This window comes from Oreochromis niloticus, linkage group LG10, assembly GCF_001858045.2.
Source record: "Oreochromis niloticus isolate F11D_XX linkage group LG10, O_niloticus_UMD_NMBU, whole genome shotgun sequence".
Lineage (NCBI taxonomy): Eukaryota > Metazoa > Chordata > Actinopteri > Cichliformes > Cichlidae > Oreochromis > Oreochromis niloticus.
In genome coordinates, this window is record NC_031975.2 from 6,583,259 (window position 1) to 6,655,130 (window position 71,872).

At 42.1% G+C, this 71,872-nt stretch overlaps 3 protein-coding genes across 4 annotated transcripts; 1 reads left to right on the forward strand and 2 right to left on the reverse strand.

Moving 5' to 3' along the window:
- Positions 1–242: 242 nt before the first annotated feature.
- On the reverse strand, positions 243–7,579 carry ca4a (carbonic anhydrase IV a). The gene is made up of 8 exons (XM_005460849.4): positions 7,348–7,579; positions 3,927–3,971; positions 3,155–3,319; positions 2,921–3,066; positions 2,722–2,814; positions 2,559–2,625; positions 2,286–2,449; positions 243–1,946 (listed from the first exon to the last, which is right to left on the reverse strand). Exons 1-8 carry the CDS (start codon positions 7,409–7,411, stop codon positions 1,767–1,769), a joined length of 924 nt encoding a protein of 307 aa, XP_005460906.1. The 5' UTR covers positions 7,412–7,579; the 3' UTR covers positions 243–1,766.
- Positions 7,580–12,316: 4,737 nt separating this feature from the next.
- Positions 12,317–41,850, reverse strand: mtmr4 (myotubularin related protein 4). 2 transcript variants are annotated; one of them, XM_005460846.4, is made up of 19 exons: positions 41,657–41,850; positions 31,709–31,798; positions 27,726–27,842; positions 26,702–26,731; positions 26,065–26,147; positions 25,266–25,432; positions 25,073–25,169; positions 23,839–23,952; positions 23,557–23,747; positions 22,230–22,358; positions 21,739–21,850; positions 21,125–21,320; positions 20,798–20,983; positions 17,720–17,890; positions 17,217–17,371; positions 15,651–17,064; positions 15,401–15,511; positions 15,192–15,280; positions 12,317–14,005 (listed from the first exon to the last, which is right to left on the reverse strand). In XM_005460846.4, exons 1-19 carry the CDS (start codon positions 41,699–41,701, stop codon positions 13,828–13,830), a joined length of 3,675 nt encoding a protein of 1,224 aa, XP_005460903.1. In that variant the 5' UTR covers positions 41,702–41,850; the 3' UTR covers positions 12,317–13,827. The 2 variants fall into 2 exon arrangements, with proteins under 2 accessions (XP_005460903.1, XP_003456173.1); XM_003456125.5 differs by lacking the exon at positions 26,702–26,731.
- A 19,231-nt stretch (positions 41,851–61,081) lies between these two features.
- On the forward strand, positions 61,082–67,503 carry hpda (4-hydroxyphenylpyruvate dioxygenase a). The gene is made up of 14 exons (XM_005460845.3): positions 61,082–61,192; positions 61,416–61,442; positions 61,661–61,723; positions 62,036–62,140; positions 62,232–62,274; positions 62,378–62,460; positions 64,316–64,405; positions 64,501–64,607; positions 64,881–64,958; positions 65,230–65,392; positions 65,494–65,565; positions 65,675–65,797; positions 65,891–66,007; positions 67,174–67,503. The coding sequence occupies exons 1-14, from the start codon at positions 61,190–61,192 to the stop codon at positions 67,285–67,287; spliced, it is 1,188 nt and encodes a 395-aa protein (XP_005460902.1). The 5' UTR covers positions 61,082–61,189; the 3' UTR covers positions 67,288–67,503.
- The last annotated feature ends 4,369 nt before the right edge of the window (positions 67,504–71,872 follow it).

The window sequence follows — 71,872 nt, forward strand, 5'->3', positions numbered from 1 at the left end:
AGGGATGAGAATCTACAAGCATTCTCAGACTCTCTGGACAGACCGAAGGGTTATCAGTCAGCAAACTGAGAAGCTCGTCTGTGTGTCTGAGCCAGCAGACAAACAACAAAGCCAAAAAAGTGTATTCTCTTATCAGCTTTCACAGCACAGACAGACCTAGTGCAGTGCTGAGGTTAAACACTAATTTTGATCAGTGGGTCAAATAGCTTGAATTGTGCCCATGCAAGCAGAAGACACAGTCATTAAAAAGGCATTTAGGTATTTTATTGTTTAGCTGGAACACATTCTCCATATCATTTCAAGAACTACAACCTGACAGTCTCATACACTTGAACATCACAAGTAAACTCCATAAGTCATGAACAGGTTGATGCTTCGTATATGGATCTGCATTCAGCACTATTCTTGGAATACATAAATATCAACTGCAGTCTCATATCAATATACACATTCATTACATATATAAATACATCAGTGTACAGCATAGAAATATAACGTGAAGCCTTGTGAAACAATGGAAAATATATCGATTCCTTTTGCTAGGTCATCACAATAAATCTTCCTGGAAAATTGCACAGATCTCTCAATAGAATACATAATAAGCCCTCCCAAACAAATCAGTGGGGTGTAATTCACAGTCGATAACATTCAGTGCCTTCCAGAGCCCGTACTACAAGCCAGGAACACAGTTCTATGTTGTCATGATTAGCTTACTGAACTTTATGTGTCAAAAAACTGGAAAAAAAACAACAAACAAAAAACAAACAGACTGACTGAAGTGTTTGCATGCAACTTTGGCAAGCTCTGTTTTGTGCATGTATCTCGTAATAAACATGCAGATTCATGCTGATGTTTGAAATGCATTAAATTAATAATGCTGGTTTGACAAGATATGCTGGTCTAATCTCCAAAGTGCGACTGTGTCCTTGAGCTACAGACACATTTTGTGACCTGCAATTAGTATCACTACATCTTCATCTTTCCCTCTGGTGTAAGTTGCCATGGGGTGGGAGGAGAAGGTTTGCAGCTGCTCTTAGGTCAGGCTGTAGTTGTCCCTCGTAAATGTTTTCGACGCTGGATTCTGGCGGGAAAAAGGCTTGACCTAAAACCTTCCCACCCTTTACCATACCACCTGCTAGCTGAGTGGCTGCGAGGGGGTCACCTGACAGCCCTGCTGTGTGCTCCTGGACCATGAAAGAATGACCAAGCTGCTGACTCCTTTGACCGTTGCCTTTGAAATGGAGCTTGGTTTTATGACTCAGTTCTGCTATTTATAACTTTATGCTCCACTAAGAATAGCACACCACGTGCCAGTTCACAGGCTGACAATGGCACTCAGAGTGTAAACTTTCTGGGACTCACACTGACATTAGGAAAAACTAAATTTACCTGACACTTGACAAAGTGTACTAAGTTCTAAAGTGTATGTTTAGGAGGATGATTTCGAATCTTAGTGAATGCCTAAACGTGTGCTCTGAAAGCAGTTCTTATGACACATTCATAATGCTGAAATAACACCTACTGCTTCACTACACATGCATGAGTGCTTTAATAAACCCTTACAGCACCTTTCGTAAGGCATCACTAAAACGCCTTTGTCATTTGTGTCATAAGGGGGGAAACACCAGGTGAGTCATGCCTGCACTACGATATGATCCGTCATCTTTGCAAACATGCAATGAAAATGTTACGAATCCGGGTTTGACTGATTGATTGGTGCGGAACTTTTTGTGTTTATGGATGTCGCAGTGCAGCATGGGATACCTCTAATTGGGTTCAGACAGTCCCAAGGCTATGGCAATGGTGGCGAGGAGGATGGCAGAGTTGGCGAGAATCACTGCACTTCCTGAGCGGTACACCTTCCGGCCATTGAGGGGCTGAACAGGTCTGAAATTCCCAGTCATCTGCTTGCCATCGTTAAACTGGAGTTTAGAGAAAGCTTGGAGCTGGGGGAGCAGAATATTAACATGAGTGTTAGGCTCCAGGTTGTGGAAAGAGATCATAAAGGAGTGCAATTACAGTAATGTTTCTGAACATGCAGAAAAATGTTGGAAAGTATTTGCACTCTAGCAGAGCCTTTTTATGTTGCTTTATATGTTTACTCCTGCAGTTCTGAGAGATGTGTACCTGTGTAGCTCACACTTATCATTACCAGCAAGTTTGCAGATTCAGAAGTTATATTGAAAAATATATGATAGGCTTAAAACACTAAAGTTTAACCCTGTAACATTAAAAATTAAGGCTTAAGGCTGAAATATATATTTAAAATGAGGTGCATTCCTGACCTGTTCTATGCTCAAAGGAATGGGGTTCTCAAACAGAGTCCAAATCACAGACTCTGTACACCCCGGGGTGGTCAGAGAGCCTTTGTAACGGTAGTAAGCAGTTAGATTTTTCTCAGACGGGATCAGCTGTGCCAGGGAGATCGGAGACAGAGAAGTATTGCCATCTGAAAAAACCCCCAAAACAAAACCCCACAGTGGAAACAGAGAGCCATGATTGGCTGTGAAAGCTACACAGCCATGATTCTGGTTGTTTTAACATAAACTGGTACCTACTTGTTGCTTGGATGTTTTGCAGAGCACTGATGATGGGTTCATACTTCCGGTTACTGCTACTAGACACCTGAAAATTGAAATAGCCACATTTTAGTACATTTACTTTTCACACTTAGGTCTGGAATAGCTTTTGCATCTGAGGTGAAAAACTTAAAAAGGGGACCTCATAGAAAAATCCAAGAACTGCAACTCCCTCTGTATCTCTCAATGCTGTTGTCAAATCAGAGTAAGCTTTCTTCATGTGAACAATGTGCAGCTGTAGACAAAATATTTGTGTTGTTATTCAATAATGATAAGTCACCATGAGTACTTCTGTAGTTCAGAACAGTAATGGTTCAGGCTGTTTGACCAAGTTTAAGTACCTCCATGGGATACTGTTCCCCGTCAATAGTGTGTTCGGAGCCAGGCCCTCCATTGGCTCCCCAGTGCAGGTGGAACTGCACAGCCTTATACTCATCAGGCAGGTCTCCACGTGAAATAGTAGATACAGTAGGAATCTGGACCTGAGCTGGAACAGACAACACAACAAGCATGAAGAGCTTACACAACAGCTTCAAAACGTTGCCGAGTTAAATTTTAATGGAAAATAAGCTCACCGGAGTGGCCATTGTTTATGATCGTGCTTCTGAAGATCTCCTCATAGTTCTGAAACTTCAGAGGAGTCAGGCGATCATCTTTGAAAGTCTTTCTGGTGACAATGTTAATGGGCGACTGTTTTTGTCCTCCACATGCTGAGTTTACATGATTCCAGTTCTCTGGTACTAAATCACAAAAAACACCAAACAACCATTTTTGAATGATTATTTTCAGTCTGGAGGAGTTTGTAGCACTTGAAACTCCACTTTTTTCTAGTCACTAATATACTTAAGAATCTTCCTGTTCAACAAGAAAGTGGCCAAACATCTAGTTTACTAAAAGGAGTCGTTGGTTAAATTAACCACATGCATGGAGTACTACAAGGCTTAATGCTTGGTCCTTTAGAGTTTTCCATCTACATGCTGCCTTCAGACTAAATATTTCAGTAGCATGAAAATCAGGTTGTGTTTTGCTGTTTCTCTTTTAGTTTCAGCAGTGTGTTGTAACAGCATGTTTCCTCGTGCAGGTCTTAAAAACTGCTTTTCACTAATAGCAGCATTTCAATAGGTTATTAGAAAGCTAACTTGTCAATCTATCTGCACTATTCCACAAAACTGCAACAGCACTACATATAACAACAGCTGTAGCATTCTACAATGGCTTGTGTACATTTTAATATTTTAGTACGCCATATATAGCACTGCACTGCACTGCATTCCTCACTAGCTACCCCATCTAGGGATGACTGTGTCAATGATTCCATCAGAAATTCTTACCATCAGAAATGCTTACCATTGCACAGATGATCACAGGTAAACTGGGACTGATAGCACCAGTCTGAAAAAAAGAAAAAGCTTTACTGACAAACTCCATATGCATCCTAAAAGGCACAGGTTTGATGCTTGTGACAGTGTGACAGAAGCATTAACCCTAGTTGACACATTCTGTTGCGATAGCAGGCTGTATTGCCATGTATTCTAGAAAGCCTCATTGATTTACCAATAGTTAATTTTTCTCTAAAAGCAAATAGTGGATTGTTCTCCTATTGGATTAAGATAGCTTTTATTCATGGCCACACAAAGCCCCCTAATAGTCTGGAATTGTCTTCTTATTTACCAAAAGAAAAAAAACAAACAGTCAGTGTTCGTGCTTTATCTTTCTGTGCTATTGGAATAAACATGGAGCCAATTTCTCCTATCAACAAGCTCCCATTCTGACTTGTTTGTCTGAGCATTTATTAAAATTTCACAATTGGTTTGTATGTTTCCACTGCTTACTCTAAAACAAATATCTGCAGCTATCCAAAATATCAAACATTTATAAAAAATATAAAAGAAAAAATATGAAAAACACATATGCCATTGAAAATTATGGGAAGGGTCTCCTGATCTGTATTAGAACTTTATTGGTTCTTCTCAATGTGTGTGTGAAGGAAGTCAAAGCTTGGTAGCTTTGCTATGTTGGCAAGCCTTTTCCTTCTGCTCCATCGTGACAATGGCTACTGGAAATAGACAAGGCAGGGGGAAAGCATTTGAGGGGGTACAATCAATCACTACACTGGCTCCAGTACATACATACATGTCCAAGGCTACGTCCACACGTACACGGATATTTTTGAAAACGGAGATTTTCCGTTTTCGTTTAAAAAAATAATCCCGTCCACACGTAAACGCAGAAATGAAGGAAAACGCTGCTCGGAACATGCCAAAACAACAGGTGGCGATATATTCCTAACCGTGTAGAAATGTTGGCCAATCAGAAGTCTAGAAGCCTCGGCTGGAAATAGTAAACAAAGATGGGGCATAGAAGCAGAACCGAGTCGTATGTGTGGAGGGACAGTGACTGTGTGTGTATATGTAAGCATTTAAACACTGTAGAGAGTACAATTAACAGTAACAGTATTGTAGAAATTCATTTCACCGAAACAATAACGTGGCGCACAGTGTGACGTCAAAAAAGGCGCACACCTTTGACGCTGCGTTTTCTCCGTTTTTCTCGTCCACACGTAAATGCAAAAACGGAGTTTTCGAAAATATCCACCCTGGCAGGCGTTTTTAGAAATCTCCGTTTTCAGTGACTGAAAACGCCGTTTACGTGTGGACGAAAGGTGCAAACGCATAGAAAAATCTGCGTTTTCAAAAATACCCGGGTACGTGTGGACGTAGCCCAAGTCTTTTGTGTTTGATTTTTTGTAAAAATTGTAATTATTATATAATAGTGCAGAAATTTCTAATTAAGCTCAGTGTCTTTGATGCTGAACATAATAAAGGATTATGATTAATTGTAAGCCTTGACTGAGTGTTGCTGTCCTGAATGAAGAAAGTACTAGTTTCTTTTCACTGACTCCCTGTTAAATCCAGAATTGAATTTCAAATCCTCTCACAGAACATCCTGAATGATCAGATCATATTTTAAAGCACCATAGTATCCCTATAGTAATTCGCTCTCACAGCTCAGGCTTAATTGTGAGTCATAGATGTCCAAATGTGGCATCAGGAAGAGACCTCCCCATCACCATTATATATAGATTGAATGGAGTATTAAAGGGTAATGTTATTTAAACCACTCCAAGTACATTTGTCTTATTTTTTTAAATGTCACTTTTACGTAATGTTTTCAAGTTGTAATTTTACAGATCGCTATTGGTCGTTTTGCTTGACCAAATACTGGCGAAACCAAGTAACTTCCCCCATTAACGGAATATCTATTTTTATGGCCGGCTCTCGCTCCTTCATATTTTGGCCAATCAGATTTCGGTCCGCACAATTCTCCACCAATTGGTGTTCGGCTTTGATCTTCGTGTGACGCGGAGACAGAGAGAGAGTAAACAATATGATTTTCTAAAGACCCGAAAGCTGTGCCAAGAGGGCGAACTGAGGAAACCGTCAAATAGAAAACAAAAGGCAGTGAAATGATAAACTAATTAGTCGTCTGACAGTGACATGTGAACACAGGCAGACGGAGGCGAGCTTTTATGACACTGTACTATATGTAAGCGTGTCAGACAAATAGACAAATACACTTATAACGCATTTCAGATTCTACCCACTCTTGCCAAAACTTCTAAAGATTTAGAAGGGGTTTTTTTTTTAGTCTCTTATTATTGGATACAGTAAAGAAATGTGGTCCAGGCTTCCAGCGCGCACTGTATACTCCCGGGACGTGACCGATGTGATCCGTGCGCCGGTCTGTGGGACACTGACGTGGACAGCTATCACAAATAAGACCCTGCAGCTTTCAGAGCTGCTCCATGCAACATTGAATAAATGCACGGACACAAAGCGATTTCTCACTGACAGGTTCTGATTATGGAGGCGCATTTATAAGCGATCATTCATATCAGTTCACACGCGTCTGTCTGCTGCTTATTTTAAGAATCGCAGATGTCCCTTTAGTATCCAAACATGGCTCTGAAGACACATTTGATCCTTTTTATTTTTTTAAGATAAACATAAAAATGTTTGGGGTTTAAACACGTGTGAGCCGGCACTCAGCGGTAATCCGCGCGTTACCCACTGCTGTGAATTTGGAGACACTGGTGCTGCTCGTGGCGCGCTTCTCTGCGGCAACTGGGACTCAAACGTCTATCATTGGCTCGGCCTGGTTCCGAGCAGGTGCACGAGAGAGAGAGCAAGAGAGAGGTGTCCGAAACCCAGAGCCTCCGAGGGAATGTGGGCTCTGCCTGTTTTTGACTCAGACTCAGCTGATGCAGGATCTCTGTATCCTTCCCTGCCCTTCAACATTCAGTTCAGCGGTGTAAATATCAAGGTGCAGATTGGATGAGCCTGACACACACACACACTGCCGCTGCTACCGAGGGGTGATGGACAGGACAGATGGAGCGCTTCACGCAGAGGGGCATTTGGTACTGCGGAAATGTTCTCTTTTTATTTATTTTTTAATTTTTTCTTCTTCTTCTTTTTTCTTTTTTTTTTTTTACATTTTAAACCAATATGAACTTATTTAACTGAACATCGTGTCTGGCATGGCAAATTAAAAAGGAGAGTTCATTTGTAATTAGAACGACTGAAAGACAAAAACGGCCATACAATAACGGAAAAATAAAGAAATCTCCAATCTTTCTTTTTTATATATATATGTTAATTTTTTTAGGACTGGAAGAGTGGCAGGATTTTTTTTAAATGTAAGAACTAAAAATAAAGACAGGCAGTTTCTTCAAATGATCTCGAGCTGTGAATGAAAACAGACTTACCTCCTGATCCTGTGCAGACTGTCCAAAAGGATGCCAGGAGAACCGGCAGGACGAGCTGCTGCATTTTGGAGCGTCTCCGACTCGACACAGAAGGCAACACAACGACTTGGGTTTTTTTTTCCAATGTGATGGCATTCTTGAGGGGGTCTTGTACTTATCTATCACCAAACCCCGACAGGGAAGAAAGTGTGGCCCTTCCCCCTTCGGGCATCGCCTCTGATAAAGCACCGCACCGAAAGGAGGTATGATGAGAAAGGGCCTGTATCACTGCAACACATTGTTTTGTTTTTTCATTAATAACACGCTCCTGGACTGAGGTTTCTGTGGAAATTGGGGAAATCAGCTAGAGTTAATCAACATTGTTTTTTACTGACTGCTCCACAGGTAGCTCAAGGTGGCCTTCAGGTGATTAAATAATGGTGGGAGGTTCTTAAAAGTACACTGAACTCTCATTTCTCCTTGTCCCTTTTACATATAAGGTTAGACAAATCCCCATGCAGTTACACACATTGTGTATCAGGTTAATGCAGCTCCTGACAGAAGCTGTAGGACGCTTACACTCATAACAGTGCAGTATTTAAACCCTTTGCCTGAGTGAATGCATGTGGCAGAAAACTTACAAAGGGCTGTGTATTTTACACAGGTTGAAATTTCAACCTGAGCTATAATAAGTCTGTATTTATTATATTTATGTTCAACATATTGAGTGCATTAGGATGATCCCACTGAAACTTTTTGATCCCTCAGTAATTACAGCTTAAAATTATGTGTCCTGTTTGGGTTTCAGTATCGAAAAATCAGTTTTCAAAGCTATTTTTCTCACACATGCGGGCTGTTTTCTGCTCAGATCATTTTTTTGCTTTAATGAAGGACTGCACAACAATGTATGCAAGAAATATGATGTGCATGCACACCCATGCATGGGTTATAAAATATCATATCTCCCAGGCTAATTTACTTTGAAAATGTGTGTGAAGAATAATACAACAGGACACTTTATCCTACAGAATTAATCTCACCCCAGACCAAAGATTGCACGTGCCCCGTTCAACCTCTGCCTGACCTCCACTCATTGCCAATAAAAGGAGCTCCTATACACAGAGGCACAGCTGAGGTGTGAGCTCACTGCTGTCTCCAACAGTGGCCAGTCTGTGTAAACTCTATAAATAGTGTGGAGCCCTGATCTACTTTGTAGGAGCTGCTACCTGGTACATGGATGAAAGTTGGATCAACATAAAAACACACTGAACACACGAATCATGTGAAGAGCAACATTGGGGTCAGTCAGGAGGTCATGAGTGGAGAAGTGCGACCTTCTTGGACCATGCAGTGCACATGTAAGATGGTGGGAACCCAGCAAAACCACACACCAACAGAAAGCAGAAAAGAAGCAGAATGGAAACACATTTTAATCATTACACTGCAATAGTTGTTGAAAGCTTGGAAGGATCTTCAGTAAATACATTTCTCAGTGCACTGCTGGGGCAGAAGCTCATGGACCCTACCCAGGTTTAAAAGCAGAGCAATGTCTTGCATGCAGTTCAATGCACTGAGAAAACTAACAGCTGAAGGGACGCTCTTCTGAAGGAAACACAGGGCTGGAGAAGAGTAAATGTTTGAAAGAGGCGGAGGGAAAAAAGACATGGTTTATGAAACCACTATCAGCCCATTACACTGTAGCCCTGACACGTTTACCAGTACAGATTAGTATCTGCTCAACTTGGTGCATGTGACCCTAACCATTCACTTCATGGCCGGGAGGGTCAGTAACTCACTCGTAACTTTATAGACTGAGCAGTTAATGAGCTCACAAAAGCTTTGAAACTTGGGCGTGCCCAGCAGCCATCGAAACTCAACAGGTTTTTTGGATGAAAGGTGAAACGTCTCTGAGAAACCCAGCTGCTGTTGTTTCTACTCTCAGAGATACCAGGAATAAGTGCTTCATTCATGGGCGCTGTTCACTAAAATTGAAATGGATTCCTCTCAGAGTATTTCTAAACATATGAAATGAAAAATGTTTCACGAAAACTTGCAAAGATGTTAAACAGCAAACAGAAGAGAGGTATTGGAGAACATTCATCCTCTTAATATTTATTAACACAAACAAGGCAGCATGGATTTTTACAGGGGGAAGAAGAAACAACATCAGGCAGAACAAAGATAAAAAGTTGGGAACAAAATAACTGATGAGGGTTTAAAATGGATTTTCCATGAAATGTGTGACGCTTACTGGGTTCTTCCTTTGGAGGGATTTTGCTTGGAAAATAAATATAAACTAAAAACTATTTCTAATAATGGTAAGAGCTTAAATTCTCAATGACGGAGAAATTATAGGAAAAACAATCCAAAGTGCCTACATAAATTTTACAGAAGAGGTGTTTTAAAAGTCTGTATTTAAAGGAGGGACATACTGACATTTATTTATTTATTCAAGATTTCAAGAATAAGAGCTTTAAAGCAAATAACAAATGGATGGTAAAAACTAAACACCTAAAGGTAATGAAACTGAAAAATATGACACAACAAGTACAATGTATAGAAGGAAATTGCCCGCAAAATAAAAACTATGGAAGATCTACTTGAGAAAAATAGACAGTTAAAAATGACCTTTAATGTGCCTTTTCTGATTTATGTTTCTTTCTTCTCTAATAGCCTGTTGAATGCCAAAGCATCGAAATCTGAGTTAAGTCTGAAATTAAATCTGAGTTAAATTACAGCAGGCTATTGTACTTTCTACCACCACATTTTCTCTATACAGTAGGTTCAGCATGACATGTTTAACTATATTATTCAAAACTGTGTGATTACTGGTAGAAATAAAAGCTTGAACATGTTAAAGTGGAAACTTTAATACAAAATAAAGGTTTGTTATTGGCGCAGTTCATAACAGTCAGTGCAAAAAAAAAAAAAAAAAAAAAAGCCCAAATTTCTTTTCGGCTTTCTCACAGAATAGATTGAGCTGTCAACTTTATTTACATTCACTAAGTTGGAACCTAGAATAACCTGGGCCTGCATTATTCATCATGCTGAGCAGGTACACTGAAGGACATTACCAAGAGTCCCTGCTAAAAAGCGTCAGTGAACCTGAATTGATGTTTCTTAGAAACGTTGACACCAGCAGCTCATCTGAAAACAGTGATTTGGTATGGTGTATGAAGGACCTGCTCCATACACATCTTTGTGGTGTGAAGACACAAAACATAATAAGTAGCAAAACAATGAAGCTTCCTCTTCTGCCTCTTCCATTCAGTATCTGCTTCTACAAAGGAAATGACTGTTTCATGTCATAAAGATGAATTTTAGTAACTCTTCAAAGAAAGTGGGGAAGGTGAGTAAATTAATTGGGTCAAAGTTGCTGCTGAAAACAGACACACCTGTTTTTCACGGAGAAAAACCGCCATCTAGTGGACAAATGCAAAAAAGCGCTTTCAGCGCTGAAAGAAGATCCATTCAAATCCATTAATCTCCTTTACTTAAAAAGCTTTTGCTGAATGAGACCCTGCAAAGTGTGCACTATATTTCTTATTTTTATTATTATTATTAGTATACTTCTTTAGTTTTTTTAGGGCCACCACTTCTTTTATTCCCTCACTTATTCAGTTTTTCAAATAAAAAAATAAAATAAAAATGCATTGCAACCTGAAACTGGCTTTTTCCTGCAGATTCAGCTAAAGAAATGGGAACTAACAGGAATGTGTTTTTGCAACAGCCCGTCAGTATCAAAGTGCCCAACAGTGCTATATGAAATAAGTTTTTTGCCAAGTTGGGTATTTTGTGTTGACACAACACTGATTCATCCTTCAGGCCTTTTTAATGTGTGAAACAAACAAACATTTCTCTGGAAATGTTCAGGTACCGATGATCAGGACTGGACTAAAAATAAGTGACAAAACAGCCCATGTCCAGAGAAAACCTCTGGAAACCTTTCAGAAAGACTGAAGAACTATTCAACAACAGCAGTTTAAACATTATAAAAAAGTCTGGCTGCTAACATAAAGAAACAAAATATAAAGAAAAGAGTATTGGATCAAAACTTTGTGTGGTGTCCTTGTGGCAGCAGAGCTACATCAGTGATACATAACCATTGTTTGGTAACCTTTCCGCCACAGTTTCAAACGTGTCAATTTTTCAGCCAATCACAGAGCAAGCCTTCCTGATCAGTCTGATGTCACCAGCTCCAGTGACACTCCCCAAGCAGATCACAAAAAAGTAAACTCTGCTCACCACAACAGACACTCTGTGATAGGCCCTCCGGGAGCACATGTCTTTTTGACTGATCTGGATAGGACTCATTACATAGTGTAACTTGCAGCATAATTTGGAGCGAGCCCTACTACCATCTCAAATTCAAGGTCAAATTCCGTACAATGAGGACATCAGAGACAGGCCACGAAGTCCCCAGCCTCCTCCTTATTGTTAAATCATGACCTCTGAGCTTAACTGAGGAAAGTGAGGACTGCAGTATCTTTAGATGTTGCTTTGGGTTCTTTTGTGACGACCTGAATCAGTCGTTGATGCGTTCCTTGGAGTAATTTTGGTAGGCCACCTACTCCTTGGTAGGTTCACCACTGTTCCAAGTTTTCTCCACTTGTGAATAATGGCTCACTGGAGTCCCAAAGACTTAAAAAAAATATAACTCTTTCCAGAGCGACAGATGTCAGTGACTTTGTTTCTGAGCTGTAGTCTTTAGATCATACTATGACGTGCTGCTTTTTGAGCTCTTCACTTTGTCAGACAGGTTCCATTAAAAAAAAAAAAAAAAAAAAAGCAAACAAACTGCATTTTGTATTTACTCAGGTCATCTTTATTTAATATTAAAATTGCAAAAAACAAACAAACAAACAAAAAAAAGAAATCAAGAAGGGGGCAAATCATTTTTCACAACACTATGGAGGCGATTTAACTACGTATAGACAAAAGAAAATGAGATGCATAGTGTAAAAGAAAAAAAAAAATACAGGAAACCAGATCCATGATATAATCCTTTATTTTAACCCATGGGATTTCATTTTTACAGTGCATTTCTTTACAACAATAATTCATTAAGTGACAGGTTTTAGCCACCACTACGGATCAGATAACTATGTATGTTACATTTCTGAGCTCCTCAAAGATTTCAACTTCATAAACACCGTGCAAAAGATTCCAAATATTAGACGATAACTACAAAGGTAACGAATGCAGTGATATCTGATTATCCACTGACATTGTTAGCCTCTTGTTATCAAACTCTCAGTTAATCTTTAGTCGTCTCAGTGTTATTAAGCAGCTAGCTACCTGTACCATTAAACATACAGAGAGGTGGCCGATTAGAAACCTGCTGCCATCCGTAACAAAGAAATATCCTTTGAAAAAAGAGAGAGACAAAACAAAATATGGCACCATTGTCCCAACAACCAGTAGACAAACATTTTTAAGGGGACTGTTGCCAAACTACCCTTAAAAAACAAAAAACTAAGAGTTCTGTTCAGTCCTCAGCATGTGGAGGAGTCAGTCAGATGGACATAGAGCTTTATGTGGACACCAAGCCATTCGACTAGAGGAACATCAGCACGACCCTTCAGTCACATCTTCCAAGCACCTTCAAATGATTCATCTGAAGAAGACTTCACAGAAACCTGCTGACTCCCACCCTCATTCTGTCCCCGCAAAACCACATCAGTGTGCGCCACACATCCCTCAGAGCGTTGCACCGCGACTATACCAGAGAAAAGCATCGATAAAAGACACAACCACATCGACTGTCCACATACAGAACACACTGCAGCAATGAACATGTACACGACCTACCAAATGCACATTAACATAAACCCGGTCCAGTTATCCATCACATGTTACATTCAAGCTCCGAGAGGACAAAAAAACAACAACAACAAAAAAGATGCAATGGCAAAGTAAACAGCAGATTTCTCCCTTTTGCTCAAGTTTGGTCACAAGTGCCCTCCATTACATGACAGCTAGTAGTGCACAAAATAAGAATACAAAATTAGACTTTTAAATACTGTAGCAGCATTTCTTTTCTTTTAAAGTTGAAAGCCTCCAGTAGTACAGGTACAGGCTTTGGAGTCCCCCGACACGTGGAAGGGTGAGCGATTGTCCTCTGAACTGCGAGTCAGTGTCCGTCAGGAGGGTGCAGGTGTTTGGTACTAAAAGGTGTGTGGACAGGTTGGAGATGTGTCTCAGGCGGGGGCACCACTAGAGGACCAAGCCGTGTGAGGCAGCAGGACGCTGTGGCGCTCTGGCCTAAAAATGTCTTTGACCAACCCCCTCCTCCACCTGCTAGCATGCCTTAGCAATCCCTTCTATTACAGTCTATACGTGCATTTCCGTTTTTAAAGCCCAGCGTCCCAAAGAGTAACAACTGCTCCTCATTCCTGCCCCTGCAGCCAAACTACAGCTGATTGGCGGTTAAAACGGCGCACAGCTCATCAGTCCCATACGAGCAGGACAAAGCCGAGGCGACAATGCTTCAGGTTTCTCTCAGCTGGAGGCTGTAGCGATGGCCTTCTTAAGCTGCTGGCTACGGATCTCGCGGGTGCGGGACTCGAGGAGCAGGTCGTGGCAGGTGTTGCACACCAACACGGGGTCGTAAAGCTGCTGGTCCGGGATGGGAAGCTTCAGGTGACAACAGTCTTTACAGAACACATTACCACAGTTCCTGAAAATGGAGAACACATGTAATGTTATTAACAGAAAAAACTGTATTCAATGTGAAGGTTTCTGAGACACTTTAGATACCAAACGTATAAGATTTCAAAATAAAAGATCCTCAGGACCCAGAGAGGGCAAAAATGAAAAGGCTAAATGCAGATTATGGATTGATGAGCAGCACAAACAGCTTTACGCTTCTTCTTGAAGCACATTTAAAGGTCTTTTCACACATGGCAACTTTACTGCATTCCATCCGTCTCTATTGCATTTGGGAATGGAAACACAAGTCACTGTTTACATACATTATAAATCAGCTGATTCTATTTATTACATGTTGGAAAACTTGCTATGTTTAAGTTACATAAAAAATGGATCTAACAGTTGAACACATGCCCTGCTCAGAGTGCTGCTCTGCCTGTGAATATGAATTTTTTCCCCCCGCCTAAAATGTCTCACTGGAGCATATAATTAATTCCCCAGTGAGTCAAGAGCCTTTGATGCTGAAACCAAAGCTTGGAAAATGCACAGCAAACTGTCTTTTAAAGGCATGCTGCTGCTTTGGCAGAGTCACTGTGCAACTAAAGAGTGCAGAGAGAAACAGGCATACAAAATATACAAACACAGCCAGCTTTTAAAAGGAAACACTCAGATCTCTTAGACAAGTGCTAATCGTGAAGCAGCTTCACTTCAAATGCGAAAAAATATTAAGGCTTAAATGTTAAAAAGAATTTGCACAGCATTTGGAAAATGTACTTATTCTTTCTTGGTCAGAGTGAGACGATCAGACTAATCTTGTACTTGATGTTAACCAGCAGCTGGTCAGATTAGCTTAGCACAAAGACTGAAAACCGGCTGAACAGTTTGTCTGGTTTTATTTAAACAGCAACCAAATTTGCCTTCAAAACTGCGCCAGAATAAAAGGAACAGCTGAGCACATAATCGCCCAGTAACACAGCAACATGATGCTTTCACACTGCTGACAGCTAGCAAAGCTAGCATTAGTTAACCTGAGCTAACAGGCTTATGGCTGAAGCTTCACATTTACTTTCCTACTCTGAGTAAATAAGTAAATACAAATATTTCCACACTAATATTACTCTAGTCTAATCTTGGCATTTATCTATTTTTTCCTCCAAGTTTGAGCACATGTTGGAAAAATTAACAACAAAAAAGAAACACAATGAAGTCTCTACCTGCAGTGGTGACGTCTCTTGGCTATCCAGAACTCACAGTCACAGTTGAAACAATGGGAGGCCATGTGGTCGGGCACCCACCTCGTAACCTACACACAGAGATAGTTATCAGAAAAGTGTGAAACAGCTCTGCTCCTGAACATGCAAGTGAGAATGTGAGGGGGAACAAGGCAGGAAGAGTGAAGACAGAAGCTCTGTAGGACACTCACCTCAGTGTCCCTGGGCTCCACTCGATCCCAGCTGCCCTCGGACAGACGGTCCTCGCTGTGGGTAGACAGAGAATCTTCCTCGTTGCTGTTGTCTGACTCACGCAGACATGTCTAAGGAGAGAACAGAATGAGATCAGAGGATGGATACGAATAAGAACTCTTCTGAAAATAATTGAGAGTAAATACTCTGAAGACAAAGAGAAATGCTTTTAGCTCTTTCAATAAAGTCTGTGCTTAAAAAGTCACTCACAATGTCATCCTCGTACTCAACGTATGGCTCTGAGGGAGGGGTGCCATACTGTTGACTCTCAAGCCTCATCTGCAGCTGTCGCACCTGCTGTCGCAGCACCTCAACCTCCTGCTTGTAACCCGCCTCGATCTGACGCAATCTTTGCTGCACGGCATCCATCGGCACAGGCAGCCCGTCATCATCCAGGTAAGCCGGGGCCTGGGGAGGTGGTGGCGAGCTAGAAGCTGAGGGTGAGGAATAAGAGGCTGGCAGGAGCTGATGAGCTGCCAGTGAGTAGCTGGTGAGGGCAGTAGGCCCACACAGTCCAGTGTAGCCTGCACTCCTGGTAGGCCATCCAGTCTGCAGCGCACTGCTCGGACAACAGAGAGCCTCCCTGCGGCAGCACTGCGAGCCATTGGCAATGGCAAAGCCCTGGGCACGGAGGAGTTTACTGGCAAGCCGGCGGCTCTGGTGGATGTTGGGGTGCTGGGCCCGGCTGGCACCAGAGGCAGACTGGACCAGACCCTGGACACTCTCCCAGTGGGAGCTGAGCAAGCACAGGTCCGAGAGCTGGCTCTGGGAGATCAGAGGGCGAGCAGTTACCTGGGTGCAGTCTACAGGAGCTGCCGCTAACACACGCTCTCTTCCACTCGCCCCATTTGTCCTCGTGTCCTCTTTCTCCTTCTGGGGTTGAGCTTGTGGCTGAAACTCAGGCTTCTCCTCATCATTCAAAGTATTCTGGGTAAATTCCCAGGTCACTGCAGAGGACGAGTTGCAGGGATGATCATTCTCACCTATAAGAGTCTCAGTGGAGTCCCCCATGGGAAGGAGTGATGTTAGCTGCTTTACAGCCAGCAGGCTCTTTGACTGACTATCAATTTGTCCTTGAAATACAGAGGTTGGTGTGTTGGCTGCAGGTTGAGTGCTTTTGCAGGGCAGAGGTAAGCAGGGCTCTGATTTATGAGTGGGTGATGGTATACTCTCAGCAGTCCTACAGGGGCTCTCAGCCTCCAGTGGAGCTTGTTGGAGTGGAGTATCTGTGATCTGATGCAAAGCTTGCATGAGGGCAGGAGTGGAAAAGGCAGTGTGAGCAAGTGTGACATCCTCACTGAGGGGGACAGGTGAGAGGGGCAGGGAAGGCAGGGGCTGTGTAGTGAAACAGGGTCCATCCACAGCCTCTTCAGCACCCACTACACCTGGGACAGCTTCTGGAGTCGGATGCATAGATTGTCCCTCTCCACTGTCTACTGCAGTGTCACGTATGAGCTCATTGGAGCCTTCTGCAGCGGGTTCTTCCACAGCAGGTGAGGGCTCCAGTGCAGAGCGACCCTCCTGGCAGTGCTTGTTGAGATTGGGGTCGCTGGATGTTCGTGTCAGGGGCATCCCATTCTCAAAAGCTGACAGCAGGTCATCCATGGAGCGGGTCTTAGGAAGTCTGTAAATCACCAGTACATACAGATCTTCTTTTTTAATGTGTATAAAACGCAGTAATACAGTTCTCCATTTTAAACTCTAGAGGGCAGTCTGACTGTTTGCCATAACATCACTAGTCAGACTGCGGCAATAGTATAGCTCAGACAAACAGACCTGTCCAGGGAACGGGAGGTGAGCTCGTCTCCTGTGATGGAGGGCGGGAGGTAGAGATCCACAGAATCATCCACAGCAGTGCAGGGGGAGGAGGTGGGCAGGTAGACGGCTGTCCACAACTGTAGTGCCCGAGTATGGCAGACTGGCTGCAGCACCTGGCAGACAAATGCACCGGGAGGATAAGTACATAGTAATGGCGTCTAAGATCAAAACTCTTTGAACGTGCATCAGAAAGGATGGCAGGGAAAGTAGGATAGATTTAATCTTTAATCATACTGAAGTTCAAAATCAGAGTTACATTATCCATTAATCAAAACACTTGTTCTGCTCACTGAGACTGTGACTGAAGATTATGATCATTACTACGATCAACTGTTTCCTTCAGCAAGTCATCTCACTGTACATTAACTGAAAAGCACAGTGGCTTTAAAAGGAAACACTCAGGAAGCAACTTCCAGCTGCAACTATACTAAACTACAAAAGCTGTGAAAACCGGCAGGTACCATGTCATGAGAAGGGATGTAGAGGAAGTTCTGGAAATTCTTGTTTGCTGTGCGAAGCAGAGACCACACAGAGCAGGTGCGTTTGTAGATATTCTTCGCCTCCCTTTCACGAGCGTTGTTGCACAGAAACGTGCCGTAAAGACACGAGTATGTGTGCTGCACCAACTTGACCTGGACATGTGAAGAAGACGCATGGAGTCAGGCCTTTAATTACAGCACTGATTAACTTTAACTCTCATTGTCGGTGTGTGTGAGACAGCTGACTGATGTGAAACATGACCATGTGACCCAAGACTTTATTCATTAGGCCAAATGTATGGTTTCATGTAATCCTGGCCACTTTTTAAAGTTTACAGAACATGTAGAGATTAATGAGTAAGACAGACTAGTAGTGGTGCAACGGATCAAAAGTCTCACGGTTCGGATCGGATCACGTTTTTTTCGTCACGGATCGGATCAATTTTCGGATCAGCAGAAAAAAAAGGACAAAAATTTAACTCGCCATTTAATTATTTAAGTATTTTTTGCCTATTAAAAACATTCAACTCAAGACTCATTCCACGCAATTATATAAAAACAAATTAAGGTGCAATATAGGGCAGTACAGGGCTTTCTATCCACCACTCCGCTGTGATATAATTAGGGATGGGTCCCGGTATCGGGTGCCATTATGGCACCGGTTCTGACATAAACGGTAGTAACCAGACCGAAAAGCAGCGCACATTTCGGTGCTTTATTTCGGTCCTTTTTTTAATTTTTTTTATTTCTATATCATGACATTTCATACACTTTGGATTCTAGCCGATCATTTTACCTTTACAAGGATAGTAGGCGGGCCCAGGTACGTACGTTCTTTTAGAGCAGAGCTACAGATTAAAAATGCCCAAGGCGAAGCGGTCAAAAGTCTTGCTGTACTTCACAGCAAAAGATGCAAACTCAGCAGCCTGCAATAAGTGCTTTAAGGCCCACGCCCCCGGTACCGGTGTTCCAGATCAACTGGCGTTTAGATCAACTGGCGTTGGTCGAACAGATGTGTGGCAGTCTTGCGTTTCAGGAGCTGCTACCGACAAACCAGCAAAAAAAACAAAAAACAAAAAACAAAACGCCAAATGTGTCATCTGTGACACTTGTGAGGTTATCTCAAACACACTCCGTCAGCCTTGATGCCGTTGAACAACAAAATGTTTAAAAATGTCGCGAGTTTACCTGGTGATATCCTCATGCGCGACGCGATCGCGAAAACAGCAAACAATTAACACCACGCCGATGTTGTTCACAGGACAGCAAGAGTAAACGATCGGGAGACTCTTGTCGTCGTTATCGTTCCCCTCGCACGTTTTATTTCTCCGGTTTCAGCGTTTTTGCTTCACAACTAAAGCGTGCAGTTTACTTTTAGTGCACTAACATGGACTCGAGTCAACCAGCGCCACCTCTGGCCAAGTGCCACAGCCTACAGCCAGATCAACTTGTGACACACATCTGCACCACGTTTGAATCACCACTCCAATTGGTCATCATGATTTTAATATTCTCTTTTTCCATAACAATGAAATACGCCTTGGACAAATATGACACATCAATAGTTCATTAGTGTTGTCCACATCACATCCTGTAAGAATCTTCTGTCCGTGTCTTTTCTCTGGAAATAAATATTTCCAGCCAATATAGGCAATCCATCAACATGGCTGGAGAGTTGGTAGTTATATACAGTCTGTATAAGTGTGGTTAATCTAATGAACATTTGTAAGGAGATGGCAGTTACTGTGATGCGCTAAGACAGAAATTGGCTTACCGTCCAGATTTCCTCCGTTATTTTCGCCGGTAGCCACGTGATTATCAGCAGTCACCACGCCTACCTAGCCGCATCAGAGCAGTTTTCTGTCAACAACCTCCATTTTAGACCCACCTTTAGACCCACGTGGGTTTTGGCCTTGGAACGTCTGATTGGTTGAAGTAACGTGAACGTGGCATCGTTACTGTGATTCTATTGGCTCAAACAATTAAAAAGGAGGTGTAAATCATGCAAATTGACCAAAATAAACCAAAGTTACAGCCCCTCAGAGTTTAAAGGGCCAGAGGCCAATTAAGCGCTCCATGCACAGAAAAGGTCCATTACCATGTAAATGTGTGGTTAATTCTTCAAAAATGTATTAACACCAAAAATGTATTTTTAAAAAAAAAGCATTTTTAGGCATGTTTATAAAATTAATTAACTTCTGCTCTTAAATACCTAAAAAATTCAACTGGCATGGTGTCCAATTGTGTGCCAAAATTGGACATTTTTGTACAACGTCTGGATATTCATGTATTGACAGCGCTGTAACTTTTCACTGTTTCACTTTAAAAACATAAATCTTTGCACAGATGATGTTTATATGTTGGTACGGTTCTTATCCTTTTGCAGAAAAAAAGAGACTGCTAAAAATAAAAACATAAGAGGTTTTTGGACAAAGTTTGTGTTCTCCATTCTTTAAGCACCGGTTCGAGCACTGTTTAAGCACCGGCACCGTTTCAAAAGTACCGATTTGGCACCGGTATCGGATAATAACTAAACGATACCCATCCCTAAGCGTGGCTCAAGCATGTTCATCATAGTTTAAACTAGTGCTGTCAGCGTAAATCTCGTTAAAATGACGTTAATGCCATAACTGCATTAAGGCGGCAAATCTCTGTTAACTAGTTACCGCGGATCGCCCCGTGCGTGGGGTTGCACGGCGTCAGTGCGTCAACTGCGCTGACTAGTTTAAACCCCTTGTTTTGCACAACGGAATACGGCCTCCCGTCTGCAGCTAAACACCCCAATAGCTTTTGTAATAGCTTTAGCCCGGTCGGATTGGGCAGCAAAGGGCTGCTTAAATACCGCAAACTCCTCTGCTCCTCCACTTGGACCGCTAGCGCTGACCATAGCTATCGCTGGACAGACTGACCACGCGCACCATACACATACTTTTCTCTTCTTTTTTGAATCTTTGGATCACGTGCATGCCGAACTGTGGAGTGGGATCGGTTTGGATTACGGATCAACCGTGATCCGTTGCACCACTACAGACTAGTATAGAGTGCTGTCCAACCACCCACCAGGAAGGCCTCATTGAACTCAAACAGGCAGGGGAACTGTTTGAGCAGCTGGTGAACACAGTCCAGCCACTGCAGGAAGACGGGACACTGCTCGCTCACATCGTCTGAGTTCTCCTGGTGGCCACAGCGGTCCCCAAACTTATGACCAAAGTCCAGCCATTCAGTCTCTACAAGCACCTGGAAACCCTGTGGATGGCACAGTAGTCAGTACCAAAAGCAACGAGAGAATCCAGCAAAATAAGTGCTTACCATATCTATGAGAATATGCTTGCATGTCATCTAAAAATCAAATACATTAGATTAATACTGAACTGTGAAGATGCTCACCTCTAATGTCCTGTAGTAGGGGTCCAGCAGGACCTTGGCGAGGGCTACAATCTGAGGCGTGCGGTCCCACCCATCTGAGCAGTGTACCAGGACAGGACGACCGTCCCGCTCCACTGCTGAACATACCAGAGTGGCAGCCTTCAGCATGACCGACAGGTGCTGCAGCCAACGGGTGCTCTCCAGTGCTGAAAGCCAGCTGGAAACACGAGAGGGGGTTGATTAAGCAACAACTAACCTATATGGAATGTCATAACTGAGGTAACCTGAAGACTGGATACAACCTGGATTGGGTTATTTGGGTTAACTATGACGGAGCAGGGAGGCGCTCTATGGAGGCCTCTCTGCTTCACTGCACACATTCAATGCAAAATACACACAGGTGACGCACTGAAAACACGTAAACATGCAAACAAACAGATAGCCATAACACACATGTGCTGTTGGTTGACGTGTACAGACAGACAGCTGGCAAGCCCAGCAGAAACAGGACTGTGTTCCCGTGCCTATGTGGTGTTGCCTTACTGTGTGGTGAACCCACTAAAACAGAGAAGGTGGAGGGAGGTGCAAATGAGGCCAGAGCTGCTCAGAGAGAAAGGTCACATAGATCGACTTACTTTCCTGGATCGGGGATCTGACTGCAGACAGCCCTGAGAGCCTGGAAACTGTTCCGGATAGCATGGATGTTGGCCATTCCCATGAACATGACCTCACAGCTGGGGTAGTACTCTGAATACAAACAAACAACTTGGATGAAGGTTGTAAGATATATCAACAAACAACAATTTGCTTTCAGTGCAACATTCATAGTCGACTGTGTGTAGCCACTGGTAGCAATAATATTTTCCATTTAGTCAAACTGGACTGCACTAAATGTGTTAGCAAGTTACTGTAGAGAGAGGGGATTGTTTCCAGAATGGAAAAGCAGCACTTAAAAAAAACGTAAAAACACTGTTTTACTTCTCACCGAGTTTCCTGTCTACTTGACTCAGTAGAATCAGACGCCAAATGATACACACACACTCCAGATAAGGTTCACAGATGACAATGTTTCTAGTTTAATTTGACTTTTTGAAGATGGTGCAAAATGTTTTGGGATTATGCCAACCTTCACATTCGCAGCCTCCACCCTTAGCTCGGTTAGCCACTGCAGCAGTGTATGAGCGAGCATCCAGAATCAGCAGCTTCTGTGTCACAGTGTTGTCGTTGCAGCTGGAGCCGCCCGTCAGAGATGAGTCTGGGGAAAGAGAAGATTCTGATCATTATGAGCGGACAGTGTAATGCAAATCGACCTGCCAGGGAGAGGAAGAAAGAGAAAGTGTGAAAGGAGGAGGGTGTCAGAAGTGCAGGGAAGATGATTAAGAGAAACTGACTCTATTTGTAACCTACTGAAAATCAATATCTCCTCATGATGAACACCACTGTGTTACTACTGTTAAGTCAAGAAGCCTCCTTCCCACAGCTTCTGCAGAGAAAGATGACTGGAACTGAAATACTTCTCTCTGCACCCTTCTCTAATTGTGTTAAAAGCTCTTTTAGCACTTTCTGTAATTTGACATATCTGTGTGTTCCTTGTAAGTTAATATGGAAGGAAAAAAGGAAAGCAAAACCAAGTCTGAAAAAGATACAAAGAGTTGTTTTTCTGAACTGTGAAAGCTGTGCTGACAGCTGTCCTACTTTCTGTAACTCACAATGATTACAATGCAGCAACACTGATGCATGTACTTTCTGTTAAAAAGGAGGACATTAGCAATGGGAAAAAAACAAACAAAAAACACATTCCCAGCCCTGTGAATGCCTGCAAAGCTCTGAAAACACTAGAGTCCTAGCTATTAGTGGCTGTTTACAACCTGGAAATTCACTGATCTCCTCTCAAAGTTCAAAGTGCTGATTAAAAAGAAGCAAATTAAATTTATGGTGTGCACGATAAAAACGATTCATGTTAATCAGCTACCTTTATACTTTAAATTGGTGATAATGTATTTATGTATTTGCAGGTGTTATTGAAAATGCAGTTACATTACAATATATTATCTGTTGGTTCTCTTGGAAGTATGGACTGATAATTAAACAATAGATAAATGCATCTCCTTCTCTCTGGTCAAAGTTTGTGAAAGAAGTCTAGAGTTAGAGAGTGTTTGGCCAGGTTTCCACAGCGTGATCTGCTGTTATGTGTCTGGATGACTGCAGAGAGAGAGAGAGAGAGTCTGTTTCAGACACTCACTACTGGAAGCACTCTGTTTGGTATAGGTGTGTGGGCTGCCTGAGTAGACTGCAATATGATGCGATCACTAGTTGTGACTTTAAGAAAACGAGTGAGTTTGGACCCTGGATGGTTTAATTTGCCAAACAGGGTCATCGTGTAATGCACAGATGTGCAAATGGATGAGGAGTGCAAGTATGGACATGCAAAGAAAATCAAACAGCAAGATTACCAAAATCACCATCGGAAGAGTCAGGAGCTTCCCCGCGTTGTCTATTTGTTTGTGCACCCTTGGTTCCGCTGTCCATCTGACAGGCCTTAGCGATGGACGTTACTAGATACTCATCATCTGTGTTCCTCCAGCCCCACCAGCTAATCTCAGGCTGGCTACAGCGGGCGATCACTGCCCCGTTCTTTTGGTGCCTGGAAACGAAGGTTACAGAGTTAATTAACCTTAAAACCTTTCTTCAGCTTGCACCCATATAAGCTGGAGAAAACATGCACACAAAGTTACCTGTAGACCACCACTGGGATCCTCTTCCAGGATCTAAAAGAAGCCACACTCTCCAGCTCCTTGTCAGTGATCCAGATTGGAATCAGAAGCTTCTGTGGGTAGCTGGAGCACAGCCTACAGGATGAACAGGAGGTTAGAGGTTCTAAAGGAAGTTTTAAAACCGTTTATAATACTGCATTATCTTTTGATGAAGGAAAACCAAGCTGAAACTGGCTGCAAAAGGACATTCCCTAAAATGTTCTGGTTTTCAGGGTCACTGCAGCATCAGTATCTCAGCTAGACCAGAGAACAAATCAGAAACCTCCATCTGTCTCTGCTTTCTCCTCTTTCTCTCCCAGGATACTTTCTTCAAATTCTATTCACTTGCTCAGAGTCTAATAGCAGGAGGGAGAGAGACTGTGTGTGTGTGTGTGTGTGTGTGTGTGTGTGTGTGTGTGTGTGTGTGTGTGTGTGTGTGTGTGTGTGTGTGTGTGTGTGTGTGTAAAATACAGTGCTGAGTCACGGGCCTCAGCAGGCTGTGGCTTGTTTAATTAGCCAGTTGTCCTATGTGTGTGTCTGTCTCAGTAGGGTGTGTTCTCCTGGGCTCTCCAAACAGAGTGACCTTTTTTACACCCATTCAGTCTATAGTTTCTATTTAGGTGACTGCCTTAATACATTTTATATTAGGCTGAACTACCCAACCTGGTAGCTTCAGCTTCAGCGCGCGCGCACGCGTGCACACACACACACACACGCACACACACACGTGTGTGTGCTGTAGCTGTTTCTTTCAATGACAGGGAAAATTGCAGCTTTAAAGACATCCTAGATTAGCCATTAGCTTGTCTTGTTTAAAGTGCACCTATTGGACATCCATTAATCAATCACACAGTGTCACAGTGGATGATGATGAAAACATCAAAGTCACATATCTAAAAGATGTGGAATTTGCTTCTAGGTGTTGCCTTTCACCTTGAGATACCCTTTTCTTCCCTCCCGTCCCTGGTGACACTCTCATTCTGAAAAACCTTGGATCTCATCAAAAAGTAACTAACTCAAAAATTCAGACACTTATATTACCAACCAGAGTTCCCACTCTGGCAGAGCCCTTAGAAATCTCACAGAAACACTGCCATTCACCGTCAACTATCCAATCATTACTCTTTATTATGACACCATTCTATACTACTAACATTAGATGCAGTCATCAGGATATACCTGCTGTGCTTTTCATGGTTAAGCATCAGTGACATACTTGTAGTTGCAGTTGATGTCAGACACTCTCCAGATGTTTTGAGTATCGAAGCCCATCCTCTTGACCTCCATTTCCATTCTCTGACGTACATGATCACCTACAAACACACATAGAACATGGAGCGAGGGTATAAATGAAAAACGCCCTCTCAAACATTTACTTGTTCTAAAACTGTGAACGAATGTGTGTGAACCTGGGCGGCAAAGATGAAGGTGCTGATCTTCATCGTCAGCGCTGCCTCCTAGACACCACGCGTGATAGGCCAGGGCGAACAGGTCCTCCAGCCGCGATGGGTGTGCTATGGCCCGGTTCAGACGTTTGACCCACTCCTGGCACTGCTTGAACGTTGCAAAGTGGCATCTGTGGAGATTAGAAAGATTAGTGAGATCCAACAAACCCTTCATGCACTGGGGACTAGGAGAAAAAAAAAACCCAACAATAAATCAGCTGTTCTGTTATTTTCCAGTCTTTAAACCAGAGTAGTAATGTGGTTGCTTAATGATGAGGAACCAAAATGCTGCTGGGCACATCTGCTACCGAGTATGCGACGGTTCCACTGGTTTTAAACTTTACAGATGTTCATGAACACATAGAGATGAGAATTTGCCGACACCCTTTATTACCTTTGAAACCTTAGTTTCAAAGAAGTATTACCTACATATTATTATACATTTCCTATCTAAGGTGGGCGAATGACAGTGCATCACAAGTTGTGACCGAAATCATCAATAACTACAAGTACAGTTCAGTTCTGCAAAAACACATAATCTGACTCTTTCTCCATGTCAAGTCCTTTTACGTTATTGCTTAATTTGATCTCAAGTAAGTCAAACTGAACTCCAAATTCAGTCAGTCTGTTGTTATGTGTACAATTTACAATTGGTAATGTGTAATATGAACAGTTTCCTAAATGAACCCGTAGTATTAATAATTCAAATGTGTATCAGAGTACTGTGCTGTAAGAGAGTGTAAGAGTGAGAGGCTCTCCTTACCTGACAACTTTAGAGTCTTTGCAAATGATGTGCAACTGGAACATATCTCTGCTCTCTACACTTTCTATCAGTCTGAGAGGCACCTGCAGAGGGAGACAGAGAGCACGTGCATTTAGCCTGATGGCCCACTGTGTGAGCAGACAGCACACACAGAGAAATTACCACCCTCTGGTCTAGTACAGACTGTATCCAGGTTAGACACACTAAGTAAACCTTTAACCTGACTGCAGAGGAACAAAAGGCCTCACTGGTGTTCCAACTTTGCCTCTAGAACTATTATGATACCAAGTGACAGCTACAAACCTGCCGTCTATTATGCTTTTCAAGCAGGTAAGTGATACTTTAGAGTAAGATGTTAATGAAACCCCCGACGAGGTTTAAAAAAAATCCCTTATGGACAAACCTTTGAGCATAAGGACTATGTACGTGCACCTTTTACAAATAATGGCCAGTTTAATTCATGAGAGAGAGTGCTGGCGACACAGTCATTTCACAAAATGATTAATCCATCTACCACTCTGCTGAACGTAAATTACAGTTTGGCCTCAGTGCATCCCAATCATGTAAAGTGAAGAGGAGCTTAATGACAGCTGTCTAGACTATGGCAGAGGGTGATGTTTTATCATATGGTACTCACAGATACGTCAATGTCCACACCTGGGTAGGTCTAAAACACAGTGACACCATGGAGCACAGACAAGGAGAGAAGGAGGGAGGGAAGAAATAAGACAGGAGGAAATGGAAAAAAACAAAACAACAAACTATTAAACCCAAAAAGGAGGCATTGGGAAATGAAGAGTTAAAAGGAAAGTAAACACCAAAGAGGCTGCGAGATGAAAAGACAACAGAGCGGATCACGCTGTGCACTATTTGTAGCACATGGCCAAGTCAAATGGAAATCATGAAGAGAAAGACAAACACAGGCAGGAGCAAAGGGCAAGAAAACAGCTTAAAAGTAAGAGGCTGTAAAGAGTTGTGAAGGGGAGGTGTGGGTGAAAGGTTGTTGTTTGCTGGCATTCATACAGTTCATGTGTGCTTCTGGGGTCAAGGCAGGAGTCTAAGTAGGAAATCAGTTTGATAAGGACTGTTAGTCAGTGACATTTGAACTTTGTGTGTGTGGTAATCTCACTTTCCTCTGCTTAAAGTTAAGGTGAGGACGTGCCTTGGTGATTAGCCCTCGCCACCTCCTTCGTTTTTAAAACTGTCATCTTTTCCAGAAGCTGAATCCTTCTGGAAAAGATGACATGGATTTGGGAAGAAGGATTTTCATTGCCAGTGAATGCAAACAACCAGCCTGTTTGTATTTGAGCAAGGCCTGACGTCAGCAGGAACGAGCTGGTGGACAGCACTGCCAGCCTGGATGTCACATTAAACCTTTGTGGTTTCAGGATTAGAGGATCTAGTGCTCCTGTGATTTAACCTTGGTACAAATAACTACATGCCAAGTAAGCTAAAAGTGCTTTACGGGTACCCCACTGAAATTTTATTTGCCTTTTTGCCACAGTTATTTCTTAATAAAAACTTATATGGGGGAAGGGAAAAAGTCTAATTGCATCCAAACTAAACATCCTTCCCTCTCCTCTGCTGGTGGCATGGGGCTCTGGCAGAAGTGACAGTTCTGTGGTTCTTTGTTAGGTTTGTTGTCGGAGACATGCACTCACATTGATGACTGAGTCCTTGAACTTGATGTGAAGTCTGTAGTTAGAAATGGCAATAATGGCTTCATCAGCACGGCCAAGATATTCTACACCTTCCCCCTGAAGAACTGGGAACGGCACCTGCAAAACCCAAAAACAGTGGAACTGTTTAAGTCTCCTGTGCATGAAACATTACACCAGCATGTATTTAACAGCTTTATTCAATCTACTGGAAGTCTAATCCTGACAGAACATATTATGTTAATGTCATGTCCTCAGTTTTGGTCCAACTCATTCTAAATATTGATCGTGGGAATGTCATTTTTGGACAATGACAAATTAAATTTAACTTTGACTGAAAAGCCAGACCATTAATGTCTGTGTACTACTCTGGATTTTTTTAGATGGTCACCAAAAAAAAGAGAAAAAAAAAGTAATCTCAGGGCAAAACAGCAAGATATGTGACATGATGTGTTAAGCTCCTTGTCATACTTTTAGAGGTACTTAAACTCAAATATCATATTGGCACGGCATTTCATTTTTTTAAGCAATACCCAGCATAGCTGACAGCTTGTGATCATCCTGTCAGAGTATTATTGAAGATAAAAGAAAAAGAGGGACATGAGAAAAAGCGTGCATGCGTAGCTGTCCAATTAGGGCATATGAGTTTTACAGAAGAGCCTTTGTGAGCACAGAGGGGCTTGTTGGTGGGAGGGAGACTGTCTGCTCCAGTGTAGAGGAAGAGGGATCCCAAACTGTCCATTAACATTCCATGGCCATTTGATTAGTCGCAGCCAAGCCCTGGCTTCAGCCGCAACGAGACCCCTACATCAAGGTAATTGCTTCCCAACAGAGGTTAACAGAACATTTTTCATTTCATTCTGAGGCAGGGTATTATCTTAAAAGTCGACAGAGTGGAAGAGACACATGGTTGCACGTGCCAACTCCTAAAACATCTTTTCATTTATTTAAAACCGGAAGCTCTTAATCAGTTTCAGACCAGTTGCTCTTGTTGTTATTCTGTTTACTTTACCTGCTTTTTCAATATAATTAAAAAAAGATGCACTGAAACAAAAGATCTTGAATAAATGGTGTTGACCAGGAGCATAAGAGTTAGATTATAAAATAACTTTGATGAATTGGGGGACTGTGTTAGGCCCATTCAGTCTTCACTATAACACACTTTTTTTCCTTAGTTGTCACTTGGATGCAATTGGCACAAGCACAGTTATCGCTATGGCTGCTTCAAACTAATGAAAAGTGCGACACCGGTCTTGTTGTTGAGTTACTAAGTAGTGAGGAAAGTCTTGCTTAGAGACAACACCTCATTCTGTATTAACATGCAGTGCTGAGTCACGCTGAAGAGGACCCACTAGTGCATGTTAAAAAAAGACACCATGCAGCAGAGCAAATGCAAGACTATAGCAGGCCCACTTGAAACAGCCAACACTGCTGAAAGAAGAGCTCCACAACACAAAAAGCTAAATGTGACCGATATTCCTATCACTCCATCTAGTCCAACAGACTATTTACTCTCATGCGAAAATGAAAAAAACTTGCATAAAACTCTAAAATAAAGCAGAACTATTATGTAGAAATGGCATCGAGTGGTAAGAGGTGTTGATGATGTCTGATCCATAAAAATGTTTTTTTTTTAAAAAAGCCCTGATATTTATCACTGCACCTCCTGCTCATCAATAACTGAAAACTTCCACATGAATCGAGACAGGAAGCATGACGAGGGAAAAAAAGTGTAGCTTAAACTGGGAAATGGAGCACATAGTACTCTGCGCTCAGACATCAGCAGAGCCAAATATTGGCAGCGGCAGCCCCCTCCTCCTCGGCACAATAGAGCGGGACTTTGAAATATTTTTGGGATTAAAATATTCCAGTTTTTCAACTGCAGCTCAAGCAAATTGAAAGTGACAGGAGGACAAACGGCACTGACACCTAGAAAAACCATGTAGCTACTGACTGAGGAAAAGGACTGAGGATACCGTTTTACAGTATATAAAAGGTAAACGCCACAAAAGCAAAGGAAAGGTATACGATTTTATTAAATACTGGCTCAGTGGCAGTAGAAATAAACAAATTCAGGTAGAGAGTGTACACATTTCTCTGCTGTGGAAAAGACTTGAAGTGTGTTGCTGAGAGTGCCATAGTTAACATGCTGTACAGACTGCAAGCTGCATTAAACAAGCTGTGCTCCAAAAGTAGGTGCATGAGTCACTGGCAGCCAGCAAGTGCAGCAGAAGATACTGTGTCACGTTTCCTCAATGAAGCCTTCAGCAGCAGAAATATGACAAGAGAGAGAGAAAGAGAGAGAGAGATAGGGGGAGGGAGGGGGAGTAGAAAGCCCCATTTAAAGAGGAAAAAAACAAAAACACTGACTTGTGAGTCGTGACTTCCGGTTTAAGCAGCCTGCCTGTTAGGACATGCACGTGAGCAAATGTACACGCAACTGAAAGCATGCACCACGACTTGCACGCACGCAGGAGGGAAGGCAGTAGGGTAAAAAAATACGGTGGGGTGGGGAAATGCCTGCAATTTGTCCACAGTAAGAGACATCAGCTGTCAGTGAAACCATCATGGGAGAGCCTACACATGCACAAAAAGTCACACAAAAGCACAGAGACAATATGTGACTCCATGTGTGAATGCAAGGGGAAGGGAAGCAAGCGTAAGAGTGCAGAAACAAAAAGATTCTGCCATAAGAATTCAGCAGATTAAAAGACACTCTCATAAACTTTGCTAGCAGACTATGATACAGCCATGCTTCCTTTGCACACTACTCAGCTGGAAAAAATATACAAAAGACCTTTGACACACAAAGCCTTTTAAAGCATAGCACTTTAATAATAAAACATTTGAACAGGTTGATACTCCCTGCAGTTCACTAGAAACCAAGTGGCTTCAATTGAAAGCCAAAAAAAGAAACAACAGATAGTGACCCCAGGCCCCTCCTCCCTCCACTTTTCCTTTGTCCGGTGCTCCAGACACATGATGCTAAGCTCCATTAACCAGCAGACAGCCACAGAGCGCCAGCTTAACACTAGAGGGTCAAGCGTAAGTTAGCCATCACAGTTCTGCTACTTGTATCCTCACATGGAACAGACTTTGAAATCCTTCTCACTTAACTCACTTAAATGTTTCTGAACCTTTTTATCCTCTGCAGCGGCTTCTAATTTATATATGTAAATTTTTTTTGGAACAGCTTGGGGTAGTTTATTCTGCAATATGGCTCACATATACAAACCTCTCAAGTAGAATTTCTACTGTATTTAGAAGTTGATCTTCAATAGGCCAACTACATATATGTTTTTAGCCTTTTTATGTTAATAATATGAAAATTTGCATTTATATTCATGAAATAAATGCTTTAAAGTAGGTCAAACACAAGTGCTCCTTTACAACCAATGCACTTAAAGAAAGGCCTGAGCCACAATTCAGTCCTTTCATATGTACATGCAAAACAACTTCCTGCTCTCCTTATTAAAGCTTTGCATAAAAATATCCCTTATCTTTACATGCTGGCTTAATTCAGAATCAGTTTTTAAAAAAGTTTACTGAAGAGAATTTGTTTTCTTATTAGAACTCTATGATACTTTATCTGTAGAGAGTGCACGCATATGCTGCATTCAAATAGAAATACTTGTTATTCTAATTGCTAATTAATTTTGTCAGTGTTTAGCACAGGAAAAAGTTTAGCTACATGACAGTGAAAAAAACAAAAGCATTCCTCTGGGTCCCCATCACCATCACTTCTTCCATGTCTGACCTCAAGCCTGTCGGGTTGAGACTTGTGCAGTAATATCTCGGAAATTATGAGATGACCAGGCGTCAAGGTGAGGGTGTTTCAGAGGAACATTGATTTTATTAGCCACCAAGATTTAACATAACGTCACAACCTAGAAGTGCCACACTTGTTCCTGGTTTTCTAATATGAAGTCATGTTGCTGGGCGTGAGAGCAGATGGGACTGTGCTGTAGAAGTGGTTGTCACCTCACCTGAAGGCTTTCATCCTCCTTCACCAGCTCCTTCTGGGGGAACAAATCCTTGGCCTTGATGTACTCCAGACTGGGAGGCCCCTCTTCACCCTGTCAGACACAAACACAATCCAGCGATAGAAAGATAAATACTTCCGTCGTGATTCATGTCAACATATCAATGTGAGACTACGTATGAGAAACTGAAGCAACACACAAAGTCCATATAGTTTGTTGATAGCAATACTGAAGCATTTGAAGAGACATGAAACAATCAATACAACCAAACCCAGAGTTAATATTCTCACTGCTTTTATCCAGGTCATTAGGCTCTGGTAGTTCATTGCAAAACTCTACCTGGCACGTGTGAACCAATCTCCTGCAGCCAACTCAGACATCACGTAGGAGATTAAAAATTTACTACGAGGGCCCTATAATTGTACATTTAAAGAAGAAAAAAAAAGAAAGAAAAAAGTAGTACACAACCTTGTGTTAGGTCAATGTGCCAAACCATTTAAAATGTTTATTACTTGCTTATGACTGACAGTTTTCCTGCCTGATGAATACTAATGCTGAAAGAGAAATGCAAACTTTTGATGTTTGCAGTGTGTTTGCTTTGGCACTGCAGTGCAGGTGGTTACTGCAAGTGTAAAAGATACCCAGTGCTGCCTATCACAAACCAGTACACTATGTGACTGGGTGTAGTGCAAACAAAGATACTGTGATTAACTTGAGGATTTTACCTTTTTTTTTTTCTTTTCTTTTTTAAAAAAAAACGTTTTTCATGAGTCATGCTTCACTTCCTTGGTGCACAAAAAATACATAGAGATAATAAACGTAACTATTTTGATTGCAAATATTTCTGCAGTTTCTTAGAAATTACAAACAAACAAAAAACAAAAAAAACAGCTGCAGTCTTTTCAAGTTCACTTCTCTTCTAATGGATGGTCGGCTAAAATTAGACTGCAACACTTTAAGGAGTGGCGGAGATGAGAACAAGAGAGGAACAGAGAGGGCAGTCGAGTTTGTCCTTGAAGCTTAGGGGCCTGTGCCCAACTCGAGCTGAGCAAATATGTTCATCAGGTCATACTTCAATCACTGGACTTAAAGGGGTGAAAAGCAATCACATGATGAAACTGAAGGACATGCCCTTGGCTTTTATTCTCTTTTCTAAAAACACCAACGTTTTGCAAAAAAAAATTTTATAATCCTTTTTTTTTTTAAATTTCATAATTCAAAAGTAAGCACATTAAGCAAATTAACATCTTCCCCAATGTACCATTCTATACTCTATAGTGTATATAGTATGGTACATGTCCAACAATTTTCTAGCTTTGTGCTATAACACAAATAAGTTCCAATCCTTCTCATCCAGGTGCTGTGTCATTTCTCCCACTTTACTGCTCTGCTGGATTTTCACTTTTCCATTTGAGTACGACCCTGTGTCATTTTGGTTTTATAATAAAATCAGAAATAGAGGCCTAACTGGGTGATTTATTTCTGTGAATCACATCCACGGAATCTTCTAGCATCCGAGCAAGATAGTTATAGTATTTTTTTTTTTTTTAAAACAAAAAAAACCCCCACACACAACAGCAAAGTATCAGTTAGGTGAAACTATTGAATTTTAAAGAGCAAAAATGAAAAAAGATCCCATGAATATTAAACCAAAAAAAAAAAAAAAACTGGCATGAGGAGGCGTCGAGATCAATTACAGTATTGTGTTTGAAAATGTTGTTTAATTTTAAAATCCGGATTAGAATGCAAGAAAATAAGAACAAAGTGAAATTAACCTGAAAATGAAAAACCTTTAACACTGCATTCCCAAGAGGAGGACATGCTGAAATTTCAGGAATTATATCGGAAACCAACTGATGTCTGACCACAGAGAACTCCTGCCGTGTTTACAGTGGTTACATCTGTCATTCGGAGGCTCAAACTGGTAATTAAACCACATGATAAGCATACCACCCATTGGGCTGGTAACAGATGGACATAGTGTCCCTACAGTGACAACCCCTCACCTACAAGTCACCAATCACCAACATTTTGGGGAAAATGTTGGTGATTCACAAGTAATAATGACAATGCCAAGGCAGTATTTTTCAGCTTATGTGACATAGCTCCATCAGTAGGTAATAATTACAGTGAGCTAAAAACATACATACAACAAACTTTTGGCCGACGATGAAAACAGTTAGCACCCCAAGGTGGCTAAGCAGTGCAGGAGAGGATGGCTGGATGCAGCTCTATATTTAGGTATTGCATGGACAAAACAGCACAGGTGTCAAAGTCTTGGCAACCCTTAGAAGGGAGAATATCCAGCTACCAGGGATTTCCCTCTCAAAAAGGGCCTTTTGAGGTAGGCACTCCCATTGTCAGAAGTCTGAGAGAAAAGTGATAAATCCCAACTGAAAGTCATCTGTTAATTTATTATAGTATAAGTTGCAATAAACAGTGGTGGTGATGATTGCCACGGAGGTGGGTGTCATGGTGAATGTGTCCATGTGAGGCATCTAAACCCCCTAATGAGTTGCTCCAGTGGTAAGTGCTATCTAGCATTACTGCAGGCTCCATTTCCTCCAAATGTTGCCTTTACGTTCATGGTAATGCTGTGTTTCCATCTTCATATAAAAGCACACTCAAAATTAGGGGAGAGTGGTGGTTTTGTAATGCAACCATCAAGTAAAGTGTGCTGTGTGTGAGGAAGAGGAAAAACTCCTGTTCAGTGATTATCATCTAAATTTAGACCAGATAAATATGCTTTAATGAGTGCGTTGTTGTTTGGTAACAAACAGAAATCTGATAGAAAATGGGCTGAAACTACTTTTAGTTTTCATGTAAATTCTAGCGGAGCCACCATGATGACACTCATTTGTTGTTCTCGGTAGCTCTGAATCGGTATCACAACTTGAATGTTAGCATGAATGTTTTCACTCCGGTTGACTGCTTGTAATTAAGATTATATAGTATCACACGAATGGCGTTTTCCACCAAATCAAATGTTAAAATCCTCAGTTTAAAATCACCAACCTGTGGTGCCTCTCTAAGAAGAAACACATTCTGGTTGTCCCCTCCTCCAAATCCTTTTGAAATGCAACCCCACTAATCGGTTGACCTTTTACCCTGAGCCAACAGGTGGCATCAGACTGATGAGGCAGCTGTGCAACGTCAATTTTACTTATGTTCACCTGAGAATTGGTGTATGTATTATGACTGTGGCCATCAGTCAGAGGGGTCCTATGAGGTCATCACACGCTGATCGACCACCACATCAAATTACTTCAGCCACTAGTATTATAGAAGTCCCTCTGAGAAATTCAATTACAATCTCTTGCAGAGCTCTTACACAGCATTTCTCTGATTCCCACAAGTACACAACATACTTTAAAGACAAGAAGAGCTAACTAAAAGTTGTGTATGTGTTGCCCTAGAAGCACAAGACACTACCTGATGAGCTACTGCTATTAGCTTATATTAACAGCAATGGATTTAAATACCACAGGAACAGACTCATTGAACTACATGAAACATGGACATATGCATATTTCAGCTTCATAGATTCTTTGCACAAAGATGATGCTTAAAGACCTGGCTTTAAAAACCGTCATTACATTTGGAGACTTTTTTGGAGGGAGTTTATTTTGTCCATATTGTAATTTTTGTTTCCACAAGCAGACAATCAGCTTACAGAAGATTAAAGGAAAAGAGAGATGCTCTCACTTCTAAACAGCTCCCAAAGATGGAGCACAGCTTGTCCTGTGCCCAACACGTTTTTGCTTCGTCACTGCTGCGAGCCTGCGCACCCTCCCCCACCTTTGTCCAACCAGCTCAAAAAGCTGGAGCTGACAAGCATGCGCGCATACGCCTCCGTGCATTTACCAAATATAAATGTCAGAGTTGATAGCACATGAAACATCAAGATAACATTAAGAGCCAAAAGAGTATCAGCTATGATATCAGGTACTGTAGCAGGCAATGAGACAGCCGTGGCAAGGCAGATTAGCAGCGTGCATGTGGAGGGAATAATGCACAGTCGCTTTTTCCAAGTTTTACTTCTCTGGAGAAAGCATGTGTGAAAACGGTCCTGCATGTATGCAAATGGAAACAGGACAGAATAGGTAGACAAAGTGAAAGAGACATTGGCACAGTGTTCATGAATAAATGTCTGGTTTCCATGGATACGACAGCCTCTTTTTAGAGGCCCTTTCACCCAAAAGCTTTTTCTAACAATTTGCTGTCTTTACTCACCAGATTATTTACTTAATCTGACTGGTGCTTTGTCCCAGAGTTTTTCGGATTAGAGAAGCACTACAGGATGCTGAGGTGACCTCCTGAATATGTGGACAACACGCACTTACATCTCTGCTTTTAACTGTTCGGCCATTCGCCGTATTGGACATGATAAATATATTAAACGATGATTCTAAATAAAAAAAGAGAGGGGAAAAAAGGATGAAAATGACTGCAGGCAGAGGGTGCAGAGACAGGGCAGAATGAAAAACATTTTATATAAATATTAAAAATAACCAGGCCAAAGATATTTTTCTGAGTGGCGCTAGGGAGCAGATTCTAAGTAAAAAAGTCAAGATCAAAGATGGCAGACTATGACAAATCTCTCTAAATGCATTTCATTCTCCTTGTCCTGTCGCCGCCTACATTAATGTTCAATCGATCACTGTGTTCTAAACAATCAATCACATTTTTGTGTTATAACTGGGCAGTACTCCAAGTACTGAAAAAAATAAACTGGGCAGGGTTTTCTTTACGTGAACAGAATTCATCCGAAATGCACAAAGTTGGAGTAACACTTTGTAGCACAGTAAGAACAAATCAATCAAGGTAAACACACAAACAAGCGACAACTTAAAGCAAAAGCATGAACCGATGGCCCTCACAGTCTAGATGTCTGATGGCTCTGATAACTTGCGAGGGACATGTTGGTGTTCTGGTTTAGACACACTTACAGGACAAGTCACTGCTAATCTATAAAAAGTCCTCCTGAGTGGTCCATCAACATATTAAGTGATTTGTTTGTTGCACTTTACTTTGTGGTATTTGCCCTACTTATCAACCAGTGGTATCCGTCACTCAAACTGGTAGTCAAGTCAACTGATGGGCTTTAAGTTGAAAATTTAACTTGCTAACTGTCACTTTGCCTGTTGCCTCTTGAAGATGATGCAGTTGATCGACATCCCACAGTCTCTTGTCACTACCTGTATGGACGCCCCTTAAACATTTCTATCCTCTTCCAGGAAGACAATGCCCATATCCACAGGACATGAGGCATCACTGAATGGTTTGACTTTCAAAACACCAAATGAGGGAAAGGGTTATGGTGGCAAAAGCCCTTACTGAGACACCTTTGTGTTAGTTTTCCCTTTAACTCTTTACCCCTTGAAAGTCTTCTAGGAGTAACCCTTGAAGGTCTGTTCTGAACTGAGTGGTTTCTGCCATATTTCAGGCCTGTCTTTAAAACAGAATGACTGGGTGTCATTCTGTTTTATTTCTGGCATCAGAAATGAGTTGTTTTCTGCCTATGCAGCTACCCTAGGAAAAGCCCAGAAACTATTCTAATGATCATCAAACCACGTCTTTATTCATACGTACTGGAGTGTCAAAACTCATTATTTAGGGTTCAGAGGTGGTTGTCTATATTGGTGAAACACAAAACAATATAATAAACTGGCTGGCATTATCCCAAAAAAGGTTTGCATAAACGTTCACATAGGTTAGTACAGACTTTGGTTTACTATGGCTATACTGAGACAAAAAATACAAATTAAGTACCTTTCCTTTCAATAACTTGCTATGCACTTTGCTTTTTTTCCCCCAGTCCCTCATCTCTGTTGTGTTGTCTTCCTCGGGGGTCACAACACAAAGTCTATTTACCGTTTTTTTCCACCTTGGCATTAGGCAGAGAGTTAGGATACAGCCTGATACGGCCTAAAGGCACATCCCCCAATAAACTTTTGGCTTTACCTAAACTGCTGATTTATTTAACTAGTGGGAATAATAGAATCTGAGTCATGGAAAAATCTTATCCAATTCAATTATATGTTTATAGTTCCATTTACTGCAGACAACATTGCACATTGTACATTAGAATAGTAACTGAAGATGCCCTCGCAACTGCTGGATCACAACAATGGTGGCCATGATGAAAATGATGGAGCCTCCTTCAACAGGAGAAGACTGACAGCGCTCTGATCCACTTAAGCAACAAAGGATGGGGATACTAAATTATACAGACACTGACGCAGGAGAAGTGCCGACTCAGCTGCGTCACAGACCTATTGGAGAGAGATCATAAATTGCGGAACGCCTGGCTACATCTGTTCACAGAGAAAGGAGAGGGAGAATGAGCAGCTGCAATCTTCCTACCTGACAGCTTTTCAAACAAAGCTTTCTTTAAGAAAAATTGTGACAATATAATTTTCGCCAGTATTATTAAAATCTTTTTTGGGATCTGTATTGTATAACAAACAGAGGAATAGCTTGATAAAACTCTAGGTGAAATATATGTGATAATGCTCAAAGGATCTCAGCATGCCAGTCCTCTACTGTGGCTGAACCATCTGAAACACTAATGGATGGATCACTATGAAATACTAGTACAGACTTGCATGTGTCCCAGAGGCTCAGTCTCATTTTCATATTTCATAGTTCCCAAAACTTTCAAAAGGTTCACATTTGTAGTTTTTGAAGAAAAATATTTTGTTCAACTTGTCATTTCCATGAAAGGTTTTTTTTTTTTTTTTTTTTTAAGTATGTTTATTGAGATTTTTTGATAGGAAAAAAAGAGACAAAAAACAAAAAACAAAACAAAAAAAAAACAACAGACAACACAACAGCAAGGGCAAAAACACAAATAAGGCAAAAGATTACACTGCAACGACAAAAATACTACTTCAACACTGGCAATAAACAGAAATAAAACGCTAAGGTGGTAAGCTGAGTTATTGGTGATTGATCAAACAGGACTTTGTTTTAATACATGATCTAAAAATGGCTGCCACACATCAAAGAAATTACTAAGTTTGTCCGCTAATGTGTACCTAATTCTCTCCATATGCAGTAGAGCAGTCAGTTCTGTCAGCCACATTTTGAATTGAGGTACAATATCCGACTTCCAGAGAATCAAGATAATTTTCTTAGCAATTACCATTCCAAACAAAACTGTAGTTTGTGCAGCAGAGCTGAGGTGTAAAAGGGAAGAGGAAGATCCAAACAATGCAATTATTGGGTCCGGCTCTAATGTACAATTATAGATATCAGAAAAACATTTAAAAATGTCCAACCAATAGTTATGCAATTTGGGACAAGTCCAAAATAAGTGAGTGAGAGAGCCTTCTCCAAGTTTACAACGATCACACATCGGACTGATAGAAGGAAAAATCCTGTGCAGTTTAGTTTTTGAATAATGAAGTCTGTGAAGCACTTTGAATTGAATTAACTGGTGTCTTGCATTTATAGAGCAAGAATGGATCCTACACAGACTCCTCTCCCACACCTCATCTCCAATTTGCAAACCAAGCTCCTCCTCCCATGTCATCTTCAAAAAGTCAGATTTAAAATTTAAATACTCAGAAAAAGCTTTCACAAAACCAGAAACCAACTTTTTAGAATCCGGGGAACTCAGGAGTGTAAAAATTGACCCCTCTTCTGGAAGAAATGGAAAATTAAGGATACTCTGACGAACATAGTTTCTTATTTGTAAATAATGAAAAAAATGTGACACAGGGAGAGAGAACTTGTTCTGCAACTGAATAAATGATGCAAACTGCCTGTCAATATATAAGTCTTTGAGAGTAATAATACCTTTTGTGTCCAGACCTCAAAAGAAAGTTCGAAAAAGTTCGAAACTATAAAATTATTAACCTTGGTTCGCGGATTAGAGGACGAAAAAAGAAGAGCAGGGAGGGAACTATTCTCAACCCCACCACTCTCTATGACCACCCAGGAGGGGGTATCGGCAGACATGACCTTTTTGTACCCTTCCTGCCAGTAAGCAAGAGTTCTAGCATTTGCAGCCCAATAATAAAACTGAAACAGTGGCAGAGCAAATCCACCCTTAAGTTTAGACTTACATAGATGAACTTTTGATATCCTGTGAGTTTTAAAGCCCCAAACAAATGGTAATACTACTGAGTCGATCACTTTAAAAAATTGCTTATTCAAAAAAATAGGTAAGTTTAAAAATAAATATAGACATTTAGGAAGGGAAACCATTTTGATTACATTAATGCGACCTACCATGGAAATAGGGAGAGCCCTCCATTTCTCAATGTCCTTTTTCAATTTTTCAACTTGTTCAAGATAATTCAACTTAAAGATCAATTTAGGATCCTTAGGCAAAATAACACCCAAGTATTTCAATCTATCTGTAATTTTAAAAGGCAAAATTTTCAAAAAAATCAACATCCAAGTTTGCAGTTAAAGCCACAAACTCACTCTTCTGCCAATTAATTGTATAACCTGAGATTTCCCCAAACGACCTCACCACATCTAAAAGTACAGGAACAGATCGCTCAGGATTTGACAAGAACAAAACAACATCATCTGCATATAAAGAAATGTAGTGCTTGATATTCCCCAATATTTCCATGAAAGTTTTTGAAATACATCTTTCCCTCTAAGGGAGATGTGTTATATACCTGCGAAACTACTGAGTACTTTGTGAATCTGAATAATTTTTTCTTGGTGCTAAGTAACATTTTTTATATTATATTATATTATATTATATTATATTATATTATAAAAGGTGGAAGGGCTAACATTTCACTGATTCTTTTATCGACCACATGCTCAAAGTGTGATACAGACTCTGCTGAAAGAATGCTAGCTTTATAATTTGCGAGTATTTAAGTTTCACCGAGTGGTGAAAATAAACACGTTCACCTATGAATTCACAAGATTAATGATTATTTTCACCACCTGTATTTCCTTTTGCTGTTTTCTTTTAAATATCCTTTAAAGAGTTTCATCACCTGTTCCTCTGATAATGTCTCTGACTGAAGCAGCTGGCTCTTGATCTGCCCATTTTGCATGGGAGGAAAGTAAAATCCAAACACCCCCTTTTATGTGAGCATGAAACAGAAAGTCTGAGTTAACAAAGAAAGTTGATAACTACTGTCCTCATACTAGTGACAAAATAGCTAACACAAAGAAAGTCTGGCTATGGAAAGTCTGCTGGCTTCAAAGGTAAGTGTTATTTTTTAACAATGTATAGCTCAAATTACTGGCATTTATATGTATAAAGATGTTTTTATTTAATGGGTATCTTACCAGACATTGTTTATATCAGCCTCAAAAAATGAACTTTAGGTGGCTACTAACATGGGACTCTTGGCAGGAAAGTGTGATTTGATTTAACGCGTAGTTGAAAAGCTGACCTCCTGAAGGTTAGCAGTTAATGGCCACATTGTACTGCCTGTGCTCATTACCTGCTAACCTTGAGGGGGTCAGAGGTCAACATCCTTGGTTGTCAACCTTATCTTTACCAACTCAAGGCATAAACAAAAACAAACACCAGTTCTACATGCCTCTTCCTCATAGCCCATGTACATCCTAACTCAAACAGGACCTTCACTGCAGTGAACACTTTGGTGCTCCGGGACGGCAACAGTGAATGCATGAAAACATCTTACCCATCCTAGTCCCAGCAGCTCCCCACCCCCATCTCCTCCCCGTCAGTCAACATACCAGCAGCTCAAAGCTGTCCATCCAACAGAGGTGAATGATGACAGCAATAGAAGCACTTTTTCATCGCCTCGTACTCTAGAACATTCTGAGATAATTCAATTATTTATATCGAGTTATTGCTGTTACTTAATAACTGCAGCACTCGTGTGTCGAGCAGCACCCCCACCCTCCACTACCTGGAAGGGAGGCAGAAACACACAGGCGGGTGAGATAGAGAGAGGAGGGCCTTAAAACACACCCATCGGAAACAAATGAAAGACTTACAAAGCAGTTGAGCATGGAGCAGGACACCCTTCCTGCGAGGCTCATGTCGAGGAGAGGCAGGACTGTGCCTGAATGACACGCAGCCTACGGAGCAGGAGCACGACCAGAGCACGAGGAGCCGGCATAACCATTCTTCTCCTGAGCCTCTCCACCCTTCGTTTGCTTCGACCCCTCTGCCTGCCACCCCGCTTCCCACCCCCCCGCAGCTTTTGTAGGTTTGCCCCTTATCTAGAGGTTCTGTGGGACAACACAGCAGCCCTGGCTCTAAGTCAGGATCCCACCCCACCCCCACCCCCCACCACTCCCAGAAAGGGTGCACGCTGGTGTCTGAAGACAGCCCCTGTTGCAGTGCTGGCAAAAAGGATGATAGTCCATAAAAAAAAATTGGAAAAACAGTACAGAGAGGCGCAGCAGTCCAGCGGATCAGCTGAGTTACAAGTGAGACGAAAGCAGAAGAGTTGAAATGACTGCAGATGTGCCCAGCGATGTGGATCACGGGAAACTGTGAGAAGAGAAAACAGGAGAGAAAGGAAGACGGAGGGAACTGCCTGATGCTAAGCTCCACCCTCTGCATGCGCATCTACCTCCCTCCCTCTCTCACATTCGCATGCTCGCATTTCTCCCCATCTCCCTCTCATCTCTTCCTCCTCCCCCCACCTCCTCCTTGTTCACCCTTCACCGACATCCCTTCAGAAATATGCTTCTCCCTCAGCAACAAGGTGGTAAAGCCTCGAGTGCATCGCTGACCACCAGAAGATGCTCCGATTGCCACAATGACTGCAGTACGCTGTGGCTCAAACACACACAGTTTACTGATAGCTGTATGTGCAAAAAATGCCCCCAAAAAAGAATGCACAACCTGAAGCCAACAGCAGAGAGACACAACGCATCCCACTGTTGGGACAGTATCCCATCACAAAACGGTCACACTAGCAGCTACTGATGTAGCGCAGAAGGCAAATACGTGGCAGAGAACAGAGGGAGGGAGGGCAACGAGAAGAGACGGTGGATGCAGAGATTGCTGGTGACACAGCATTTTACAGACATTCTTCCCCACTTCCGAGTGTCATCGTCACATTATCCTGAAACATTTTTAGATACTATAAATCCTGCACGTCACCATATCATATCAAGGAAGGACACTGATTGCACATACACTTCTAGGCGAGACGTAGCTCTTCCTCCCTCTTATCCCAACCTCCTTCCTGTTAGAGTCGTGACAGCCACTCGCCTACAGCTGTATGACCCCACATTACGTAACAAGCATAACGCAGTACATGCAGCATGGGCTAAACACAGCACAATAAATAGGATTAATTTCACTAGCAAAAGGTGCTGCCTCATTTTAACAGGATGAATTTCCACATGAGGGTAAATGTTTATTGCCCTTAAGTGCAATTTGTGTAAAGAAACCATCAACACAAGTGTATTAAGTGAACTGCTTCAGCTGACAGTGTAAAGCTGGTGCAGAGACATAAGTCTTATTCACTGGCTTTACAAAGGAAGTTAAATCAATGCTGAAACCGTGGATCATGAGGTCCACACATTTACATATGCCCGGATATTGGATGGATATAACTGAAACTAGGAAGCTGGTTGTAATGCAGTGTGCTAATAGCTGCAATATGATCAGGTGGCCTGTATTTTTACAGGGAGGTATCCCTAATATTGTTACATTTGCACCTATGCAGTTCTAACACATTTATAAACACCAAAGGCCATTTTCACAGACAACTTCATAAAACTATAGAGGCAATCCTGTATACACTGTGTGTACATATATAGAATATGTACTTTAAATTTGTTTACTTTCTGCCTTGAGAACATAATTTTGATAACAGTGGATTGTGTCCTAATATCAGTGAGAGAATGCAGCCTGAAATGCAGCAAATACATGTGAAGCCCAGTAATTGGTGTTTATGTCCTTGGCTCTGGGTCACTGCATGGTCAACATTTCTCGTGCTTAAGCACCACTTTGGCAATGTTAGATTTTGATTATCTCTCTACCAAGAGAACAACATAGTTCTAGGCTTTTGAAAGCAGAGAGTAAAGTATGCTGTCTGCAACGGTTAGTGGCAAGAACTTGAACATCAGAGGCAGAAGTTACGCTTACAACTGCCATGCTGACACCTGCTAGGTTTTGAATTGTTCTCAGCGTTAACATTTGGAATCCTTCTTTCCAAATGTGAACACTGAGGAGAAGCTTCTCCTAAGGATGCTTGGGTCTCCTTTCAGCAGACAGAACTCAGCTGTTTGTGAGGCATGAATACATATTTCAGGAATACAATGACTGACATGGACTTGAGCTGATGAACATGATATTGGAATTAATGCCTAAGGTGATTTCACAAACTTTGACAATGTAGAAACAAGACATTCCTACTTAGAATTCAATCATATTTCCCCTGCACATCAAACAGTTTGGCTTCTTCTGCAAGTCTTTTATAGGAAGAAGATCTCAATGTCCATGACACTGTTTACGCAACAATAGACAAGCTGCCCAAGGTTACATATTAAATCGATCAATACAGTAGATTATTCTAGGTTATTCTGTTCTATATAGGTCTATACGCTTTATCTAATGTAATGTATACAGTCTGTAGAGACCATGGAAAAGGAAGCAGAGAAGAAGGGATGTAATCTACTTGTGTGCAGAATGGTTTCCATTTCATCACGTTAATGGGAGCATGCATCTGCTGCTATAAGATCCACCTCCATAAATTAAACAAAACCTTACCGAGAACCATTTGCATGTCACGGTTTGAAACTGTGGCCCATTACATTTATTTTCCACCAGTGGAATGAAGAAGTGAAATACAACATTACAGCTAAGCCCAAACACGTGCCCCTCTCACTGTAGCTTTATCACACATTCATGGCTTTGGAGAAGAAGGTGGTACACTCTAGGAGGTACACCAAGTTTTCTGATGTCTGCTTAGCAACTCAGTCTAAAGCAATTTCTTTCCTTTGGCAAAATCCCAATGATTAAGACTTCTCAAGCCCCAAATAAGTTTGATACCTCATTACCTCTGAGAGTGTAGGGGGCTTTCCCTTGATGAGCTTAGCTGAACTTTAAAGATCTCCAGCTGCTCTGACTCATCATTAAATCTTATATTAGAACTGTAGCATGTACATCTTTGAAAACATATTTATTTAAAACCTAGTTATTTTTTGACTGGCAATATCTAAATGAAAAAAAGTATATACAACCAAGAGTTTTGAATCATCAGTTCACTAAGCAGGCTGTGAAGCTCTTTTTAGTTCATTTATGGCCATTAAAATAAATAAATAAATGTATTTGGGATCACTACTGACTAATGTATGATTAACTGGTCCAGAGTCCAAATACTGAGCTATAAATTTTCTCCCTCTGCTTGTGCAGTACTGGCTGAACCAGACGCAGAAGTGAGCACCAGATTTGGGCTCCTCTGTTTCAGGTTTTATTTTAGGAAAGAAGGTCAGCCAGTAACCAATGCAGGGTGTCAGCCTACATGTTGACACACAGCTATAGAAGCAGGATATGAAAAAGACATGAAGCATTGGGAAGGAGGGCCAAATGAAGCAAAACTTTACAGAAATACTCAATTTCTGAAATACATGTATGTGTTTGGATGCCTTTCATAGACTTAAACAAAGTACTTGAAACTTAAGTAACAAGTAATTTTTAAGTAGTGAAGCAGTAACAAGGAGGTATGGGGGTTTGGTGTACAGTTAGTGTTTGGAAGTCTGACTTCAGTCTGAACAAGTATTTAGCTCAATATGATCATTACAAACATTAAAATAATTCATCAGGCATATAAATGTAGGCAGTACATTTCACTGACATTTGTCACTACAGTAACGTCTGACTGGCTGCCAGGCAACATCTTAAATAAGATTGAGCTAAGCAGGCTCTGACGGGAAGTGTTGCGGACACACACGCGCAAAGCTTTGAACAAAAAATAAAGTTAACAATTATCTGAATGGAATGAAAAGTAGGAATGAGGAACCGGAGACAGCCAGCCAGAATGATTTAACCTAACCAAATAGGTTTTACTCTGCCTACACTGCGTGTAGGCAGAGTAAAAACAATCCTGCTGTACTCGTTTCCGTGCTCCCATTATCTTGCTAACAATGCAACAGCATGAGTGGACAACAACATGAGCTCAATATTTCCCATTTTGTTTCAGTGGACGGAAAAAAGGCAAGCTCAAGGCTGGGAAGCAATTAAACACTGCTTCACATAGAGGATTAAAAAGGATCATATTACCTGAGGAACAACTGTCTCACAATCCCACCTGAGAATATAACCCTTAGCTCAAAAAGGTAATGATACTCTAATCTGTCGTCCCTAACTGTGGCCACTGGGCAACTTAAAAAGGTCCCATTAATGTAGATTCTTAACATGCACAGTAACAATTGCAATTTCATATTTAATCGAACACTACCATCATGTACACATCTGTAAATCACAGTTTTACTTTAAATACTCCTTAGGCTGATCTGAAACATTCTAGGGTGTGATCATGCCACCTGATAACAGTTTGAGCCTTTGATTACACATGCAGCGCATACCTCTGACCACACCCAAACCAAGAAGAGGTTAGCTTTTCTATAAATGCATAAACACTCTTCAACCCAAGACAGCGAAGCTCTGCATCCTCATTTTATGCTCCTGTGGGCAAATTGTTTGTTCATCAGCTATGCCATCAATTAAGCCCAGGGCTCCCATAAAAAGGCTGGGAGTTGGGCATCCAGCCACAGTGACATTCTGTGGACCCATTTGACCAGAACCTTGGGATATGTATTCTCCTGTTACACTTCCTATGTCTGTCCCATAAAAGTGGTTCCCATTAGTTTCAAGAGGAATTTGTCACTCATTTGGTTGCTGCTTCCGCTCTTTTAAAGCACCATTTACTCTGAAGCCCATTCACTGCCTGACAAGGCACAAGCAGACAGACCATCAGGTGACTAAGGGTGTCGAATAGTTATGTCTATAACTTCTGTTCCCTGAAGGAGAGGAACGAGGTACAACACATAAGTATGGGATATCACGCCCTCGCGTGTCCTGGCTGAAGAAACCTTTATTCACGCCTTTAAGGCAGATGACGTGTGATGACACGCGCACGGCCCCGCCTGCACATATAGCCGCTGTCATCACAGTCATCCCTCAGTTCGATAGCCGCTCTTCACCGAGCCAAACTGCTCAGTGGGGCCACCTTGTGTTGTACCTCGTTCCTCTCCTTCAGGGAACAGAAGTTATAGACATAACTATTCGTTCCCTTTCAGTCGATTCACTCGGTACAACACATAAGTATGGGACATATATACACGCCCCGCAGAGCAGCCACCGAACCGGAATCGGGCCACCACTTCCTTAGTGAGTGGTAGACCCAGCAGAAAGGACAGTATGAGCCACCGAAGGGGCTGTAACGTCCAACCGATAAAACTGCACAAAAGTGTGCGGTGATGCCCAACTAGCTGCCGCACAAATATCAGCTACAGGCACCCCTCTAAAAAGAGCCCATGAGGTTGCCATCCCCCTGGTGGAATGAGCTCTCACCCCGTGGGGCAAAGCAAGACCTCTGGTGCCGTATGCCAGTGAGATAGCTTCAATAATCCAGTGGGACAGCCTCTGTTTGGACAGAGATCTACCTCTATTTGGATTGGCGAAGCAGACAAACAGCTGATCACATAAACGCACATTCTGAGTGCGCTCAATGTAGGTGCGTAGCACACGCACTGGACAAAGAGAATGCATCCTCCTCTGCTCCTCAGATGCAAAAGGAGGGGAGCAAAAGCTCAGCAACTCAAACTCCATTGAGCTATAAGATGCAGGCATGATCTTGGGAAAATAGGCAGCATTTGGACGCAATACGACCTTGTGGCCATCAGGAGAAAACTGTGTGCAGGCGGGATGCACGGACAGCGCATGAAGGTCACTCACTCGCTTTGCCGAAGCCAAAGCGAGAAGTAATGCAGTCTTATATGAAAGAAATTTCATATCCACAGACTCGATGGGTTCAAACGGGGGGCTACAAAGGGCCTCCAGCACCAAAGACAAGTCCCAAGCAGGGACACTGGACTTACGCACGGGTCTCAGCCGGCGAACCCCTTTCAGAAAACGTATGGCGAGGGGATGTGCACCTGGTGTCACCCCGTCAAAGCCAATATGACAAGCAGATATAGCTGCTAAATAAACCTTAATTGTCGAAAATGAAAGGCCCTTATCCAGCAGCTCCTGCAGGAATGTCAAAACATCCACAATAGAGCACTGAAATGGGAGAGTGTGGCAGTCCTGGCACCATTGCTCGAAGGCTCGCCATTTGTAAGCGTACAAGCCTCTAGTAGATGAGGCCCTAGCGCTCTGAATTGTCGCTATCACACTAGGTGGCAAACCCTTAGCAATCAAGTTTAGCCTCTCAGCAGGTAAGCATGAAGGCGCCACAGATCTGGGCGCGGATGAAACACTTCTCCTCCCGCCTGAGAGAGGAGATCCCTGCGGAGAGGAAGCTGCCAAGGACTCGCTGCTAGCAGGCTGATTATCTCTGCATAACACGACCTTGTGGGCCACCAAGGAGCCACTAGAATCAGAGAGAGGGAATGCCGACGCACTCTCTCTAGAACTGGAGATATCATTTCCACTGGGGGAAATGCATACAGGAGCACGTCTGGCCATTGGTGCGCTAGCGCGTCCAAGCCCAAGGGTGCATCGTGGTCGATTATGGAGAAGAACAGGGGGCAGTGAGTATTTACCCTGGAAGCAAAAAGATCTATTTGCGGCTTGCCAAATAGATCCCAAATCTGAGCCACTATTAAAGGGTGTAACCTCCATTCTCTCACCAGAGGACCCCCCCTGGAGAGAAGGTCCGGCCCCAGGTTCAGGCGGCCCGGGACATGGGTGGCTATCAGAGACAGAAAATGAACACTGCACCATAACAGCAGAGAGCGAGACAGCTTCAACAGGGGAAGAGAGCATGTTCCTCCCTGCCTGTTTATGTAAGACACCACTGTTGAATTGTCCGTCCTGACTAAGACATGCTGGCCCTCCAGGACTGGACGGAAATGCTTTAGAGCTAAGAACACTGCTAACAGCTCTGAGTGGTTGATGTGCAGCTGGCGCTGAGCTGCGGACCAAATCCCTCTCACTGACGCGGTTACCGGCAGCCTCCTCCGGAGGTGACGCGATGCACACAGGCGGTGAGAGAGAGTCCAGCGTTGAAACGCTCTCATTTTTAACAGTCCAAGTGGCACTACGGCAATCATAGATGCCATCATGCCCAACAAGCGTAATATCGTCTGGAAACGCAGTCTGCGTCCCAGCTGAAACTGAGCGAGGCAGCGATGAAACGCGGCCACTCTGTGCTCCGACAAACGTGCGCGGCTGGAAAGCGAGCATATTTCCAAACCGAGGAAAGAAATCTGCTGACTCGGGATTAGCGAGCTCTTTTGAAAGTTCACAGAGAACCCCAGCATCTCAATGTGTGACAGAACCAGTGACAGCTGTGTCTCCGCCTGCTCTCTGGAGCAAGCTACGAGAGCCCAGTCGTCTAGGTAGGCTAAGATGCGGATGCCTCTCTCTCTGAGGGGCGCTAGCGCTGCTTCGGCACATTTCGTAAAGGTGCGAGGAGCGAGCGACAGCCCGAACGGCAGCACTAGGTATTCGTAGGCTACGCCCTCGAATGCAAACCTCAGAAACTGCTTGTGTTTCGGGTGTATAGCCACATGAAAATAAGCATCTGTTTGATCGATTGTCGCAAACCAATCTCCCGGGCCGACTGCATTCAAGAGCTGTCTGAGTGTTAGCATCTTGAACCTGTACGTACGTAGATACGTGTTCAAGGCTCGCAGGTCGAGGATGGGACGAAGCCCTCCCCCTCTTTTCGGAACAACAAAATAGCGGCTGTACCAACCTTTGTCTGTCTCCGAAGCGGGAACCACTCGTATTGCTCTTTTCTGCAATAGCGCCTTTATTTCCTCTCTGAGTATCATGGCCGCCTCGGTGTTGACAGTTGTGTTTACGACTCCTTGGAAACGAGGCGGCTTGACCCGGAACTGCAACCGGTAACCCATGGCAACAGTTCGCAGCACCGTCGACGGGGCATTGTCGCTCCCCAGTGTGTCTGCAGGGGACTGCATCACCTGCCTGACCTGGCTCATTCTGCCCGCAGGCTGAGCATTTGTGATTGTTTGAGAATAAACAACACTCTTTATTGATTGTAACATGGGAACATGTACATTCATACATTTTGTTGGAAGCACCTTTTCTGGGACACAACAATGAAAAACAGCGGGAACACTTGATGTGGTCACCTGAACATTTAACACACCTGAACAGGGAGTTACCCGAGGCATTTTGTGTGCAGGGGTTTTGTGCTTGGGAGACTGTGTTAGGAAAGTGCAGCGCCTTCTGGGGCTGACAACCTGAACAGAACTTAAGTGGCACCTCTTGGGCGGCAACAGAGGGGTAAAAGCAGCGTCTCCCTGCTGCTGGAACCCTTCTCCACTCGAAACCACAGCTAGGAGGGCTGAGGCTTCTTCCTCCTGGGCGTCGGGTCCCGCCGGGGGCCGAGGGTGGGCCTCTGCTCCAGGCCGACTGGCGTGGAGCTCGGGCCGGAGGATGTGCTCTCGCTGGCGGCACACCCACTTCAGCAGTGGGCGCCGGTCTCTTGCCAGTTGGCAGAGGAGCGGCGGGCCTGTGAGAGCTAGCTGCGGGCTTGGGCTTCAGCTGACGTCTGGGGATGATGTCGCACAGAGCTTCCGTCTGCTTCTTCCTCAGATCGAATCTAGCCTGAATGGCTTCAAGTGAATGTCCGAATAACCCAGCCGCAGACACTGGTGCGTCCAGATATACAGCTCTGTCCTTATCCGGGACGTCAGAGAGGGTCAGCCACAGGTGCCTCTGCGCCACTACTGTCGAAGCCATCCCTCTGCCCAGGGAGAGCGCTGCACAGCGAGACGCACGGAGGATGTAATCTGTGGCGACTCTGACCTCGTTAAGAAGAGGTGCCAAAGGGCTGTCATCAGAAACCAGCGATCCGAGCTCCGCCAGGCACATTGCCTGGTACGTCTGGAGCATGGTGACGGAGCTCATGGCGCGAGCAGTGCCGGCCTGAGCCCGATAAATCTTATCCAGCTGCGAAGCAGAGAATCTGCAGTGCTTGGACGGCAGAGTTCCGGGGCCGCCGACACCATGGTTATGGGACTGGGCCAGATAAGCAGCCAGAGACGGCTCCATAGGGGGTGGGTTAGCTAAGCCAGCCCCCTCGGCGCCGTCCAACTCCATGTACTGTCCATAGCCGGGCACAGTGACGCGGGTAGACAGAGGTTTGTCCCATGATGCTGTTAGCTCGCAGAGAAAGTCTGGGAACATGGGAAGGCAGGTTTTGGCCGTTGCGGGCTCCGGTGGGAGGAAAAAACCCACGAACCACGACGGCTTCTGAGCTGGCGGAGGAGAGGGCCAGTCCACCTGCAGCTTCTCAGCAGCGCGGCGAAACAGGGAAAAGAGAGAGGTGTCATCGTGGCCAACCGGCGCAGCAGCGGTGGCACATTGGGCCGACAATGAGCTCTCCTGCTCATCCTCCGACAAACCATGGATGTCCAGGCCGATGTCCAGCACGTCATCGTCTTCCTGGGGAGCGCTGGCAGGCTTCAACCCAGGCTGAAGCCCGTCAGCGCTCCTGCATGGTTCCGGCTCGTCATCGGCTAACCCGTCAACATATTCCATGTGGTCAGCCCAGCTAATTGCGGGGACATCGACCGGGAAATCCTCGTCTTCGGACTCGGACGAAGCCGGGGCTCCAGACTCGGAAAGGAGAGGGTCATGCCGTGCGACAGCCGAGCGTCCCAGCACTTTTTCCACAAACGTCACCCGTCTTTCCAGGGTCGAGCGCCGGTCAAACGCACAGGCTTCGGGCTCCGTTAACGCTCTCCTAGCGTGGACGATCACCAGGCAGACAGGGCAGGCATCGTGCTGGTCGCTGTCGTGCAAACAGAAACCACATCCCTGAGGACAGGGGCGAACAGAAGATTTCTGCTTTGCTCGCTTCGGTTTGGAGTCCATTCCAAAACGCAAAGCGAAACGCTGCACAGGAAAAACTTGAAATTAGTGCTCCGCGGGCAGCCTACACACCAACTGGGCGGTGGAGGCTAACACCAACAGGGGCAGTTAAGCTAAGTTCAAGTCGGCAGACAACGGAGCTAACTAGCAGCAGCTAGCTAGCCCAACTCAGCAGAGGTGTTCTCAGCGAGGTGAAGAGCGTAAGAACTGAGGGATGACTGTGATGACAGCGGCTATATGTGCGCGTGTCATCACACGTCATCTGCCTTAAAGGCGTGAATAAAGGTTTCTTCAGCCAGGACACGCGAGGGCGTGATATCCCATACTTATGTGTTGTACCGAGTGAATCGACTGAAAGGGAACCTAAATTACTCTCTATGATGGAGCAATGAATTAAAAATAAGAAAAAAAAGAAAATTACAAATGCATTTTGTGTACTGGATACTAAACTCCTAAAGGTTATGGATCTCCTTAAATTGAGAAGCTCTGCATGTCTTAACATCTGAAAATATTATGCTGTACTTACTAATCAGGTTAAATTAGGATTAAAATACACAGTCGCATGGCTCATTTCAAATACATGTAGTACTGTTATCCACAAATAGTCTCAGATCTGTGTTAAATTTTCTGTGCTCCAATAGAATTAAAACCCTCAGGCCAACATCTGCAGCGCGATTAGACAAAGAACCGCAAAATGTGAGACTCAGCAAAAACAGATTCAAAACAAAAATGCATGTAGAAGCTTGAAGCAGCACAATTCCACCTCCATCTTTTTTATACCAATTACTGTTGTGACCTTACATAACACAAAGAAACCATTTAGTCTCAGTTAAACCACAGAAATGAGTAGCCAATAGTATCCACTAGAGGGCAAACAGAAGATAAACAGACAAATCCCTATTCAGCATTTACTGAAGTAGACACCTTCACCACTTGGCTACACTAAGAGCATTTTAATCTACATTGAGAGTAAGCATTCAGCTCTTAGAGAACTAAATGCTCATTGCATTGTTCAGAACTCGTGCTTCTCATATTCTGAAATGCCACATGTAATGCGCTGAGCTCCTTCATGTAAATAGGAGGTCAACAGGTTTTAGTGTACTCCAAAACACAGTTGTACAAGGGCCACGTGGCAACAAGCTACATCAAAGACTTGTAACATCTGTTAGGTGCTACATAGCACTTTCATGAAAGCAGAAGCACGTAGGACTAAACAATAGGCCAATGAAGCTGGATCCCTGCTGAGAAAACTGGTGTCTGGGCGAGGAGACTCTGTAAGAGGACGATCTACTTTCACCTACTCTAAATAGTATTCCACAAGTCCCTGTTTAAGACTGGGAAGGGATTTGACACCATATCTCTCCACGGGCACCTTTAAGAACCAGCTGGAGTCACTAATGCACTGGCTTCCTGCACGTAAAACATGCCGAGCTTAGAAATCTAAGAGCAGTTATCTAACAAACTGTCATTTGCAGCAAAATCGTTTCAATTTTACTGCTTCATTGCTATATTTTAGTTTGCAAGTAAATCCTAACATTTCTGTATTTCTGATTGAAAGTGGTCAGAAATGCAAACTGATACAGTATAAAAGGAAATGTCCTTTTATACTGTATACTTTTTTTTTTTCCAGAAACTGGCATTTACAAAACTGCTTTAGCGTTGTGTATTGTTATACGTGTTGCAACAGTCTGTGCTTTGTTTTGGCTTGCAACCGCATTCTGCCATTTCCTGTGTGAGTGTAAAGTCCCAGCTTGCCACTTTACCATGAAGAAAATCATGTAGGGAGTTTGGCACCTGTTTTAAAAGCAGTCAGGCATCTGCAGCAGAGTACATATAAACATATACAATAGTGAGGAGTCAGGAGTGTGATTGGCTCACCATGCTGTCAGCCAGCGCTGTAGACAGTGAGTCTGGGTGTTCCTCTTCAGATCCCTCCCTCTCCTCCTGCCTACTGGGCTCTGTCGGGACAGCGATGCCTCCTGCCAACATAAAAAAAAAACCAAAAAAGACAACAACCTTCAGACTTGTGTGTAGGTGGTAATGGAGTGTGTGCCATGGTGTGAAGGGCTGGATTTCAAACCTTCTTGGACCAAAGTACAGAATAAGAAGCTGGCACTAAAACAATAAACCTGTTGAGGAAGTTGAGTACGGATGTACTTTTATTTTAGAGAAATGACCCAACACAAAACCTCGTGGCCCAAGAGTTCTTCACAAAATGTCAGGCATGCAGGTTTAACTGGTTGCCTGGGCCAAGAAGTTCCCTCTCCAGTTGTGGTCAAGTCAATGTAACAACATGCACGCAGGCACATGTGTGCGGTCTGACAACGTGAAAGAGACTTTGGTGCAGATCTGACGTGGCCAGAGGAGAGAAGCTCTGATTTACAGGAAATGCAAACTCAACATTCCTCTGCAGATTATCAGCAGCCGAACAGATAACAACACAGGAGCTAGACAGGAGATGTGAACAAACTCTGCGACTTTTCTTTTCACCAAAATCATTAAAAACAAAAAGAAAAGGTGCTGAGGTGAATGTCTGTATCCTCTAATAGCTTCTAAACCACCTCACAGACAGGACACTGTAAACACCACCTGTAAGCACAAATCTGCACTTTTCAGGTTTGTATTTTCTACAGTGACTATGTATTGATGTGCATTTGTCACAGAAACACGGGTGACCTACAACTCATTTACATCTCAAAACTGCAGAAACATAAGCGGGCTGAATCTTCTGCTCCTGGATTGGACAGTGTGCCACATTGGAACAGCAACAGGCAATGATCCAGCAGCTGTACACAATAAAAAAAAAGCACTACCCTGAAAACAAACACTTAATGACTGCATGAAAAGTGACACTGATACTGCACTCTTCCTTCCTGTGCATATACGAGCCAAGTCAGGAGGGAGCGACTATGTTCGGTGGAAGTTTACTATGAAATGAGTGGCACACAGGCAGTGAGACAAAACATTCAGCCTTCATTTCCTTGGGTAAACAATCAGACTTTAACAACACACTGATTGCATGCAAGGACCCAGCTTTGAACTAGATTCTCACTGTGCAGTGCCTTCATCTCACTTCCCTACACTGCTTTTTTTTTTTTTTTTTTTTTTTTTTTTTAAACCTGACACACCCCCTTTTGCACACAGCTCAAAGCTCAAAGAACAAAAACCAAACATCAAAAAACTACTCAACTCTCAAAATTGTCTCAAAGCAGACTTCTCTTACCTGTTCAAAGTATCGAATCAAACTTTTGCTTTAAGCTTCTGTCTAGCTTTTGGGGTTGATTAAAGCTCAAGAGTCTTGCAGAGTAGCAGCAGTCTCCGTCTCCCAAATACAAACTGGTTGTAGTCCAGTACATGGCAAGCCTCCCTCCCTCCCTCTCACGCTCTGTCTCTATTGCTTACTCTTTCTCCCTCCCACTCTGCTCAAAGTGAAAGAAGCCATACTACAGGGCAAACACTCTTAACAATTCACCTACCTACAACAAACTCGTGACTCATGATCAGAAGGGACTGCTTTCGTTGCTAATCAGTAATAAATACAGAAATCACATGCAGGCAACCGTTTTCAGGAGAGGAAAAGGGTCCAATATTGCTCTTCAGGTAATGTGAGTCATCTATTGACTCAGCATAAATAGCCCCACAAGATTGAATTAAACAAAAACTGAAATCTGATTTGAATTGGCTGAAGCTTTAAAAACAAACAAACAAAAAACCCAAAACAAAACAAGCAAACAAAAAAACCAAAAACAAACAAACAAACAAAACACACACACACACACACACACACACACACCTAAAAGAAAAACTATTAAATAAAGTTATAAATTAAAAAAATAAAGCTATATATTAAATAAATCTATATTTGAGCCACAATATGACAGAAATAGTTCAAAGCAGATTGAGGGTTAAATAGAAATGTTAGTTACAGTTAATCTGAGAGCAGCAATGTTAGCATGTACCATCCCGGTTGTGGGAAGCTATAAAATAAAACAACAGCTTTTTTACTTTACTTCAATACTTATTTTCATTTTAGTTCCCATTTGGGTTTAAGAACACCTACAGAAACATCTGAATCTTTAGATAGATAGTAACCAACTACCTGCGGCTTTGTTTACCGTTTGGTGCTGACCAGGCAGGTAGAGTACAATCAGCTACTTATACATGGGTAATCTCAAACTTATTTAAGTAAAAAGTTCATTTTTTGCAAATGAAGCTATAAAAACTTTTGAACCAACCCTATGAAATACATGGGTTTGGTTGAAAAATGTTTTAGTGCCTTTTGATTCAAGTTAATTCCACTGCAGGAATGCAACTGCCATACACAAAGTGGATATTAAATGATCAGCTCCTTTGTAAAAAGCCGATAATGCTAATGTGGGTCAGTGTGACCAGGTAATAATGCTGCAAATTCCCAGTGAAAAGGTTGTGCTTCTTCCATGCTTTTTGCAGGCAACATCTTAGTCTAAACCGGAATACTTTTAGCAAAAGCATCTGAAGCAGACCATCTCCTGCTGGATGCCACATCTGCTTTAGAAAATGATCTAACTGGACTGTCTCGAGATTTTTGCACAGGCTCTGAATCACAGCTTAAGTGATTCAGAGCCTGTTGGCGGAAAACGACAGCCTAGCGATAGAGAAGCTACACTTAAAGGGGTGAGGCTGAATCATGAATTAGGTTTGTGGGCTGTGAAACAAAAAAAAAAAAGAGAGCCAGAAGAGCTTAAAATTCTGCATTTGAACGAATATCGTCAAATACTAGGTGCCCTTTACAAACCATCCACACTTTCACGCATTTCCTAAATAATGTGTAATCTGCCAGAAAGCATTACAATTTATAGCAAAACTGTTCTTTCTTTTCAAAAATATTCATCCAGCTTTGGGATCAGTGGCTAAAAGAGGGCACTTTTCCCCCTCATTCCTTCCCTACTTTCACTGTTTTCTGCAAACCAATATACAAAACATTAGCAACCCCAGCTGCACTCACTCTGCTTTGGCAAAGTTTTGGTAAGATTTTATCGGCTGAAAGCAAGCAGGCTGTAAATCTAAACACTGACTACATTTGTGCTGACATACCTTCTCACTCACTGACACCAGTGTACGGGAAATGCTTGTGACAACAAATATTACCCTGAAGGCAACATCTGAGCTCAGGTAATGTCGTGCTGACAGTGAGATATGTTTGACACGACTGATCTGGAAATCAAAACTGAAATTCCACAAACGACAGTGTTTATTTTGATATTAACGATAAGGAGGTGATGTCACAATTAACTCCAGGTACAAACCACACCTATTCTCAGAAATGTGCATGATTATGCATGTCGAATGCTGTCTTGAGACACTGCTCAGTTAAAAACAGTCAAAGAGCTATGTCGTATGTAGTTGATATTAGTTAAAGGGGTGGTATGATTTGAATTGTTCTGGTTAATGAAAACAGATTATGTAACAAGATCTCAAAAAAAGGATGAAATCAGGAACTGTGTCGTGAAATGGGGAAACAGAAGTATGTATCATTTAAGGCCATCATTTGTTACTTTGAGTCCTCTGCGCTATGGACACATTTAAGGAAGCACTGAAGTATACTGCAGTATACTGTTGAACACATAAGTTTGATTAATTCTTGTTCTAGCCTTCAAATTTGGAAGAAGCAATGACAGCAACCAAGCAGAAATGCATTCATTAATCAATCTTGTTCATTTGACCAAACAAAAACGAGTCAGTCCTTTTGACACAATTGAGAAGATTATTGGGTGTTGAAAACAAATTATCTTCTGGATTGCTGACTGTTGGTCAAATGAACAAGATAATTTAAAGGATTGGAATTTCAAAATTATGACATTTTTATGTTGCCATGTTCCACAACGCAGCAAAATTTATAGTAATCTGCAGCTCAGCCAGTGATGAAAATAGTCCAATTTTGCAGCCCTATCTCACAATTGATCATTACAGTCGGAATTACTCAAAATCAAGCCAAAACCCATTTCCAAACTAAAGACCAAATCAAAACTAAACTGACCAAACAACAAAAAAAGCTCCATGCAAGAATCACAAATATGTCTACAAGCTACTCAAGAAGAGGCAAAGAAGAGACAACCTGGTAATAATTTTGACAAAACAAATTTAAGTAACGTTCTCCCTTATTTTCTGTCAAATATTTACCGTTAAAGATGTGGATGTGCATTAAACATGAGCTAAGTTTTACATAGATAATCCCTATGAGCCAGAAGCTCAGGCTTCACATTCCTCTGATTCGGAAAGGTCACACTCATTTCACATGATGGGCCAAACGCAGCCCACTTTGATCCTAAGTAGGCTTCTCGTCACAGAGAATACCCTATTTTATTTATTTATTTTAACTGTGGAACCATTGTTTTGTTTTGTTTGTTTCTTTTAAAAAAACACAATAAAAAACAAAATGGAAACAGTAGATTATTTCACTGTTAACCTTACTCACTTACTACTTACTTCTTATTACTTAATTACTTTAGTGTAGTATGAATGGCCATGTGGGAGGAACAGGAAAACCTGTCCAAGTTACAGCTGAAAGGCCAAAGTTCATTCCTTCATTTTACCCAAAGCTGTCCAGTAGGCCAGATTGGAGTTTTTGTTGGCCAATTCTGGTCCCTGGACCTCATGTTTGACACTCTCCCTCTAAACACTCTGTTTCAGGGTTTTTTGTTCTGCTCTTGGCCCCATATTATGTCATAGCAATGGGATAACCATAATATGGTTAACTCAAACACTGAACTCTTTGTTTGCATGATCCAGCCAATCAGACTTAGCTTAAAGGCAGGGGAGCTAAAGCAGCTTGTTCAAGATGGGGCAGTCCCTCAGTTTATCCCAAGGGCCAGTATTATAAATAAGAATCATTTTAAATGGAATCACGTAAAGCTACTCTAGTGCAGGCCAAGAATACAAATATGGAGCTTTTGTATGTCCACTTTACATCAAGCAAAAAGGACAAACATCTAGTAACCAAAAACAGCATTGTGAGCATCTTGTCTTTGACTCATGTGACAGCAAAATGAATACCTTTAGGTTGTGGACTGCTAGCGAAACAAAAGCAGCACTGTGATGCAGCAGTGCGAGCTAAAGAAGTACATTTTGAAGAAAAGCTAGGTACTAGTTTCTTCACTTCTCCATAGGAGTAGTAAAGCTGCTAATAAAAAAAGTGTTCTGATGGAAACTGAGGGGAAATAAAAAAAAGGCAAAAAATAAAAAATAAAAATCACGAAGTGACAACAATAAGAGCCATTTGTTTTGGGGAACCGGTTTTACTTTCCGTATAAAAATAATTTCCAAGTACAGTGGGGGATTCCGGGGTATTTTTCCTCTGATCATAAACGGTCTAGAAATTTCCAGCTTTCTTGACTGTGAGCTCCATTTAAATGTCAGGTGACCGGTTTGACTGGTGACAACACAACAGGTGTGAACGGATGACGAGGAGGCTGAAGTTTAAAAAAGAAAAAAGAAAAAAAAACGTATGGTGAAAGTGAAAGTGGACCACAGCCCCAGCACAGCCTGGCACTACGCTAAGAGGCGATTAGTTGGAGAACCGAAAGTGTGCGTGTGTGCGCGTAAATGTTAGCACTGTGCTAGCTACCGGATAGCAACACTGGTCCAGGCTAGTGACTAAAATTCGCTCATTTGCCTACAAAAACGACAAAACCGTTTAAGGTCCACAAGTTCGAGACAAGTCTGACGGCCTGAGAACATGTCACATACAATATATCATTTAGAAGTTACTTCATTTAAAAAAAATAAATCGAGTTACTCACTCAGAAACAATCAGCTGTCACAACGGTGACTCAGTAGACTGCACGACTTCCGCATTCTCGCCCGATGACAAAAGCCGCAACCAATAATTGAGTAGGTAACCGAGCACTAGGAGACCAACGACGCTGCAGAATTCTCACCAACCAATGAGAATTGAAAGCAAACAAGCCAGTGGGTCGAACACGCCCACAGCAGAGCCAATCAGGTGCCACTACACTCTTGAAGCGCACCAATAGAAAATCACAGCGCGGCACCAACTGGACGCACACAAACAACGTGCAATACGTGAGCTCGGCACACAGACACACACGAGCTGGAACATAGCAGGGTTTTCACATTCGCGGAACACGTGAGGTGTACGCTTGAGCTGATTGTTTAACTGAACTATCGATGATTTATCTTTAAAAAAAAGAAATCAAACGAAATAATTCATTTGTAATATAGCTATTTAAATAAATAGATTGATACAGTACTTTATTGATTACACAAGGGAACTTGTTGTATTACAGCAGCAGGATAAAGAATAAAAACAGTATAGTCTACAATAAATAAACAAAATAGTCAAACAAACGTGCCACAGGCGCATAGTCAGGGCCTAATAGCGTGAGAATACTTTAAAAAAAAACAAAAACAAAACACAGAGAATAAAAATGCAATTACGTTAAAGTAGAGTGAACAGTAAGACTGAGATAGTGTAAGCATGTACACTATAAATCTAATAAATAGCTGTAAGAAGTGAGTTATATTTGAATATATTTGATATCTGATATTAAATATGAATAATTCAATAAATAGAATAATTAGAAAGTATTGATTAATTTGTAGCGTGAACAACCAACCCTTTAAATTTACTCTTAAAACCTTTAATCATGCGACCAATGCAACTAGTTAGTTGCACAGTTATCCTGAAGTTTCTAAGACACTACAAGCACCCTAAATATATAAGTACATAAATAGATAGATAAATAAACACTACAGTATATGCTTGTTTAAAGGGATGGTTTATTTGCCACATACCTTAATGCAAAAATTTAAAAAAAACTGAGTGAAAACCTGTTTTCAGAAAATGTACAACATGTAAATGTATGACTGTTAGCACAATGTATGGAGACAGTAATTCAAATCACATCACATCCAAGCTGTGGTACTGGCACACACTAATCTTACAGTAAGTGCTTATTGCTCCCTCTGGTGGTGGAAGTAAGAAACCACAGAGGGCTGTCAGAAACTCCTATGGGACAGGAATATTTTTTATCCTCACCTCTAACAACATTGCATCTTTGCTTAGTGCAGAACTCCAAGTTTAGTTCTGCACACTGTGGATGCATTATGATTGTTTTAAGCTTTTCATCAGCCTCAGTTAGATAATACATTTTTAAAAGTTCGTCTGTTTATTTCAGTGGTAAGTTTAGTTTCAAGAAAAAGATCTCACTGTCTGTAATGTTTTTCCCTGGCTTTGTTTATTATGTCTATGTTTCTATGACGACTGCATGACTAAGGACTGGACACTGATTAGACACAAAAATGACAGGACAGATGCCAAAACCTGGGTCACTGCTGCCAAAGTTTCAGGAAGCGAGGAGGTGGACAGGTGGGTGTAGACCCCAAAGGACCAATCACAGCTGGTCATCAGGTCAGTACTTATCTGCTCATTTTTGGCTTGGCCCTGATTTCCAATCTTTCTCTTCTCGGAGCCAAGCCCTATCTGAAATCGCAGCATGGTAAGGAGACTTGACTATAATCAAAGCCAATTATAATGAGCAGATGCTGTCAGTTGTGGGACTCTGGGCCTTCCCACAGCTGAGTAATTGTGGAGATAATGGCTTCTTCAACAGATAAGACCCAATTAAGTCACATTAGATATACGAGATCAGTTGACTGCAGGTTTTTCCTGACCGCGTGTTAATGAAGCTATTGTGATTTCTCTCTTTTCCTTCTTCTTAGACAAGCTACACAGACAAAGGAGAGAAGGTGAGATTAATATTTTCTCTGTGGTGTCTCGTGTTTTGTTATGTGTGCTACTGTGTTTTTTGCGTAATATTCACAGCTGGTTAATTGGTGCAGGAAAAAATAAACCATCCCAGATTTATTTTTCAACTACCCATTATAACTGGTTACTGTGTTACTTGTCACCTGAAGAATTTGCACACTTTCCAATGTCAATCTTGAATTCTGCTTTTACTTGCTAGCCTGCAAGGGGAAGGTTTGTCAGGTTCCATCATGTCACCTTCTGGGTCGGCAACGCCAAACAGGTCAGTATCCAAACCCTGTATACATGACCAGAAGCTCACTGTTAGTTATTCAAATCTTTACCGTATCATCCATCTGTAAGCTGACTTTGAGCCTGTACAGACTCATATACAGGTCAGAGAGCTGGTTGCACCGAAAAAAATAAAATGTCAAATTAATTAAATAAATAAACAGAATAATCAGTAAAAACAGTTTTATTGTGGATTATTGTTCAGCATACAGGTGAGACTACACATTACACTGTGGCATGTCCTAGCTTCAGTATGTCTCGCATCGTTAGATTTCATCAGAGTAACAGTGTGGATACTTCACAGGCAGCCTCATTTTACTGTGATAAGTTGGGCTTCGAGCCCCTGGCCTACAAGGGTTTGGAGACTGGCAGCAGAGAGGTGGTGTCACATGTCATCAGACAGAATAAGGTACGAACAGTAACGTTCACAGAATGCTCGACCTGGCAGAAGATCTCACCCTCAGTGCAAAAACATAACTACTCCTCTGCTCTCCTCACAGATTATATTTGCATTTGAATCTGCTCTGAATCCTGGAAATGAAGGCAGGTTTTCTCATCAGATCACTTAATACTATAAAAAAGGTGACATGACGGTATGACGGCATGATTTATATTCTGCTTTAACACCCCCCCCCCCCCCCCCCAGAGATGGGAGAGCACTTAGTTAAACACGGAGACGGAGTTAAAGACATCGCCTTCCAAGTGGAGGACTGTGACTTCTTATTCAAGGTAAGATGACAGATTGTTTTCAGTTAAACTTTAAATTTTTCTAGTGTGACAATAAAATAAAATTTAAAAAACAACTTTTTGATACTGTGGGGTTAAAAAAAGTCCCTGTCCCATTTGGCTTAATTGAAGAACACAGAAATTTAGCACAACATTCTAAATTTCCGTGTTTTTCTGTGTCCCTTGAACTGTGCAACTGGTTGTGGTGCTTGATTGTGGCTAATTCTTCATGCTAAACCAACATTAGCCATAAAGAGACAGTGATGGGGAATTTGTTTCATTTTTTATCTGTTAGTTTCAGTCTCTGCTTATCCAGACTAAGATAAGATAAAAACTTACATGCTTGTGCCAAAAGTTGGGAAATTCCTGGCAAAAGTTGGCAAATATAGAGTAGCTGCACTGATCCACTGTTTGTCTGAGGTTCATGGGTAGTTTTGTTGCATCTCTGACTTCCTGCAAGTGAGCAGGGTTACTCTTAGTTGTTCAACATATTTTGTAATATTGTAATAGGTTGTTTTTTTGTTTTGGTTTTTTTTTTCAAATTAGGCAGCTCACAACAATCCCATCTAAATCTTTAATACTCTAAACCAAGGGTGTCAAACATAAGGCCCACAAACTCCAATTCGGCTCTCTGGACAGTTTGGAAAATGTGAAGGAGGACATTTTGGAGTTTTTCCTGCTGATAAATTACTCCCCCATGCTCATTCATAGTATACCAAAGTAACTAATAAATAATTAAATGTCAGAAACTTTCCTGTTTTTTATTTTCATTAAAAATGTTTTTTTTTGTGTGTGTTTTTCTTTTGTTTGGTTAATAAAAAAGGAAATTTTCTGTGAATTAACAGAAATTTTCTGATTTTTAATTACAGGACCGAACATTTTCTGTAATTTTACACAATTTATGCCCAAACAGTTGAGTTGTTGGCAACATATGTCTTCCATTTACTAGAGCCACATTTCTCCGTTATGCAGAAAAACTGTTGAAATTGCTCCTCTTTTTCTAATACTCTGATATCTCAATGATTAAATATGCTGTTAACCTTCTTTGCATTGATACAAAGAGGAGTTTCACTGCTCTGGCCCACTCACGAGCAAAGTGGGCTATGTGTAAGTCACAAAGTAAAATGAGTTCTTCACCCAGTGCCCTTGTATATTCATTTTAGGAAGTAGTGAACTGTTTCTTCTGACATGAAAATAATGCTCCGAAATTTGGATAAACGAATAATCATCCAGTCGGCTATTTTCATCATAGCAAAGATGCAGCTTCCTTAAGCATGCGCATAAGTAACCGTGCCATATGCATAATTTTAACTTCAGGACAGACAGGCTGTAAATCATCATATAAATGCTATGAAGAGAGAACAAGTTTACTTAAGTAAGGAATAAAAAGAATTTGTAAAAGTTGCAACATATTAATAATACTATGAGATAATAAATAATTAGAGCTCCGCTGTGCTCACATTAGCTCACTTCTGTGACTGAGATTTAATCCTCTTACCTCATACTATATATACTGACGTGGGGTGAGGAGTGTGTTGAAATTGGGGTAAACAGGCCAGTGTTGTGACAACTCCTGCTGCAGCCTTGAGGTTTAGCTGCTTGTGTGAACTCTCTTTACCTCAGACAAGGTCAGGCAGGACATAAACTGCCGTGTGGACTATCAGGTGGCTGCAAAGATACCGAATCAACGTGCACTTACTGCAGGGATCAACAGCCTTTGCTCTCTGAACCACCATTTTGTAGCTTCTTAGGAAGATATTTTCCCTTTGGCCACTGGAGGGCTTCCAGGAGCCACAGACACACAGCTGTTGCAAACTCCCGTTATCTTACACCCATCCTGACATCTCTCCAATGACAGACGGCCAAGGAGCGAGGAGCTGTGGTCGTCAAGGAGCCCTGGGTGGAGCAGGACAGCCATGGGAGGGTCAAGTTTGCAGTGATTCAGACGGTACATAAAGGGTGACTCACATTGGAAAGCCCTGTGTAAATACATTGAAGAAACTGAAAGCCAATAATAATGCTGTGCAAATGTTTTGTCCTCAGTATGGAGATACCACACACACACTCATCGAGTACCTAAGTCCCTACAAGGGCCTTTTCCTGCCGAGCTACAAAGAGCCTCTGTTTAGAGATCCCCTGTTAGCTAATCTGTGAGTCTCTCCCACGACACCACCTCATCTGCTACAACCTGTGCCTTTTTTCCCCTCTGGTGTTTTTTGTGCATGCACATGGAAGGAGTAACATGAATCTAGATTTCACCACTGTCAGTCCCTGATGACATTTTAGTACATATTTTCCCTTTTCTGTGGAATTATAGACTAAAAGATTATCATAAAATCACAACAAAACATGATTATGTGTATTTTGATCACATCTGTATATCATTAAGCAGCCTGACGGCTTATTCTTCTTTTCTTTCAAAGTCCACCAACAGGTCTGAACTTCATCGATCACATTGTGGGAAACCAGCCAGATGACCAAATGGTGCCAATTTCAGACTGGTAGGTCTCCTGTCTCCAGTGCACGTACACTCGCTGCGGGTGCAGCAGACACACAGGGCAAAAGGACAAAGTAAACAAACACCACAAGCAGTCGCTCCACCGCTGTTGCTGGGAAATGTTGACACATTTATTTCAAACAGCAAGCCCTCATACAAAATGACTTCTCCACAAAATTCAAAGATTGCTTCAAGAAAGAAGGAACAAGAGGAAATGTAGTTCCTTATTAGCTCCGATTATTAGTATTTCTTAGCTCGTATTTCTGAATTTCTAGGTACCAGAAATGTCTGCTGTTTCATCGGTTCTGGTCGATCGATGACAAGCAGATCCACACACAGTACAGCGCGCTGAGGTCTATAGTTGTCACAAACTACGAAGAGACCATTAAGATGCCAATCAACGAACCTGCCACGGGGAAAAAGAAGTCGCAGATCCAGGTGAGGCTTTCAGAGGTTTGTTCTGTGACATGGATCCCAGCAGCCCGAGGGGTCTGATACAAAAATATGTGTGTGTGATGTCCTGCGTTGTGTCCTCACAGGAATACGTAGACTACAACGGGGGGCCAGGTGTACAGCACATCGCCCTCAACACATCGAACATTATTGAATCTGTGAGTCTGTGTAATTAGCAGGAAAACTCCAGGCTATTTTGAAGCTTCATGCTTGCAGGGCCTGTTTTAGATTCGTCTTTTTTCTCCCTCTGTTCTTGTCACTAAATAGATAGTGAACCTGCGCGCCCGAGGGATGGAGTTCCTCTCAGCACCTGACACGTATTACGACACCCTGAGGAAGAAACTCAAAACTGCCAAAATCAAAGTGATTGAAGACCTCGACCGTTTACAGGTGAGGACTGCTTTTGGCATGGCTGATTTTTTTTTTTTGTTATTTTTTCTTTGTGTCTTTAAATCTAAAAGATCTTTTGTTTTTCTTTTTAAGGAATTAAAAATCTTAGTGGATTTTGATGACAAGGGCTACCTCCTTCAAATCTTTACCAAGCCTGTGCAGGACAGACCAACACTTTTCCTGGAGGTCATTCAGAGACATAACCACTTTGTAAGTGACCAGTTAGGCAGGCTACTGGTATAACTTGTATAAACAGAGAGTAGGGCTTTGCTATATTTAAGGCCTCTCATACCACACCTGTATTAACCCCATCAGTATGGAGGGCAAATATTTTAGTTGGGCACAACTTAACCCTGACTAATACGTTTTTTGGACCGAGTTCATGGTTTACTTGAAGATTTTTTTGCTTCATTATGCCACTTTTTGGTTATTGACTTTTTGAATATTTAAAAATAGTCCTTTAGACTATAGTCCTTTAGACTATTTTTGGGACATTTTATGATGTAAATAATCTATTTTCAAAGAGTTTCTGCGTGGTAATTATATCAAAAGATGGAAGTGATGTGATAAAACACATAAAACACAGTTAAAATCACTGAAACCACATGTTGACAATTCTCTCTCAGGTGATGCAGTTTTTGAACGCTGCAAACTTCTGATAAAGTTTTTACTGAATAGAAATATGGCTTTTGAAGGGACCAGACCTTTGGGACAGTTGCCCACTGTGCCTAGTATGCATAGGTAATCTAGCCTTTACTGGTGGGATTTACAGGCCTGGGGCTCTGTTTCATGCCTCTGCCACCTACAAGAACCCGAGGAAGAACACCTGTTTACAGCTCCCACCCAGCGAGAACGCTACAAGAGCAGCGTACTTGTAAAAGCTCAGTAAATCTGTCACAGATGCAGATTAAAAGGCTCACTGCTTCACAGCGAGGGGGATCTCTGGATTGGGTTGCACCCTGTGGTACTCAATTCATAACACTCAGCGCCCGTTCTGCTTGTCAGAACACGCTCATCTTGTCACTCTCCCGTGTCTACAGATGTGGATACAATGCATGAAAGTGAGAAACTGCATCTGAACCACAGCAAAGAATTTCTCAGAGGAACCACCAACACTGGATCTTTGTTTTTTGGATTATCTGTGAAAATATTTACATGATTAATTTGCGAGCGCCCAGTGAGCGCAGCTTGCTGTCACAGAGGAGGAAATGTTTGAACCTTGGGAGGATATTTATGTACCATTTGTGATCCAACATCAAAGCGTTAAACACCCTGAACGTTGTCTGAGAGAAGATCCCTAGAGCCATAACAAATGGCACAGAAGAAGGCAGATCTTTGGGTAATTAGCCATCTGTGTGTGTCTGTTCTTTCACCAGGGCTTTGGGGCAGGAAACTTCAAGTCTCTCTTTGAGGCTATTGAGAAGGACCAAGACGCCAGGGGCAACCTCACTGTGCTGACACCCAAAGGGCAGGCCGAAGCCTTCTACTGATCCGCTGACGTCTGGTGCTGCCAAGCCACACTGGGACTCTTATCTACTCGGCTGTACGTTTCAGAGGCGGTCAACAACACCCACCACGACTGCAGCACAGCAAACACTTACGCAGTTTTGAATATCTGAGTGTGACAAGCTGAGAGTGTTATCAGATATGCTTTTAGCTGTCAGGAGATTGCACGGTGTTTGGCTAAATAAAGAAACAAATGTTCATGTGGGCTGGCATATGTGTTTTGTAAATAGAGGTTCAAATATTAAAGGAATAGTCTGACACTGCTATGCTTTATTGTGGAGGGTTAGCTGTGAAGACTGAGATGCTCACATCTTCATGCTGAACCGCAGCCAGGAGACAGTTAGCTATGTACGTAGCTATGTGTGTAAGTACTATGGTTGTACGACGCACCAGTATTACTACAGAAATTCAAAAGAAATATAATCAAATATCATCATGATATGTACATAAATTTTTTAAAAAAAGTCTGTTTTGCTCCAAATAAACTTAAAGTGTGATATAGTATAGTGAGGCAGAGAGAAATAACCAGACAACAGTACCAAAGGAACAATTGCACACATTATTTATACTATAATATGTGGGATATGAATTTTTCATTTCATATCTTATCTTCTTTGCACAAAGACTGGAAAAGAGGCCAAAGAGCCAGCTGAGCGTGTAGTAGCATGTAATCCCTCTAAAAACTAAAAGCATTATCCAGGATTGATCATATGTCCTTCTTACACTTAAGGCTTTATGCAGATTGCTTTTCAAGGTGAAACAACAGTACTACTAGAGTTGCAGTCTTACACGCCTCTCTGCAGCTTCTCTCCTCCTGGTACCCCCCCCCCCAAAACCCATCTCCATAGAGACTGTGTCAACTCCCAAAAAACAAACTAAAAACCAGCAACAAACAACTTAAACATAAAAAATCACAGAGAAAGAACAATACAATATCCATATCTGAACCAAAGAGTAAAACAGTGAAATGTGGATTATTAAATATTAGGTCTCTCTCCTCCAAGTCTCTGTTAGTACATGACTTAATAATTGATCAACAAATCGATTTACTTTGCCTTCCAGAAACCTGGTTGCAGCCGGATGAGTATGTTAGTTTAAATGAATCAACACCCCCGAGTCATTCTAACTACCAGAAATCTCGAAGCAAAGGCAGAGGGGGCGGTGTGGCAGCAATTTTTCACACCAGCCTATTAATCAACGAAAGACCAAGACAGACTTTTAATTCATTTGAAAGCCTGATGCTTAACCTTGCCCACCCCAGCTGTAAAACTCAGAAACCAGTCTTACTTGTTACCATCTATCATCCACCTTGGCCTTACACAGAGTTTCTGTCTGATTTCTCAGACTTTTTATCTGATTTAGTGCTCAGCTCAGATAAAATAATTATTGTGGGTGATTTTGACATTCATGTAGATGCAAAAAAATGGCAGCCTCAACATGGCATTTAATCTGTTATTAGACTCAATTGGCTTCTCTCAAAATGTAAAATAACCCACCCACTACTTTAACCACACTCTAGATGTTGTGTTAACATATGGCATAGAAACTGAACATTTAACAGTATTTCCTGAAAACCCTCTCCTGTCTGATCATTTCCTGATAACATTTACATTTACGATAATGATTACACAGTAGTGGTGAGTAGACTTCATCACAGTAGATGTCTTTCTGAAAGCGCTGTAATTAAGTTTAAGAATATAATCCACCCACTGTTAGCATCTTCAATGCCCTGTACCAGGGGTCGGCAACCCGCGTGTCAGGGTCCTGGGTCCCCTGACCCAGCATGTTTAATTCTTTATGATTTTTGTAGTATTGTTCTTGTGAGTTGTATCGTTTCTAGTTTCGATCCCTTGCCCTTCGTGTTTCTCTGTGTCCCCTCTGTTCTGTGTAGTCTGTCTGCATGTTGAGTTTCCCTCTGTGTCTTTCGGTTCTTAGAGTCCTCTGTCTTATGGTTTATGTCTCTGTGTTTCTTAGTTGCTGTCTCCACTGTGCCAAGTTCGTGTCTCTGTGTCATACTTCCTGTTTTACTTTGAAGGTCCGTGTCTTATGTAAATGTGTCCTGCTTTGCTCCCTTGTCTCGTCAGTCCTGATTTCTCCCAGCTGTGCTCTCCTTCTGTGTCTCATTCCCCTCGTTACTTCCCAGTGTATTTAAACCCTGTGTTTCTCTGAGTCAGTGTCGTGTCGTCCCTCATGCTGTGTGTGATTCTCCCCGTGTCTCCTGGTATGCATTATGATTAGTTTTCCCAGTTTAATTTAGTTTTGTATTGTTTGTGATCTGTTTTCCGGCAATAAAGCTGTGCTTTTGAGTTCAAGTTCAGTCCCCGTGAGTTTGCGTTTGGGTCCAATCCCTGCCTGCCACACAGCGAAACATGACACCGCAGCTCCGGAGCCGCATGCGGCTCTTTAGTCCTTATTTTGCGGCTCCGGGTGGTTTGGGAAAATAGAAGTATTTCACTGAAGTGCATTTTATTTGTGTTTAGTTTTTTTTTTTTTTTTTTTAACTTGTAGTTCTAAATTGGAAGATTATTGTGATTTTGAAATATAAAAATTTATATCTCATTATTTTTTTCATCGCTCAAAATAAGCGTCACACTCGCGGAAGCCGGTGTAGCCCGTGCATTTATCGAGATTTTCAACCCAGATAGGCCAATTATGGATCTTCGGATCCACATTATGTCGGCAGCTGTTCTCCACCGTGAACTATGTTAAAAACAAACACCGCTCCCGCCTCACAGATGACAGCTTACAGTCCTGCGTAAAGATGAAAGCCCCGATTTGCAGATGCTGTGCGCCGAGGTTTGGGACCAGAAGTCTCATTGTAAACATATCACGGCAGACCCGACGATGTTTGCATGGACATGCTTTTCAGCATCTCTTTATTGACCACTTTTCACACACGGTTGCTGCACGCATAAAGCCAGCTGTAGCTTTTCAGCTCACAGCCCGACAATACAACAGCAGAGAGAGCACAGACTTTAAGGTGGCGAGGCGCGATTGCGGGTGCCGCTCAGGTGTGTCCGACTCCCATGCAGCGCCACTGCAGACCACGCCCCGCCACACACATTAACCAGGTAAAACACATATTTAGGCAGAATTTTGCAATTTTTTTTTTTTTTTTTTTTTTAAGCGGCATAGTGCTTTTTTTTTTTTCCAATTACTTTTTAAAAAAAGGGTGGCAGCTCACAACAGTTTTTGTTTGCTACTTGGATCATTTTAGTTCAGCTGGGTGTCTTTCCTTTTGTTATATTTCTTTAAGAGTTTAAAATGTGTTATTTACTTAAATAAAATGTAATTTTCTCTGTAGCACTTCATGGATTTCATAAGCAACACACCTTAGTTTCTCTGTGGATTCTTTTAAAAAGCAGTTAAACCTTTCTGTTCAAACAAGCCTTTTGTTGATCTACGTATTTTATATTCTTCACATTATTTACATTTGATCTTTTACATTGTGTATAATGTCTATTGATTGTATTGTTTATTTTAATATTTGTGTACAGAGCTTTGTGACTGCCTGTCTGTGAAAAGCGCTTAATAAATAAACTTTACTTACTTACTTTAGATGTTTGCACAAAGCAAAAAGGTAAAAAACAATATATACAGTGTTATCTTCATTTTAGATTTCAAAAAGTATTTGCGGCTCCCAGTGTTTTCTTTTGCGTGGAAACCGGGTCCAAGTGGCTCTTTGGGTGTTAAAGGTTGCAGACCCCTGCCCTGTACCAACACAGGGCAGAGCAGCTACCTGAACGCTACTGCAACAGAGGTCGATCATCTTGTCAATAATTTTACCTCCTCACTACATACTACTCTGGATACTGCAGCTCTGGTGAAAACTAAAGCCTCAAATCAGAAGTACCTGACTCCATGGTATAATTCTCACACACGTAGCCTAAAGCATATAACTCGTAAGCTGGGGAGGAAATGGCGTGTCACAAATTTAGATCATCATTTAGCCTGGAGAAATCGTTTGTTACTTTATAAGAGTGTTAGAAAGCCCACTGTTTATACGTTATTTGCTTGGTTGAAGTGTTGTGGTTTGTTTATAGATAGTGTTTGCGCTGTGGATATTGATATGTCCTACGTCATTGAACTCACCATATCTATGCTTACGCTCCTTGAATGCACCACTCTGTGCCGTGTGCTGCTAGTCTGCCTTTGTAGCTGCTAATAGCCAGCATTTTTCCTTGTGTCCTCTCACCAGCATCTCGTGGTTTTGGTTTATTGCTGTGTGTGAATGCCAGAAGACCACAGCTGAATAAATCTCCTAAACTTGGAAGCTGCCTCCGTGTTCTTTAACGGGAACACACCCACCATACCTTGCCGCTCTAAATCAGCTAAACTCCTGGAGACAACATTCTCTCCATTTTATGGTCCTTCGAGCCGGATTAGAGTACTGATCAAGGTATGGAACAGACAGATGTCCAGGCTGACTCAGCACCCCCACGTGTTTCGTAGAGAGAGCAACGGCCACCTGCTTACCTGACCGATTATGAGGTTTCAACACTCCCTCTTGAGGGACAAACCCAAACCACGGCTACTGCTTCCCAGTGTTCACATAGTGGTAAAACACGC

Bases quoted from the DNA above. Each gene is read 5' to 3' on its own strand.
- ca4a (XM_005460849.4), bottom strand. From the start codon at position 7,411: ATGCAGCAGCTCGTCCTGCCGGTTCTCCTGGCATCCTTTTGGACAGTC. The intron at 3,067-3,154 runs GTGAGCTTATTT...TGTCTGTTCCAG, and splicing joins CATAAACAATGGCCACTCCG to CTCAGGTCCAGATTCCTACT. The intron at 1,947-2,285 runs GTCAGGAATGCA...CTGCTCCCCCAG, and splicing joins TTCCTTTGAGCATAGAACAG to CTCCAAGCTTTCTCTAAACT.
- mtmr4 (XM_005460846.4), bottom strand. From the start codon at position 41,701: ATGAGCCTCGCAGGAAGGGTGTCCTGCTCCATGCTCAACTGCTTT. The intron at 27,843-31,708 runs GTGAGGTGACAA...TGGGTTTTGCAG, and splicing joins AGGAGGATGAAAGCCTTCAG to GTGCCGTTCCCAGTTCTTCA. The intron at 22,359-23,556 runs GTAATCTTGCTG...CTCTTTCCCCAG, and splicing joins CTCTTCCGATGGTGATTTTG to ACTCATCTCTGACGGGCGGC.
- hpda (XM_005460845.3), top strand. The intron at 62,461-64,315 runs GTAAGATGACAG...CTCCAATGACAG, and splicing joins ACTGTGACTTCTTATTCAAG to ACGGCCAAGGAGCGAGGAGC. The intron at 66,008-67,173 runs GTAAGTGACCAG...TTCTTTCACCAG, and splicing joins TTCAGAGACATAACCACTTT to GGCTTTGGGGCAGGAAACTT.